The sequence below is a fragment of the Dermacentor andersoni genome, chromosome 1 (assembly GCF_023375885.2).
Source record: "Dermacentor andersoni chromosome 1, qqDerAnde1_hic_scaffold, whole genome shotgun sequence".
Lineage (NCBI taxonomy): Eukaryota > Metazoa > Arthropoda > Arachnida > Ixodida > Ixodidae > Dermacentor > Dermacentor andersoni.
Genome location: NC_092814.1, coordinates 349868487 through 349940575, shown reverse-complemented (window position 1 = coordinate 349940575; position 72089 = coordinate 349868487). Strand labels below are relative to the sequence as shown.

Below are 72089 nucleotides of genomic sequence, written 5' to 3'. Positions count from 1 at the left end.
GATCATCTGGACTACGCTCTAAGAACAGTTTACACCCTTTGGCGTGCCCCTTCTGCCACACAACGATAATCGTCATCTGCCTTGATGCGTTTCCTTTCTTTAATGGTGCGAGCCCGGTACTTTGCAGTAACGAACGGCACGCGCGTTATCAGCATGATAGCATTGTCGACAGGAAATGCTACCATGCTGATAACGCGCGTTAAAGAAAGGAAACGCATCAAGGCAGATGACGATTATCGTTGTGTGGCACAAGGGGCACTCCAAAGGGTGTAAACTGTTCTTATAGTGTATGTGATTGTTTCTTCAGCACCGTCAGGGTATATGTCGGCTTCGCGTTGGCTTCGACGCGGAGTCCCAGTAACTGTAATTTGTTTACTTTATTTGGAGGTTCACCCTCGATAGTCACCGCGATATCAGGCGGTAGGTAATGTTTTCCTTGGAGTTTTTTTACTGTAAGGAGCTGTTATTTTTGAGCTGCGCATGCAAGTCCCCCCGCTGTGCATATTGCTGGGTGACATCCGCTGCTGCTTGTAGTACGTCCTGTATTTCACAACATGAATCACTGGTGGCCCAGATGGTGATGTAATTAGCATAAAGCGTACGCCTAATTGCCGGTATGGCATCTAATAGCGTAGGATTTGGTGGAAAACAAAAAAAAAACAATGAAAAAGGTTTGTTGTGGCTTGCATGCCAAATATGCATCCGGCCAACTAGGCCACAAGTGTTGTGTGCACTCCGCCGTCATCCTAATGTCGTGCATACATGGGACAGATGGAACGCTGTATGAATGAGCGATTGAGGGAAGCATGAGTCATATCTGTAAAACTATCTTGCCTCACGGATTATGAAACACGGCAAAAAATTTGGCTGTGGTCCTATGTTGCACAAAACTCGCATTGTAGCCAGGTGTAATGAATATACAACATGCGAGGTAATTGTGGCTTGCAACAGAAGGTAGCAAGAATGAAGAGCATTAAGTTAAATGCACTCTAATGCCTTACTTTTTCATTTTCTTCCCTTATACTTCAGTTGACACGCCCGATGTGAGCTGGGGCCCGACCAGCTTTCCGAACCCTCCCCCCCCCCCCCCCCTTTATAGATGAAGAACTGTTCACTGAAGTGACGGCCTTATATGAGTATCTACAAGACCTCATAGACGGCGACAGTTCAATTTCACAGCCTGTCCACTCGCTCCACTAAGAGACTGACGTCTCTCGGATAAGTCATGCGACAAGCGGATTCAGTTAAACACGTTTGGTAGATAACTGTGATTTGTGAATATTAATTCGCCTTGCTGTAGCTGAAAATGACTGTGAGTGGCTGACGCTTACGCGGCCCGCGTGTTGGTAATCATTGGTAGACGCAATTAAACAGATCGAGCAGGGATGGCTGCTAACTTCATGCGCTCTGTCTTCCTTCCCAGGCTGCATTTCCACGCCTCGTGTAGTCGAAGTTACCATGCACGGTAATTGTTGATCGCCGACAGAGGCCGTCCTATAGTGGACATAAAAATGGGCAGATGGTGATAATGAATTTAATTTTTGGGGTCACTGTGAATCTTCATAATGTGAATTCTTCATAATTCCAGCGTAATGACAGCGAGCGCTCGTGGTCACTCAGTGGATTATTTACATGTCTACATGGTCCGTGCGTTACAGTATGCTTACTATTTGAAGCATAAGTGAATGGTTACTACAATAACTAACGTATAGACTCGTGTAAGGGCCGCACTTTCTTATCGTGATTTTGACGAGCGCCTTACATGGTATCGGGACATTTGATCTAATTTGCCAACTGCGAGTATCAAATCCGCCGTAAACCTCCGCGTTCGCCTCTTCTCGCCATCTCTTAGCGACGCGCGAAAATTCGCTGTTGAGCGCGATCAAAATCAGCGCACCGAACTCGATTGCTTCTGGATAGGATTATTTTTAAATGGCTGTCAAGTTGGGGGTGCGGTACTCATAGGCGTGTGGCCCTTGCACGGATTTATAAGGTAAGAGTCTTCCTTTATGTAATTGTCTTATACTTCGCTATCGCTAATTCTGCTTCGGCTTTCCGGCGACAATACAGCCTATTTTTTTTACTTTGAGTCCGAGTATAAGCACTGCTGCACATCACTGCTATTGATTCTGATTTCTAGTAAATCCTACTTGGCCTCATTTTGGTTACTGAGTGAATTAGATATATTCACGACCTCTGCATGCAAGTGGCGATGTTTAATTCCATCCCTAATAAATTAGCAAATTATTACAAGAGCTTTTTCCATTAATTGTTAGCGTTGCCTAGTGTAAAGAGAAGCAACACTGAGACGTATCATTCACGTGCAATTCGCATGCCCTTGATAAAAGACTGCCGGTTGGGATCACTGAAGTCTGCAGGTTTTTGTCAAGGTCAAAAAAGCACGCAAAGCAATTTGAAGCGAGGCGAACATACAGTAACATATGCATCCTCTAGGCATAAGCTATCCATAGCACTATAAATAATTGCATCAACATCGCCGGGGGGGGGGGGGAGTCTATGCCCCCTCCGGAAAACTTTGGAGGGGGAAGCTCGGGCCCCTCCTCCCCCTCTCCCCTAGTCGGCGCCTATGAGTCTCAATTTGTTCGTTCTGACACAAACGTTGCATACTTTATTTCTTTGGCAGGAATAAATGCATATGTAGACCAGAGAATTTTACATTTGAATGAGAGCCTTCACGATCGAGCACCACTATAAAGGTGACCATTAGGGTACATACATCGTAAGCAGTGCAGATGCCGGCCGGAATATTACAGGTGCCACGTCCTAGCAAAACCAGCAACCATTATCCCAGAAAGTAATCGAATCCCACAGGATGACAACAATGAAAGAGAAATGTGTCAGTGCAGCATCTCTTCTCTGAAGTTACAACAAAACGGCATGCGTGTTTGCAAACCTAAAACCCGGGCACATATGTGTGTGACCACCCCCTGCCTCTTTATGTGGCTTCATGCCGTTGACAAAGCGTTCCTGCATATTTAATTGCTTGTCTGTTACAAAAAGAGATCAGTTAACAGTCAGTGCACAGTGCACCAAGCCATTTTTCTATGTGGACTCGCTTTTTGTTCGTAGCGCTGCTCACACTAGTTTAAAACTAAGAATCACAAAGAGGTTAGTTCTATTTAAATCTGCATGTCAGAATATGTCTGTTTGCAGTTGAAATAGGGTAATTATTAGAAAAGTAAATAACGAGTTCTGACGAACTTTGTTTCCATAATCTAATTGTTCATTTGGGCACATAACCGCCCAGATTATTCGTGCTAAAACAAGAAAATAAATTCAACGACGCACGGGATTATACTTGTTGGTGCACTATTGACTTTAGCAGACAAATTGAACAAAAGAACAGGGAACAAGAAATACGAAACACTAACTTCCAAATGACATTATTGGTACGCCACATGAGCACATTATATAGCTATGAAAACCCAAACGAAAGTAAACAAAGGAAAAAGTACATCTTAACAAAAATAGAGCAAGACGAAACAAATAAAAAGATTTATTTTCGTAGCTTAGTCACAATGAAGGTGCAAAAGAGAGCCGTACTTTTGCAAGTACGCAAGTTTAGTCACTTCGCCCAGTCCCTCGAGATCGAAATTTCTTGTTTGACAGCGACGCCGGTAGGACATTTGCGAATCTTTTTATTACACGAGCATTTTTGCTCCCTCCACCATTTTTCCTTTGTGGTTAATTATTTAGTACCTGCTTCGCCTGTACTGGCACTACAGTCGAGTTTATACATTCTGTGTAATGTAACTTGCACTCAAATCAAGCACACAAATTCGCGAGAGAATTATCATTGGGCACTGTGAAAACATTGGCAGGCGGAAGAACATTCCAGTCTCTTATGGTCCAAGAAAAAAAAACACAACGTAAGGCATCATCAATAAAAGCAAATTATTACAGTTTCTTACTGTGATTCCTTTCTTGTGAGGTATGATGATAGCGTAAGATGAATTTTTTCTATCTTTACATATTTGTTATAGTATAAGCAGTGAAATAATTTGGATTCAAGCCAATTTCAAGTCCTTTAAATCCTGCCATTGCAGGTCTGCTCTGTACTCTTAGTAATACATAGCTTTTTATTATTATTGCCTATTACAAAGCAAAATGGCATATTTTGAAACTTTTCAAGCATGCCAGCTAACTCAATAGTATGGGGATCCTAGCAAACACATCCTTATTCGAGTACTGATTGTACATAACCAAAATGCAGCTGTTCTTTGAGGTTTTTGAGTAGCTGCCAAAATGTACATTATCGGAGACACGACGGCTACTACAGCGATAAGCATTGTGGCCAACGAAAATTAAGTTTATTCCTACATGGGCGGGCGCGGCAGAGTGTGAGCAGATGATGTTCGGCTCTTTCCGTAGGCATGTACAGCATGTACCTCGACATAAGGAATTTAGTAAAAGGAGCAGTTTGCTGTGTTGTACTGAAATTCAACCTTTTAGTCAAATAAGTACATTCGTCAATGAATTCTTTTCACACGGAAGAGGCCGCAATCGGAAAAAGCAAATTTGAATGAGGAAAACAATTTTTGAATTTGAAAGTCGTCGATCAAATATGTGGTTTCATGTCATATCAACGATACCTTCACATAGGCAGTATGAAACGAACCCAGCCACGCTTTCGCATCCACTCTGCCTCACTGATACTGTCGCATGTAGTGGGACGACGCTATCACGAAAAGCGCCGGCAGTGCAGGCGAATGCTTCATCTGCCTCTCGCTTCAATGCACCTCTGAAACTTTAGATTACGCAACCTCTAGTGCTAAACGCGCGGGAAGGCATTGCACATAATGGCACACCTTGTCAGCCCGTCAACTCTTTGCACAGGCAGCAGATTACATCTAGAACAGAGTATGCAGGCTGCGTATGGGCTCAGCCGCGCCGACAGCCTTGTGCGGTCGTCGGCTGCGCAAGAAAAGAAGACACGCACACCAACTTCCCCCCACTGGGCCTCTCTGATGGTCCCTTTAAAAGCTAAGTTTGTTATTTTTATGTAACTGGCAAGCTCTTCAAATCGGCGGTGTTTGTCTGAGGTGGTGTCTGCCACCGCTGTCGGTGCGCGCACATTTCTGGAACATTCAATTTGTGGGACACTGCAGCTCCAGGCACGCAGGGCGGCAATTTTGTGCGATGCCTCTCGCTCGCTCGATTCCGTGCCGCTCTTATCATCCACCGTTAACAGCGAACGGATACCATTGATAACGCGGGTGGAGCGTCGCTCTGACCACTGACAAAGAAAGAGAAAGAGATAGTGAACACTTTATTTACATTGTTGGAAACCAGTCGAAAACCCTCAGTCCAGGGTCTCACTGGTGGCGTAGTTCCTCGCTGCGCTGATAGAGTCCGCTAGGTACCTCTGGCCCATTATATAGTTGCCTGAGTCAGCCACTCGGCGTTCTGGTTGGGGGTGAGTTCAGTGGTGTATGGGAGGGGAGTGCGGGAGGAAAAGCAGCCCCAGAGGACACGCGGGTGGTCTCCACAATGTCGGCAGGGCGGAGGGCCCTCTGTGAGGAGGCCCCGAAGAAGGTGTGTGCGTGCAGGGGTGAGCAATGCGTTTGTTCGTGCCTGGCGAATGAGGGTTCCCTGTGTGCGAGTGAGGCCAGGGCAAGCATTTTTGGATTTTTTTGCTCGTCCCGGTACAGGTGTACTTCTGTAGGTTTCGCTACGCGATCATGACCTGAGCTTGGCGCGAGGATGCCGGGATCCTGGAGCAACATCTCAAAGCCAAGATCGTTAGTTCGTTCATTCCCCGACAGTCCTCCGTGACCAGGAACCCATACAATCCTTACGGTGCTATGTTTGTGTTCGTGCAGCTGTTTGCTAATAGGTTCGGCGAGTTCGTTGTGAAGGAGATTCCTGCACGTCGCTATGGAGCCTGTGAATATTATGGTGATGGTATTGTGACGTAGGGGGATAGTGCTCGATGGCAGAGGCTATAGCATGCAGCTCTGCCATCGTGGGGTCTCGGGTTGGGACGAGTGAAATGTATGCGGCAGAGAAGTCTTGGTCAATCACGGCTATTGCCAAGCCTTCGTCCCGTGTGCTTGCATCTGTTTAGTAGTAAATGCCCCTAGAGTTTTGTGGGATGCGTAGCGCCTGTGGCTGGTTGCTGTCTGCGTGCTTTGGGATGTTCGGGGTGCATGTGTCGGGGTAAGGGAGTAACTTAAAGGAAAGATGTAGACGCCGGTTGAAGAAGTTTGGTTGCTCAGGGGGGTTTTGGAGGCGGTTCTGTGCCCGTATTGCGCAGTATTTGTCGACACAGCGTAATGAGCTGGAGGTGTATTTTTTGGCATTTGTGGTGCAATATTATATTTTCTTCCACAGTGTTGTGGTGTCCCATGTTAGAGAGAAGCTGTGTGTTAGCAAAGAGAGGTAGTCCCATGGCAATCTTTGCAGCTTTTCGGACAAGGGCGCTGAGCTTGTGGATGTCTTGCTTACGTAAATTCGTATAGGCAAGGTGGTACCGAAGTCGTGATATGAGCACAGAATCAGGCAGCTGGAGCAGATCTCGTTCTTTGAGGCCTCTGATGCGGTTGGAGGCCCGACGAATCATGTGCTGCACTTCCTCGCCCTATTTAAGCACATGCTCCATAGTGGGGGCCGGGCCCGCATCCTTCTGAATGTGCAGTCCTAGTATTTTGGCGCCGTATGGTGGGAATATCATGGTACCATCGTTGATAACAGTAATGCGAGGAGGTTTCCATCGTGCTTTGTGAACCAACAGGAGCTCTGACTTCTCCAGAACAGACTTGACTCCAATACGAAGAGCCAGCCTCGTAAATTCTGTACATGACCAATTGTTCAGCTTGTCTTGGATGTGTCCCGGGGAGCTTCTGTTCATCCAGATGGTGATGTCGTCTACATATATAGTGTGTTTGTTTGCATATTGAGGGATACCTCGTGGCGGGTGCTAGTAGTCTGGGTACGTGGTATCGCCGACATTGATATTGTAGGCTCGGTGGCTCAGAGAGCCTTTGACATAGTTGTACAACTTGGAACTGCACCGGGTATCCTCAAGCTCTTGTAGCATGGCGGGGTGCGAAACATTGTCAAATGGTTTCTTCAGATTGATGGCCAGAATCGTTTAGCTGCATAGTTCTGGGTTCCTTAGTAAAGTCTTTCTGGAGCTGAAGTAATACCTCTTGTGTGGAGACGGGTTTACGGAAGACAACACAACACGATTATACGGGAGGTGGCCGATTTTTTCCAGGTGGTTCGATGTCTCGATGCGCGTGCCCTCCCTCCCGCCGTGCGCGGCGGGGCCCACGCATCATGCCCGAACTCGGGCGCGGCGGTTAAGCTTAACGGCACTTGGCGGTGGCACGGCAGACGGCTACAGGGACACACACTGACATCCAAGCTCGTGTACGGCTAATTACACTGGTTTTCGATTACATTTTTAGGTAATGACCATTGCAACCCATTCGCGACATGAAGTATCACTAAATACAATTTTCATGTTTAAGCGACATCTGCAAGACACCTAACCGACAGTTTATTTTTTTCTTGAAATGGTTAGAGAAAGCCGACAGGGGGCCGTGGAGAACAGACGCGCTTCACATGGGCTCCCGCTTCTCGTGCCTCTCAACCAGGATCACGGCCAGCGACCAACTTAATTTTGCCAACAGCATAACCGGCAAGACGAGAGAAATCGGCGGACACCAACCACCATCAAGTGAGTGTCCTATTTACTGTTTTCTGCAACGGCCGTACACTCGCCTGGCTAAGTCCAACGCCGAACGAGCTGCTGCAACCCCGTGGCGCGTGCTCGCGCCGCTCGAGCGTGTCTGTGAGCATAGCACGGGCGCCTGCCCACGCAGCGACTAAGGGCTTTGGAGATGAGCGAAGCAGCAGTATAAGCAATCAAAATATCAATAGAACACCTGGAAGATACAAACACAATGCAGATGGACCCAACTGAAGTAAACAATGCGGAAACTGCCTGGAATTATGACGCAAGCAGCGGAAGAACTATTGAACGCGAGAGCATCTGGATTACGAGGGGCAGAAAAGGCAAGAAGGACGCAGAGAATCAAACGACACAAGAAAGCAACCCAGCCAAGCAACAAACGAATAGAAAGCCACCACCACTGCAACAACGAAAACCCCGTATGCCGCCTCTACCAGTCGACGACTACAATGTCGTAATCGGCCCACAAGCAGGCCTAGAGCTTGCAAAGTGGAACAATGTCGCCGTCATGCACGCCATCGGACGAGCCAGCGGTCTTTTGCAGCGAGACTTCGGCGAAAAAGTGTGTGTTCAAGTGCACAGAATCGAGAACCTGATTATTGCAACCACGGCCGACTGGGAAGACTCAAGCAAACTCGAAAATATCAGCAGAATACAACTTGGCGGCACTTTCTTCACTGTAAAAGGCAACATGAGAACCCCAGACGATGTATCCAGAGGCGTAATAAGCGGGCTCTTGCCCGGCACGAGTGAAGAAGAACTCAAGGAAAGTCTTCGCGCACCAGCAAGGTACACGGTCCTCCACGCTTGTATGCACGGGCAATCGTCCTCGGCCGTGACCTTTTTCCAAGGACCGTACGTTCCTTATTACGCCCGCTTCGAGAGTCTTGACTTTCGATGCCGACCCTACCGCAAGTCCGTGCAATGCTGCAGAACCTGTGGCAACACGGGACACCGCCAGGATGTCTGTCCAAAACCATTGCCAGCTTTTTTGCTCTAAATGTGGCAAAACCGATCAACCACCCGACCACGAGTGCAAACCCGCATGCAAGTTATGTGGAGAAGGGCATGAAACCGCAAGCAAAGATTGCAAGAAAAGACTGAAACCCAACCCTCTGCCATTCAACATGCGACAGCAACGCATTGACAGGCTTAAAGGGAGAGAAAGTCGCTGGAACTCAGGCGGTGAAGAATTCCCGAAATTAGGAAGCTCAACCACCATGTTGAGGAGCAGTGATGGCAGCACCCCCAAACGAATTAAATCTAGATCTTTACTCCAATCACCCTCCCGATCACGCTCACGCTCGCACTCACCCAAACGCGTGAGCTACTCGGATGTCGTAAGTGGATCGAAATGATCGAGAACCACGAGCAGCCCCAAATTGTTGTCGGCCGAAACTGCGGCCCTTCAGGATCTCGAAAATAAGGTGCAAATTCAAAAAACACGTTGCATAATCGAAACAGTCAACTACAAAGCCAACAGACCCTCATCGACAAGCTGATCCAATGTCAACAGAACCAGCAAGACAACATAAACAGGCTTCTACAAAAGTGCAAAGGGATAAAATATCTCATTAATAAACTGCAACAGAAATGTACGAAAGTCCAAGAGAACATTGCACAGCCGCGACCCTCACTTCTCGACGTAGATGTTGAATTCATAGTTGACGCAAGGTTCGAAGTCCTCCAAGAAACTCTCAGGAAAAATACCCACGCCACAATTGAGAAAATCGTCCAGGCAGCAATAACAAATTTCGCCGCAAGTATAGCCAATAAATTACCACGCTAGACGTCAAGGTCGATGGACTGCAGCGCAACAAAACAATTTCACAGCCCACGTCAAGAAGACTTACGTAACAAAACAGCACCTCAACACCTCAATAAATGACATTCAGCCCGACAAAAAGCAACCGCGAGCCTCAGAGTTGAAGAAAAATTCGTTCTGGTCCGGGACTCGAACCCGGGACCACCGCCTTTCCGGGGCAGCCGCTCTACCATCTGAGCTAACTTTTTTTTTCTTTATTACATGGAAAAGAAAACTGAAGGTGTATAACAAAGCGGACACAACTACACACTTAAAACTCAGGCAAACACACACATGCATCCAACAAGTGCATCCAGTCTGGCGGAGGTTCCTGCACAGCGTACACACTTCTTACATACGCAGCACTTTCGCGAAAGAAGGATTTTGTAGTTCGCGGGCTTTCGGCATGGCGATCACAGAGTCTACTTCTCCACAGGCTGTATAAACCAAGTACAATGAACATGTCATAGGGAGGACCGCCTGTAACCTTAAGCGGTAGAAACCTAATTGAGTATGGAGTCATGTCAATGCCCTTTTTAAGCGTCCGTTGGAGAATGTCCCAAAAAAATACAGCGTCCCTACAGTCTATGAAACAGTGATCTATGGTTTCGGCACGTGGACAGAGCCGACAGTTTGTTGACCACGGCACAAAGCAACCCCTCGAATTCAACCAAGTTTTAACAGGGAGTGTTTCCGAATGTAATTTAAAGAAAAATGTTTTTACTCCAGGAGGCACACACATTTTTCGGACGCGTTTAAGTACATCCTGATAAAGTCGGTTTAAATAAGGTGCACGATACAAATGATCTGGGAAAATAGAGTCAACCAGTGCCGCAGAAATTGCTTTTCGACTCGCTGTGAACACGTACTCAAGGCTGAATCTAACTTTCAAGAAAAGAAATGTGTCAACAACCTCCTTGAGAAAGCCCCAAGGAGCCTGTGGGACATCTTTGACATTTGATGACACTACTATGTTAGGAACATAATGAACTAAACGCAGTTGCAACATTTCACGCAAGAACGGATGGTCACTGTCTCGAAAGAAAAACAGGCGAGAAACAATTTGCCTGACGAAGAGGTGTACTAATCCTAGACCACCACGTTCAAGAGGGAGAAACAGATTGTCGCGCCGCATCCATTCACAGCTCGAACTCCAAATGAATGTTGCAAATACGCGATGCAGTGCCTGAAGGCGAAGTCTTGAGCAGTGCAGTACTTGGAGCACATACATAAGACGGGAAGCTAAGAAAACGTTACACACTTCAGCACGAAAGAACACTGACCAATTCCGCCCTCGCCATGAATTCACTTTACGTTGAATTTTGCCAACTTCCCCCGACCAATGAGAGTTGCTATTTCTATACTGTGAGAGAGGCACACCTAAATAACGCAGATCTTCTTTCCATTGAATTCCTGCGTAATGTGATGGCATTGTGGCCCATAATCCAAACCAAAAACCTGAACTTTTTTCAAAGTTAACGCTTGCACCAGAAGCAGCACAAAATTCTTCTGTAATTGCAAGAGCAGTCTTTACGCTCTTTTTATCGGTACAGAAAAAGGCCACGTCGTCTGCATACGCAAGAACCCGAACCTCATTAGTCAGTAATTTAAACCCTTGGAAATTTTCTTCTTTAAGGATGCCCATACAAAGTGGCTCTAAATACAAGGAGAACAGAAGCGGTGACAAGGGGCATCCTTGTCGTACTGATGATAAAAGCCTAATCGGATCGGAGAGAGAGCCATTCACTATAAGCCGCGTTGAGCCATTAGCATAACATATCCTGACACCTCTAAGGAGCAGAGATCAGGCGGCCTTTGTAGCGATTGCTATGAACGGGTGGATGTCTGATTTCTCCTTTATTAATTACTTCTCTCCACCTTGCGGGTTTCTGCAGAACTACTACGTCAAACACTTGCCTTTGCTTCGTGTGTTGTCGACAGATTCGACTTCCCACTGCCATCTGCTAGCCGCCTGGTTAGCTCAGATGGTAGAGCGGCTGCCTCGGAAAGGCGGTGGTCCCGGGTTCGAGTCCCGGACCAGGACGAATTTTTCTTCAACTCCGAGGCTTTCTTTCGAGGAACCCGTATGAGGTTTCCTTTGTAGCATATGCTAGGAACAGGTGGATGCCTGATTTTCCCTTTAATAATAACATTGTCACTGCACAGGAATTAGAACCCGTCAATACACCGACGAAACACACATTCATAGAAATAATACTGAAGAGGAAATCGCTCAAGAGCGTATTCGTAGTGAGTGTGTACAGCCCTCCCAGAGACCACCTTTCAGATTTCGACCACCTTGTCCGAGAAATCAAGAAACGCATCGATAGTCATCAAGTCGTTATGGTAGGGGACTTCAACACACCACACACGGCCTGGGGATACCAGACCACCACGAAGAAAGGAGCCTGAGTGCACGACACTGTACAACAGCCCAGACTCACCGTGTGGAATGACCGACTCCAAACAACGAGGATAGGCAATAGTGTCTCCAGAGACACCAACCCGGATCTCACCTTCGCGCTAAAGGTGACCTCGGCAGAATGAAGCCGACTCCCAGAAACCCTGGGAAGCGATCACCACATCCCCCAACTAACCGTGGCTCATACTCGCAAGCCCGCTAGGGTTAGAACGGCCCGGGTGACGGAGTGGAAGTCATTCGGAGAGGTGCTAAATGTCGAGACCACCATCAAGAACATAGATGACTGGCTGAAGAAAGTCCTCGACACGACAGAACGCCACACCAAAACAATACAGCTGAATGAAGTAGTGCCAGCCGTCGACACGCCCCTCCTCCACCTCTGGGAAGCCAGAAAAGCTCTCTTCATGAGATGGACGAGTCAGAAGCTAAAAAAGAAATTAAAGAAGCGAATTGCCCTCCTCACCGAGCAAGCACAGCCATACGCGGAGAGATTAAGAAGACAGGTCTGGCACGCATATTGCGACAAGCTCCAGGGAACCCTGAGCACAAAGACGACGTGGCATCTCCTGCGCGTCCTTCTGGACAACGGCCCTACGAAAACGCAGCCGCGACAGCACCTCTGTAGCGTCGTGCACAACCACGCCGGATCGGAAGAAAACCTGCTCCGTGAAATTCAGAAGAAGCTGTGCGGCGACCAACCCGTTAATACGACGGCACATGAAAAACTCTACGGTGGGAAACCAAACCCCGAACTTGACCAACCCTCTACGCATGCTGAACTCTCTGCAGTACTATCGACGCTCACCAGAAACATCAGCCGGGGTAAAGATCGGATCATCAACAAGCATCTCCGGAACCTTCAGCAGCAGGCTACCGCAGCCCTGCTCCAGTACTTCAATGCATGCTGGGAGAAAGGACAGCTACAGGCTGCCTGGAAGCACTGGAACATCACCATGATCCCCAAACCAAATAAACAACTCAGCATCGAGAACTTGCTCCCAATTTCCCTTACCTCGTGCGTAGGAAAACTTTTCGAGCATATGATACACTACCGGCTAACCTCATACCTCGAAGACAACTGATATTTTGCAAACACTATGTTCGGTTTCAGGCGGAACCTGTCAACGCAAGATGCATTCCTTCTACTCAAGGAAGACCTCATCGACTACCTGAGCACCAGAAGCCAATAATCGACTTTAGCCATCGACGTAAAGGGAGACTTTGACGTCAGTCACGAAGCTATCCTCTGCAACCTCTAAGACCTGGTCTGCGGGTCTCGGACATACGACTATGTCAGGCATTTCCTCACGGGCCGCACGGCCACAGTTGGAATATACAACCTGCGCACCTACAGCTTCAGACTACCGAGCAAGGGCACCCCGCAGGGTTCGGTCATATCGCCATTGCTCTTTATCGTCGCAATGATCAAACTACCCAGCCTCCTCGACGCGATACCAGACCTAAGACACGATTTTTATGCAGATGATATCACGGTACGGACAATAGTCTCAAACACTGGAACACAAGAAACACGCCTACAGGAAGCAGTAGATACCGTCGAGAGCTGCTTATGCTACCCGAGAAGTCGGAACACCTCGTCCTCAAGTCAATAATGAGAGGCAGACCACCCGGCTACGATGAACCCGATCCCAGCGTCACCCTCAATGGAACGCCCATTCCAAAAATGCAAACCCTACGAGTTCTAGGGCTACACATACACAAAGAGGGGGCTGGGGTGGCCACCTTCCCGCGACTACAGCAAACGCTATCACAGCTCACGCATCTCGTGAGGAGAGTTGCAAGCCACAGAAGCGGACTTAAAGAACAAGACACGCTACTCGTGATGGAAGCACTCCTCACCAGTCGAATAACCTACGCCACGGCCTACCTCGCGCTGAAGAATGCAGGGGTAGAAAAATTATCATTCAACTACGCAAAGCCTTCAAAATCGCCCTGGGCCTACCATCTACGCCTTCGACTATGAGTCTTCTCAAAATGGGCGTACACAACACCCGGCAAGAACTAGCTGAAGCTCATAAAGACAGTCAATTTGAGCTACTGAAGCTCCCACCCACCGGAAGATCTGTGCTGCAACGGCTGAGCTACGGTGAAACCTTTATAGCCACCACGGACCGAAAAGAAAGAATTACTTGAAACATCCGCGAATCCCTGTACATAGCACCAATTCCACACAACATGCACCGCACGTACGACAAGGATATAAGACAAGCCCGAGTGGGTGCGCTACGGCGAAGACACAGGCAAGATCCGGATGCCAGATACACCGACGCAGTCAAATACCCGTAAAGAAACGCTTACGCCTTGACCGTCGTAAATTCTCAGGACAGAGAGCTAGCGTCTGCCACTGTCCGTGCACAAAACCCTGAGACTGCAGAATAGACGGCGATCGCCGTAGCAACTACCACGTGCATGGACAAAGCTGTCGTCTTTTCCGATTCTGAAGCAGCTGTCAGGAACTACGCTAAGGATCGCGTGTCGACAGCACTGGAGATATTGTAGCACCGCAGCACTCCGATCCCCTACACCTGCGTGACGTGGGTACCTGAGCACGAGGAGCTGGAGGGGAATGAAGCGGCACACGCCTCGGCCCGACGCCACACCTGCTGGGCCAACCCTTCGTACTCTCGAGACGTCGTGTCTGCGTCAGCGGGGCATAGACTGTACCCATCACCTATTCAGGGATCCTTCCACATCACAGGCTGGAACGCAGGGTGTACCCACCACATCACCCAAAGCTCAACAAAGAAGAAAGTACCACATTCAGCAGACTACAGAGCAACACTTACGCCCACGGAATCCTCATGCACAGATTATACTCAATGCTACAAGGATACTACTGCCGAATGTGCGGCGTACAGGACATCTTGGCGCACCTGATCCTCGAATGTCCATGGCATCTAGACACAGACGCATTGCCTTCACCGAAAGACTCTTGTAACGCCAGACAAGAAAGCGAAGACCTCATAGAAATGTGGGAGGCCAAGCTCGTCTCCGAGGACCTCGAATAACAACGACGCCTCGTCGCCAGGGCCAAGGAGGCAGCGAAGGCCAGAGGGTTCCTAGAATGAGGAGACCTCCCACCTAGAGTAGAACCGGGGCTTACCCCGGGATACTGTTTCAAAAATAAACGTTTATTCCTCCTCCTCCTGAAATGACAAGAAAATGTCCAGATCCCAGATACGCCAAATCTATCTGAAGACAGCTAAGAAGACCTTGTCGTCAAAATGCAGTTGGTGTGTGTCACATAAGACGCACTTCTATATTTTCCCAAGCGTATACAAGGCATCCCAACTAACGTTACCCAAGGGTTTGAAATATGCCGAAACACTCTAGAAGGCACCACCAAATGCATGTTCTTGACTATATACCTCGCAACCTCGACTAGGCGGCGCTACTGCACCTGTTGAGAGCGCCTCCATTGCTAAAAAGTAACTTTTTGTCGTCGCGTTGCCGTGCCACCGTGTGTTGTCTGTACGACAACGCGCGTGCTCCTCTCTCGTTGCTAGGGGGGCTGGCGCGTTAAGTTGAAAAACAGCGCGTGGACTTGTTGAGAAACAGCAATGCGTAAACTGCAGTTCCGTTTTCCAGAAGATGTCAAACGCAGGACACATTCTTTTTGGAGGCGGGAACGCCAAGAAAAGCGAGCGTCTGTAGTGTCTGTCATTTTAGAGCATCAAATCACATAAGACGCAATTTCACACGTCAATTTGTTTCGCACATCAGCAACAAAATCTTCTTCAGCATCGAGTTTTAAACATGCGTTAATTCAATGCACAACAAGCCACCGTGCTTAGAAATCTTCGAAACGAAAACGTGTACTGTTTGTTGTTTTTTGATTTGAAGCACACTAATAACATTCTTGGGTTGCTGAGTGAGATTCACATTTTTCGGTAGGTGCACCTGTATGCAAATGATCACTTCTTTTGCTAGTCTGCCTCAGAAACATGGGAACCTGGGTGGGATGATTTTTGAAACCAATTTCAATAACTTTGTACACTGAAGTTACGTTGCTCACCAGGTCCATACATTTTAGAAAAAAACTGCATCGCAGAAAACTATGTTGTACTATGATAACGTCGTTGCATGTTTAAAGAAGAATGAAACGTTAAGCAGCCGTAGTGCCAATCTTGCATTTTTCAAAAACGATTAGCATTACTTATTTGTTAAAAGGCACATTTAAAAAATAATAAGTCATCTTTGTTTTTTTGACGGCTACGAACAGTAATTAGTGCAAGGCCTTGCAAACGCTTGCAAAGGTTTAACTAAGGGCTTCACGAGAAACAGTCAGCAATTGGCAGGTGTACAAACTACAGCGGTCGTTCTCTCACGCGGCCGCCACACAGGCCCGCAGACGAAGCTGTAATTACCGGAAACAACCATGATATTTGCTCTTTTCATTGCTGCCAAAAACATGCTATTGCAATTACTGCGTTTCCGCACTGCCCACTGTAATCGCAATGTTTCTTATCAGCCGGTCCTGCAGCGCTTTTATTTCCGGAAAGCGCCAGTATTAAGTGAACGCACCCGTATGTAAGAAGCTTACTGAACTTTATCACCGTGTGCGGAAGGGGGGGGGGGGGGGCACTCGAATTATTACGATGGACGTTTTGAAAGAAGGCACGCGAGCAGCGAAAATTAAGGGGTCGTTCCACTGCGTGAAGGTCGATGGCCAGCGAAGCTCTAGTACAGCACGCAGGAATAGACAAGGATTCATGCGATTATTTTCATCATTTGGTAATGTTAGTGACGATAGCTTTGAAATTACTGTGATATACACTGATTGGTTCGGTTACAAACTTAGACCAAATCTTGGCCAAAGTTAAATATTTACACGGCTGTTGTTGAGTAACTGAGTGACTTGGATTCATATGGCGCTGGAAACCGAACTCTTTAGCACGAACTGAGCGAACCATTTCTTGTCTGGTTTTAAAATGTCCACGTTGAAGCTTCCAACGATGATCACAGGGGTAGTGTCATCTCTGCTAACCCATGCATAGTGCGTGGTCATGAACGTCTCGATATCGCACTCGGGTGTGCGTAGAGATAAATACATCGTGAATATCACAATTCCGTATTTCGTTCGTACGGCACAGACATCCGCAGAGTCGGTGGCGTTGTCTTCTTGCGAGTCAAGGGTGTATGGTTGGACGTACATTTTGTCCTTTGCGTATATGACAATGCCTCCTGCTCGTGAGCCCATGTGCTGTTGACAAACAATTCCAGCATACCCATCCACTTGAAACAATGCATCTTGATTTATTTATTTCAGTTATTATTATTATTATTATTATTATTATTATTATTATTATTATTATTATTATTATTATTATTATTATTATTATTGCCGGAGTACTTGAAGCCTGCTTTACCTCCGCCGCGGTTCGGCCCAGTATTGCAATATCTCCGGGATCGGCCCACGCTCACTTTCTCTTTGTTGTTGTTGACACACAGAAACGAAAAATACATGGAACCCTGCCCATATACAGCTTGGCTGCAAAATGCGTGATTTGACTTTGCGTACAGCGCGGCACTTGTCTCATCTGCGAATTTCCCTGAAATTTCCCTGAGTTTCACGGGCGCGTCTCACTGTTTCTGAAGCTGTTGTGGCACTGGATGACGCAAAAGTAGCGTGTACCAAGCTTGCAGGATGTCGACGCCGTGCGTGGCCAACGTGTCCACACAACCACTACTATAGCACGCTCCCCGACGCAAACGGTCGCGCAGCACCTTGGGAAAGATGGCGACTGTCGGCGTTCGAATCTGCCCGCTATGCATACGGGAGCAAGCGGCGTTGGTGTCGCGGGTCCATTGTCTATTGCCTGCGTCTATTGTGTGGAGTATGCCACTATTTTCGCGTTTCGCTTAATTCCACAAATAGTCAAAAAATAATTAAGACAATTCGAAAGTATTAACTTTAGGGCAGAACGTCCAGTGAGAAAGTTGCGTCCTAGAAAACATATAATTCAACAGCTTCTAACTTCCTACCTAAGACGTGATATTTTATCCTGCGTCCTAAAGAAAACCAGCGAAATGTGAAAAATGTCACGTGGCGTAACCGCTTGCGCGCAGTGATTGTTGTGCTCTCAAACGTATACTGTGTATAAAATAACGGCGCATTTAGCCTGGTGTGCCGCTTTAGCACGAGGTCGCGGGATCGAATCCCGGCCACGGCGGCCGCATTTCGATGGGCGCGAAATGCGAAAACACCCGTGTACTTAGATTTAGGTGCACGTTAGAGAACCCCAGGTGGTCGAAATTTCTGGAGCCCTCCACTACGGCGTGCCTCATAATCAGGAAGTGGTTTTGGCACGTAAAACCCCATAATTTAAATTTTTTTGGTGTGCCGCTTGGTCTGTTTATCGCTATCAGTAAACGCCGCAAGGGCAGCACATCACAGACCTAACTTACCTATGCCACGCAGCCTGCGTCACTGCCCTGTCACTTTTTGAAACAGCAGCATACCAGGCTGAAAAGGGGCCGTAATTAGTTCGTACGCGATGCTTTTGCGAGCACTGCAATCGCGGTGCGCAAGCGGGCATATCACGTGCTTTTTTTTTATTTGTGGCCTCTTTAGGACGGAAAAGTATTATTGCTTATTAAGTAGGAAATCATTAACAGCTGAATTAGCTGTTTCCTGCTACGCTCTATAATATTCTCGTTCGAATTTGTGCCCTGCATAGTTACTATTTGCAAAGTTGATTATACAATCTTGACTAATTATACACTTAGGCAGAACGCAAAAACAGTGCGACTTTCTCCATACAATAGCTTACAAAGTACATGCATTCGGTCACGTCCTCCTATATTTTGAAAAATTGGTGAAATTAGCTGGGGCATTCTGTATAGTGATATGCAGCTGCAGGATCTCCTCGCTAACGCAAGTGTCATATTTTGTAGGCATTGTCACTCATTGTAGCACCAAACCGCCAAAATACATGGAGAAAGCACAGCACTTCCCTAAATACAAACATTATTTTGTTGCGATAACAAGTATATGGACACTCCAGGCGCATTTCTGCTGTCGCCGTCGCTGTTCGCCGTATGCTGTATGTGCGAGTGACAGCGTGCGATAGCCGATGATGGTGGCTCAATCTCGCGCTCGCAAGGGAGGAAAGCGGGGTGGAAGCGCGCCGTATTGCTAGAGTGGGCGTTCTCCTCCGGCGGCGGCTGAGTATGACGCGGCCAGATGGGCCCTATCTTGAAAGTGATCTGCGATGGGGACACAGTGCGCCGAGGGCTGATAGCTACGTGTGCGCTGGGTTCCCGCCGCTCAGTTCACGTTGAAGCAAGTAGCACGAAGGTCAATTCGCTCGCTGCTGATGTCGCGCTTTCTCACTCGAGCGTTCTGGCAGCGAGTGTGCGCCGTCATCGGGTTAGATGTGCTCATGTTTGCTTGTGCGCGCGTGACATGGTTGCTGCTGATTTAATTAGTAAGCGAATGTTTATAAGTTTACCTGGCCGATAAATCTACTATCCTTGCTTCGTTTACTACTTTGCTGTCGCAATCAATGCCTCGCCTCTCGGGCGCAACTGTGACTTTTTTTTACGTTTACTTCTGAATGCGAAAGAGGTTATTGTACCACACTGTTAAGGTCACCCTTTGAAGATAAATTTTTTGCGTCAAAAGTGTAAGAACGGAACGTTTCTTTTATTCGATTGGTGTTCACTTTTCTGTCGTGCGGTAGTCTTTGCCACTCTTCGCTGTGAATTAGTTAAATTGGTAGTGCGATGACCCTTCGTCGTGACGACACCGGAGGTTTTAAAGCGAAGCTTTCTCTGCCTAGCCCATCACGGTTTCGCGTCCTTGGTTGGTTGGCATCCCGCATGATAAAACACAGAAAACCAGTATACAGCACGAAATTCACCGGCAAAGTACTGCTAGTTAGCACACCCCTTATCTGTGTAATTAGGCAATGTTTCAGAATTAAAGTCTGTAAGCGCATTGTCAGCTCATAACTGTCTCTAAAACCCTCAGGTCTCTTATTGGTAACTCCAGAATCCACTACTTGAGCTTGCAACACTGTACAAATAAACAAAGATGGTTACGACATCCAGGTTAACGGCAGCCTTTTGGCTTGGTGCTGTGGTCAGGTTGCTCTTTTGAGGCGTGAAATCGAGGAGTCTGGTGGAAGCCGACAGAGTCGGTGCTGCCGACCACGTTATTTTGACCGGTCTCAAGAATTTGAGCGACGAAATCGCGGAAATAGTTGCGCTATACGTGCAAACGTCTGGCATACCCAGCGAGCCGCATCCGATATTTTTAAAGGCAAAGAGCCTTTCAAGCGAGGTGGAGGTTAAAAAAAAAAGGAAGTGTTCGTGCGTAGCGTGCCCTCGAAAAGTGCAAGCACTTGTTCGCGGGGTCGCTCCACTGTTACAGGTACGATACTTGACTGTTTTGGGCAACTCCGCACCGCGAATCGTTTTGCACTATATCACATATTCCATGTTACAATATATGGGCAATAATGTCTGTCGTGCTTTCAGAAACTACACACGGATATCCAGCACTGACAGGAGGAGGCTAAAAACTGTAAGGTTATCTGGTCAATCTGTCTTGGTGCAAAAACAAATGATAGTTCCCTTTGTGAGTTGGAGGGCACCTTCTTTTTATAGTTAGCTGGTACGTGTGATAAGGTCGTTTACGTACGACGACTGGTGCTTGTTCGTGCTCGCAGTACGTCGTGTTCGAGGTAGGGCCCGGGCTTGGGAACACAGCAGACACCTGCCGGCAGTGAAAATTCTGAAACCCGCTGAAACATGACTAGGGAACAACAACCAATCGGACAAAGTTCAGGTTCTTTGAACAGGTTTCCAAAAGCTAGAGAAGGTTTTCTTTTAGCAAAATCAGTGTATTAGTGTAAGTTCATGATTTGGAAACGAATTTAAGCAGGTGCAATGGAATTTAGCTGTGTGCACAGTATGGGGAAGTAAATTATCGGCTCGATGTGCGCAGGTCGAACGCTCCTAAGCTGAAACAAGCGCTGAAACGAGGCGTAACATGGGTCATAATTAACTTCAGACATTCCGAAGCATTTATCATTCCTGCTACCGTGCCGGCAGACAAAAGCATATTAGCGAGAATATGTCAGCGGCTTAGAACATTAGTAACAGTAATACTGGGGCAGAAAGCTATAAACGAATGAAACCGAATGAAGCTTAAAGGGTCCCTCACCAGGTTGGCCATCTTGAGCTGACAAGCACAAAGCATACATTGCGCTATAACGATTGCGTCTGCAAAGTATTACATCGCTACGCACCGCGGAAACACCTGAAATTTCAAACCGAGCGCCGTCTTTCCTTCTCCTCGCGGCCGCCGCGCTCCAAGCCGGACAGTGACGTAGTCGTGCCCCTGCGCCTACGTAGTCGTGTCCGCAGTGTGACATCACTCGTGGTGACACGTGACTTTGACAATTATTCAAGACATCTGTTATCTGTGCGATCTGTTGCTTGAATTGACGAACTGAAGTTTAGAGAAATAATAAAACACACAAACGGAATGCCTGCGTGTTTTTTGTTTTTTTTACTTCGCACCGAAGTGAGAGAAATGTAGTTTCGGTTCGTCTGCTTGTTCCCACGGTCGTACGGTCACGTGCGTAGGTACCGAAACTATGCCACTTTCTACCGTGCTCGAGGTGCGTGATCATGCTCTGCGATCCACTTGTTCTGCCTCAGTATACGTGTAGCAGTGAATTATACCGCTAGTCATGTGTCCTTGTGCACAGTGCGCAAAATCGTGCGCTGAGTGAACGAGACAACAGCTCGCGCGCGACGCCGTCAGCGGAAATGCGTAACGCCGAAAAAAAAGCGAGGAGAAAAAAAAAAGAAGGCGGTGTCTGTGACGTATGCGCCACGCGATCCTCGGGGTCTGGTATGGGAGAACGCAGAGAAGGAATTTCGCTTGCGAAGACTAGACAGGGCCAATGGAGAGAGCGTCTTCCTTGGCAGTGGAGCCCGCCTGCTGAAATCATGGGTTGGCGGCACTAAAATATTTCTATCTCTGCTATTAATGAGCCGATTTGAAAATTTTTTTGTGGCAGAACGCTTCCCAAAGGACACGTAACAACTTCCAGCGTATAACCGAAATCTGCTATGGGGCCTAATGAGGCGCCCTTTAAGCGTACATCAGTATAATTTATTAAAGCGCCTGCCTATAATCAAAGCACACTCCGTGATTTGAAGCGACAGCAAGGTATTTAAAATAAATCAAACGAAAGCAATGGCTGACTCGCCGGGAAGATAGAAGTCGACCCGAGTGAAGGGTTTCGAAGAAACTGGCACAGTCTCAGTCACCTTTTCCCAATGTGGAAGTTTTTTATTCAACTCGATGTCGAATGCCCGTTATCTGCTTCTTTCCAGAAACGATGGAATCCTACATTGCTGTCTTTCCACCACGATGACCCGCATAATAGTCCACAACAAAGATATTTCGACATCAGTCTTTTTTTTTTTTCTGGCATCACGACGGCTTGAGAACTACGAGCCATTCAGCCCATGCCCTGATAGGACATCCTCTTTCGCTTCAAACCTACACCTAGATCGGCCGTTTCTCCGCAAGGCCGCTAGGTAACGAGCATTTACTTGGAGTCGCAAATAAGGTTTCTTGACTGCCCCAAAGAAAATATTGAAGTACATGGATGGATCGATGGATGTTATGAGCGTCCCCTTTGTAACGGGGTGGTGGGTTGCGCCACCAAGCTCTAGCTATTATACAGCTTAATTTCCTACCGAGGTTAAAGAAGAGAAGAAAAAACCCACTATGAACTCACACAACCAAATTTTCGGACCCCCTATTGCGAACTTTGCTATTGTACGTCTCCGTCTTTTTTTTTTTGTTGTTGTTGTTGTTTCCCTGCTTTTCTGCCACCAATCTTCCAATCGCCTCTTACTAATCTCTATTGCGGACATGTTTACTTTTCCCCTGCTTTAGCTGAACCCAAGGGCTTCATGGAGGCCAGCGGTGCCTAAATCGACCGCTGGGCAGACGTCTTCACATTCTAATAAAACATGCTTCAGCGTTTCCCTGGCTTTACGGCAGCAAGCACCATGCTTCTTCTTCCTTCTTATACCTCGCTTTATAGTTGCGTGTTCTAAGGCATCCCGATCTCGCTTCGAAAAGTGATGACCTTCCCTTTGAGTTATCATAAATTGTTTCTTTCCTGATTTCGTTTTTTCCTCTTAAGTAGTTACTCATGGCAGGTTTCATTGCCTCCACCCATTGCCGCCACCCATGTGATTATTTCAGCCTCCCTGACTTTCCACTTGACGTTCTTTGTTGCGGTGTTGCCCAGCCTACGGGCCGCATACTTGCTGGTAAGCTTCCTAGTTCTTTTCCTCAACCGTGAATCAATGCTTTTCCTGTATAGATACCTCAACACTCTCCCAGCCCATTTGCATTCTTCCATATTCCTCAGTCTATCTTCATAATCAATTTGACTGTGAGCTTCCATTAAGTCAAAACGAGTCCAGCCCATATCACCCTGCACAGCTTCATTTGTAGTCTTCCCATGAGCGCCCAACGCGAGGCGTCACACTGACCTTTGGTTCACATCGAGTCCTGATTGCACCCCTGATTTAAAGCAAACAACCGCATTTTCAAAATTTCCACACCTTTCCACGTACCCCGTAGCACCTCGTACCTATTGTACCCCCATAGCGCTCTGTGTTTCATTATGGCTGCATTTCTCTTCCCTTTTAATGTTATTGTTGTTTTCGTGTGTTTCCGTATATTTGTTGTCTTCGTTCATCCATTTACCAAGACATTTAAATTCTTTTACCCGAGGTCTTTCCCGGCCCTGTATTGCCACTGTCTGTTCACTGTTTTCATTGAATACCATAACACCTGATTTTCTAACACTAAATTTCGCACCTAAATGCTTGCCTTCCTGTCCCCAGATATTATGCAGACGTTGCAAATCACTTTGCTTGTTATCTAGTAACGCAATGTCGTCCGCATAAAATAAACCTGGAAGCTGCTGCTCTACTACTGTACCCGCCTGTTTGTATGAGACATTGATCCCGATATGACTTCCTTCTAGCGCCCTCTCCATCCTCACCATGTACATCATAAACAGCAGTGGGGATAAAGGGCACCCCTGCCTCAGTTCCTTGTTGATATCAAACTTTCTCCTCGCTCCTCATCCCTTCCCATTCAACGCAAACGGTATTTTCTAGGTAAATCTCTCTCAAAACTTGTAGATAACTGTCACCTAAGCCTTCCCCTTCCAGAATATCCCACAAGATGTTGCAGTCTACGTTGTCATACGCTCCTGTAATGTCTAAAAAGGCCCCATATAACGGTCTGCTTTCCACTCTTGATATTTCAATACACTGAGTAAGAACAAATAAGTTATCATCCAAACGCCTACCTTTTTTGAAGCCATTCTAAAGTTCTCCCAAAATGCCATTATTCTCTGCCCATGCTTGCAGCTTTAGTTTGATTGCCTGCATTGCTAGCCTGTATATTACCGATCTAACGGTCAACGGTGTATACGAGTGAATTCTATCATTCTCCCCCTTACCTTTATAAATTAAATTCATTCTACTTTGTCGCCAACTGCCGGGTATTTGTCTATCTTTTAAAGCTTTTTCCACTGTTTTCACCAGAGCTTCCTTACTTTTCGGTCCTAGTTCACTAATCAGCCTAACCGGAACCTCGTCTAGCCCTGTGGCTGTGCGCTTAGGAATTTTCTCTTCGGCTTTCTTCCAGTTGAAATTTGTCAGCACCAGCTCCTTTTCCACCTCGTTCTCTTTCATGCTCTTTTTGTCTTCAAATACAACCTCGTCACTGCCTTGGAAAGATTCAGCTGTTATTTTTCGGATGTAATTTACTGCATCTTCCCTTTCCAGTTTGTTTCCATCTTCGTCTAGGATATGTTGTTGTAGACTTCCTGCCTAATAATTTTATGCGGTTCAAAATATCCTAGGTGCGGCCTTCTTTTTCTCGCGTATTTCTGACAACCAACGTTCACTTTCGCCTTTTATCTTTGCTTCAACTTGTAAAGCTGGAATTTCTAAAGTTTGAATTTGTAAAGCTGTAAACACTCGAATTAGTAAAGCGCCGTCTGTAGGAAGCGTTTTCCTAAACTCGTGAAATTCCTGAATTGGTTTATTAGAGAGATAGACAAAATTAAAATTTCGCGCCACCATGCGGCCAGGATGAGAACTGCAATGCCAACATGGGCTCTCTCTCCATTTGCCTCGACTAGAATGCGCAGGACACATTTCTTCTCTACCTACTCCCGTGTGGGAACCGAGAGACCGCTTGATCTTTGCTTCACGAACCCCACTTTTTTTTTCCTTTTCTTTATTTCTGCGCGGCTCTATTGTGCGTTTTTTCTTGGATGATTTACTGAAGCCACATGTTAAATTGTTCCTGTTAGAGGCAGTGTGTCTTACGTAGAAATGTTTATCCGTGGGAATTTGTTTCTTCGGCACAAGGAGGGTCTCCCTTGAAACGTGTAGGTTGCGTACGACCTTCGTTTGAAACTTTTAACTGTTTTAGTGCCATGGAGTCTGTTTATACTTTGCAGACACAATCGTTAGCACGTTATGTGCACACTGCGCTGTCTGTTTGCAATACACAAACCTTGTGAAGACCCTCTTGCGGAATACCGAATGGTACTTAAGTGAATTTTTTTTTGTGTTTTTTTTAATTGCGCCTGCTCGGTTGTTGGGCCGTTTGCTATGGGATACTGAGTATGTACCCGTTCTTGATGAATCTGGATATTAATGGTGCATACTGAGTATGTACCTGTTCTTGATGAATCATCTGGATATTAAGGGTGCATACGACAATGCACTCCATTATGCAACCCTTGATGCTCTGGAAGATTTAGACATCGGTGGCCGGCTATATGCATGGATTGTTAGCTACCTCAGTGGCCGCACGGTGTATATGTCGACAAGTGATGGCGACACCGGACAGTACCATATACATCGAGGCGTTCCACAAGGGGGAGTTCTCAGTCCAACTCATTTCAATGTTGCATTGATTGGCCTTGCAGCCGAACTTCCTAGCATGGTGAAGATTAGCACATATGCCGACGACATTTGCATATGGGCATCTGGAGCCACCCGTCCCCAAATGCGTGCTAGGCTTCAACGTGCAGTGACAATCACAGCTAAGTATCTTCGGCGTCAAGGCCTCCAACTCTCAACAGAAGAATGTTCCATGATTACATTCACGCGAAAACGAATGACCAGGTATCCGATAATTGCTAACGGCGTAGCGATACCTACGGTTACACACCACAGATTCCTTGGCTTAGTCATAGACCGGGGATTATCTTGGTCAAGACATGTCGCCGCACTGAAGTCAAAGCTGAAGAGTTTTGTTCACGTCCTTCGCGTCGTTGCAGGAACAAGATGGGGCCCCTCGGAGTCGTCATTACTCCAATTGTACCAAGCACTATTCGTAGGGTATATACGGTACAGCATGCCGGCGCTCTCAAACATGGGACTTAGCTGTGTGCGCGCGCTGGAGAGCATTCAAGCTCAAGCATTGCGCACATGTTTGGGCCTCCCACGATGCACGTCAACCAATGGAACAATAGCGGAAGCTCGTGCTTGTCCTATTCGGGTATACTTGCTCTGCGAGCCTCTTCCAATGTACCTTCGCGTGTTGACCCGACACAGGCACCATCCTCTGTTATCGCTCCCTACCACCCACTCAGGTTCCAGCTTTTCGAGGACTATATCGCGCCATCAGAGTGTTTTGCCGTCAAGATTTTCTCCCGACTGTATTCCGAGAATACCCCCGTGAGTTCTGCCTAAACCTGTCGGTACATTGTAGCAGATCCCTGGAATTACTAAAAAGTCATCCGTTGCATCTATTGGTCTTAGGAAACTCACCCTGTTGCACATTTCTACAGAGTACGGAGATACTGTTCACGTGTATACCGATGGCTCTGTCACACCATATGCCTCCACAGCAGCCTTCGTCATTCCACATATGATCATAGCTCGGTGGTTTAAACTAGACCATAGCTCAACATCAACTGCCGCAGAGCTTGTTGCTATCCGGGAGGCACTTCGATTTCTCTCCGAGGAGCCTCCTCACGCATGGACGATATTCTGCAATTCCAAGCCAGCTCTTCAAACGATTGACTGTGTCCTCAGACGGGGCCCGTATTATTCTATAGCTATAGAAATTACAGAGAGTCTCGACCACGGAACCAGAAATGGCCGCAATGTCAGCTTTCAGTGGATACCCTCACACTGTGGCGTGACGGGGAACGAACAGGCACACGCTGAAGCGAAAACTGCTTTAGATAATGCTTGTGAAGTACGCATTCCGTTCTCACGAACAGACACAAACGCCCTACTTCGTCGCGTAAACCGCAACACTACGTTGGAACACTGGACCCAACCAGATCGACGACACAAGCAATTACACAAATGGGACCAAGAAATGAAATTTCGTATGCCTAACAATCCTAACCGGATTCGCCTTGGGGTCGCATTCACCAACCGTTATAGACATATGATAGGCGCCAGTGATACTAGCCCAAACTGTGAATGCTGTGAGGTGCCAGAAACACTTGAACATATATTTTGCGTGTGTCCCGCGTACGCGCGAGAACGACAACAGCTTGTCTCTTCCATTGCAAAGATCCATGAGGGACCGCTATCGGACGAGTTTCTTTTGGGTCTTTGGCCTAATGCGACCAGCGCAGCCCTGGCAACAAGAGCCGCTATAGCTTTTCTCCAAGCCACACGGCTGGACGCACGGCTTTAGAGATACCACAACTCTGTGAATTTGTATATATGCATCTCTTCCTTATACCATCATCATTCATCAGCCTTTTCCCTCCCCGTCCCTTTTCCCCAGAGTAGAGTAGCAGGCCAGAGCAAGTTGCAGCTCAGGCCGACCTCTCTGCCTTTCTGTAAATAAATTTCTCTCTCTCTCTCTCTCTCTTTGATGAATCATCGATAATGGGTACGTGCCACTGCACTGTAAAGGGTATTGTTATTCTTCAGTGTATTTACGCACGTGGTGCACTTGTCTGCCAATGCACCTTTCATTTCTATTCTTCCCGCGACAGGCATCGTATATCGCCTTCGTCCTCCTAACATCGCTACATTGATGTGTCACACAATGCATCCGTCTGAATTGGTATTTTGCATTTTCGCATACCATGATAATTGTGTAGTGCGTAAATATAAAGCATGAGGTTACATGTTTGCAAAGGATTAGTCAATCAATCAGACTATTATTTCCTCTGAAGTTGAGAAAGTCGCAGGACTAAAAGCTCCTGCCACTCCTGCACTAATGTTTTGGGTTGAAGACAGTGAATTTTTCAAATCTACATATTGCCTTCTCTGTGAGAGGTAGGATTTCATTAAGCTCTCCTGCTTTACCGCGGACACCGTTGGATTGCAGTTCATGTAGGAAAACTCTCTGGTTTATTATATCAAAAGCTTCGGCAAAATTTACGTATAGTCCTGCAACTATCTCCTTATTTTAAACCTTTTCTATAATTATTAGTTTTGAGTCAGCAGTGGTGGTTCTGTAGATAGATGAAAATAAACGCAATAATGCGCATTCCATTTTGTTAGGTATTGGACACACGCTTGTCTGAAGGCTTGCTTCGCATATATTTTAACTTGGCTGCTGGATCTGCTTTTTTTTTCTCTGCCGAAGCGCTTACAGTACACATGTATAACATGTAGAAAGCTTTCGATAAAGCAGCGGATGTTGCAACAGAGTGTAAAATTGGGCGAGATCGTTGATCTTCATAGTAAGAGCAGTGCTAAAATAACGGCAACACAGGACAGAGGGGTACACTGGACGGGCGCCTGTCCTGTGTTCTTCTCTGTCTTTTGTCACCGTTATTTTTGCGCTGCTTTCACGAGGGCATATTACTCGGGCTCATTAAAAAATGTGTCCCTTGCGCCTTAAGTCTGTTTTCAATAATTGTGTGTCGGAAATAAAAATGAGTTTCTTGTAAATTCACTAATCCGTATACGCCTTTAGTTTTGGCCTGTACGTTCTAAAGCAAAGGCGAACTTAAATGAAAAGGTTCGCGCTTCGCGCCGTGCCGGTGAACGTGAATGGCACCGGATGCGAGCCAGTCCCGGCGGAAACGCCTCCCACGTAGTATCGTGCGTTACCCGTTCCAACGATTCTCCGCGCTCGCGTACGCAGCTGCCAACGCATGCCCAAGAGCTCGCACCACGTCCCGTAGGCCATACGGGATGTTTTACGACGCCCGCATGTTCGTTTAGTAAAATGTGAATGACTGGAATAATTTGCTGCAATTTCATTCGGTTTTCTTTAACTTATTGCTGCGTATTTCATGACGTACGAATCTCCTTCGATTTGCCATCATCGGCCGAAGCGCCGTGCCCGATACCCTACCCACAGCGGATGGGCAGCACGCTGTGCTCAAGCCCGTGCTGAAAGAGGTAAATGCAATACAGTTTGAATAAGTTATCACATGTTTATCTGTTCACTAGTGATACTGCTTTACAACACGAGTTGGAACCAAAGTCGACCCGATTAGGTCGTGAAGCTTAGGACGAGAAGCGGTTCAGAACAAATTGTCACCGACATCAGCAAGGGTGGGTATGGGAGCCGCGATTGAAGCGCGCCTATGTTTGGAAGGAACAAACATTGCGAAAGAAAAAAAAAACATATTTTAATTAAAGCGAGGCACAGTTAGATTCATTCACCGAACATAAAAATGCTAATCAATTTCATATATGGTGACGAGTAAAGAAAAAGCAATTCTATTTTATTTTAATATTGTTAATGAATACCTTTGGAGGCGTTGACGCCGCTATACCGCTATCACTTGCAATGCAATGCAGCCGTTGAACAGTGAAGAAAAGCGCGCTCGTAAAGTTCACCTGTTACAATACGCCGCTCCTCACACGTTGTCATATTTCGCTAGTCGACGTTTGTCTGAATTTGTTGACGCGGATAGCTTCATCGTTTCTTAACCTATTCAGTCAAAAGTAGTGAGTTACGACCACCAGATAATTGTTTACCTTAGTTGTTTTCATGCAAATGCGCTGGCCGGCAGGCTTAGCGACCGACGATAGGACCAGCACTCTACACCTAAAGGTTTCGTCGGTCTCCATAGAAAGCTTGTTCTGTGCAGGGGTGTGATTTCGATATCCGTACGGCTGGCATTTTCCTGCATCGCTTTCCGCGATTAAATCTTGAAACGCCCATCAAGTCGAATTGCGGGGCATTTTAATATACAGCTCTAATGGCAGGCCACCAAAACCAATTTCGCGCCTTCAAAAACAAAATGACGTCATTCTGTTTTTAACGGATATGACGTCACATTAGTTTTTCTTCCGCCGGAAGTGTTCCCTCGTCAAAACACAGGTGATGCTAACCCCATGAACCGCTGATCAACCACCATGTTTTGAAAGTATGAGCTTCTATGGAAGCTTCGATACCAGGTATACTTACCTCGTTTGAACCCTAAACCAAAACATTTTGTAGACCCTACGGCGCGAAGAGGAAAAAAAATGAAACTGTGTGGTATGAAAACACATTTGATCAGTCGCAGCGCATCGTGGCCAAGATATCATCACAGCCTCTCGTCTAATATTTCTAAAAGAAAAAGCGCTATAGCCATCACCTCTGCTTGAGACTATACTTTAAATTGGAGCTTTCTTGAGATCACTATCAAAGCTATATCTTAAATTTGATAATGTCCACGTATACGGCGCGGCTGCTGGACAGAACCTCGTGCCTTGCACGCTGGAAGATTTGCAGTTTACAGTGATGCTCTCTGCCGAAAGTGAACCAGAATACACGGCGAAACTAGGAGGTGGGTTCACCATCTTAACCTATTAGTAGAGAAGCATCTTTTTTAGCAGGAGTGAGGACTTTTGTATTTAAATGACATCTAATTGTTCTAATTCTGCTACACATATGCGCTACATGATACTAAATGATTTACGAGATTGGTTAATGAGCAGTCAGCAGACATTATGGTACTGACAGTCAAATGGCTCGCTGCCGCCATTTGCGCGTCACATTTTGTCTGTTGAATCGGCAAACATCCAGAGAGGCCACAGCGGAACCAAAATATTAATGTAGCCTCTGCAACTACGAGCTAAAGGAATGTTTAGATACGAGAGGAAGACACAGCCCGACACGTGAAGCTTGGAGTGACTGAGAGGCGTGTATGGCGTCATGCATTTCCACAGGCTCTAATTCAAACATGCTTACTTTTCCCGCCACTATTTGCCCGTCAAATAAACCTTTCATACTGTTCTAAATTTGTCCGCCTAGCTCTACTGACAGCCCCCTTTGATATTTGAATCACTGGACAATCGCACTCAGTAAATTATTGTTATTCTCTGCGGCGTTGTTAGAAGCACCATGCTTGCTTCCGTCGTCTGCAATTGCGTTGTATAAATAAACAGCACAATTGTAAAAAGATTTGATCCAAAAACATAGGCGCAAGGCAGGCGCGAGGACTGTGTACGAATACGAAAAAAAAAAAAAAGCTGTATAATTTGTGACTTTTGTTGTCGTTCCATCTTCAGCGCTTCACACTTTCAGTACGGTGCTACAAAAAAATCTAATAGCGGTCATTGGTAAAAAGGACTGTGAAAGGTGGTACAGTTGGGACGTAATGTGACACCCCTCACTATGGGTAGCTGCATTGCTGACAATCAAGCCGACAAAGCGGGCGTTACGGCGGACGTGTCAACCGCATTGCCAATCTGCCTACACTTAAAGTTTACCAAACACGCAAAGCAAGAAAACAGCCATCGAGGCAAGTGCGACAGTGTGTCGAACTCGAGAGATCTGTCAGTCTATCATAAATCTGTCATTGTCAAGTCACAGCGCTGCTTTGACGTTCTATTGCTGAACACCAAAAGTCGCGGGGTCAATTCCGATGGGGGTGCAACGCAAAAATTTGAGCAGAAACCATCTAACAATGAGCATTGAATCACTATAGCCAGGTAACGCATTGTCACCGTCGAAACGAGTTAAGTATAAAGCGTGCATTGCAGCGGGACTCCTCTTTCACGCTTCCCTAATATTGTTACTGTATAGGCTCCCTTTAGGGAATCACAGTAGCGCTTTTGACTGAACCGGCTTTTGCGCCGTTATTCGCCAAATGAAGTCAAATGCGCAGAAAGCACCCTCTTTGCAGGAAAGCCAACTTCACGACTGCTGCTCTAACCCTGAAGCTGGCCGCATCGCCGATCGCTTTCGCGGGGGTTCCGAGGGGCTGGGGGGGGGGGGGGGGGATCGGAGGGTTCGTGTGCTACTGCAGCCCACGAGCCGTTGAAACTGGCAGCGTCGCCATTTCGCAGTTTGGTCAAGTGGAAGAGAAGCAGGATGGTGAGTGTTTCTGAATTTGTGTCCATTGGTGTTGCTTCGCTGTTGCGACCTTTCGAAAGATCAGTCGGTAGTATCCAGCGCCACTGAGCCGCGTATACGACTGGGTTTTATTTATTACCGGTCTCAGGCAGCCGCTTTCCATCGCGATCGCGCCCGATCCAGATCGAAATTCTCGACCACGATTGCCTCCCTCCTGCAGCTTGAACAAAGGAACCAGTTCCGATCGAAAATGCGCCATGTGGCACCCATATAGCTTCGTGTGGCAAACTTGTGCCTCAGTAAAAAGTGCCTTTGCAACGTTTAACACTCGAACCCTCTCGAGTGATGCTAGCCTAGGAGGACTCTTCGAGTAACTATAAGCATTGTTTGGTATATCATTGGCCTTAGGTTAGAAGAACTGGTTAGGCTTATACAGTGCTCACAAATGGCGACGTCCTCTGCTATAAGAAGCAGTTCGGAGTAGGATTCCTAATCGATAAGGACATAGCGGGCTACATTGGTGAATTCTACAGCATTGATGAGAGGGTAGCAGTAGTCGTAATAAAGCTGAATAGGAGGTGTAGAATAAAGGTCGTACAAACCTACGCTCCAACCTCCATTCACGATGACGAAGAAATAGGACCATTTTATGAAGATGTTGAATTAGCAATGCGAAAAGTGCAAACTCAGTGTACTGTAGTAATGGGCGACTTCAATGCAAAAGTGGGGAAAAAGCAGACTGGTGAACAAGCAATTGGCAAGTGTGGCGTGGATTCTAGGAACGCTATAGAATAGATGTTGGTAGAATTCGTGGAAAGGAATAAGCTGCGAATAATGAACATCTTCCTCAGGAAGAATTAGAAGAATAAGTGGACCTGGAAAAGCCCTAATGGTAAAAGAATAAATGAAATTGGTTTCATACTTTCTGCCGATCCCAGCATAGTACAGGATGTAGAAGTGTTAGGTAGGGCAAAGTGCAGTGATTATAGGTTAGTGATGGCTAGGATTCGCCTCGATTTGAAGAAAGCGTAAAATTGGTCAAGGAGAAACAGACCAACCTAAACGCACTAAGGGTAAAAATACACCAATTTAGGTTCGCACTTGCAAGTAGATATGCTGCCTTAGAACGGAGAGATGAAGATGACATCGAGGCAATGAATGAATCCGTAACTAGTCTGGCTTGAGAAGCAGCAATTGAAGTGGGAGGTAAGGCACCAAGGCAACCATTAGCTAAGCGCTCCCAAGTAACCAAGAACCTAATAAGGAAACGACAAAGAATAAAGTTGTACAACTCAAGAGATCAGCTAGATTTCGCGAAACTGTGAAAACTTATCAACAAGGAGAAAATAGGGGATATTCGAAATTATAACGTGAGAAAGACAGAGGAAGCAGTAAAAAATGGACGCAGCGTGAAATTAGGGAGAAGCAAACTTGGCATCGGACAAACTTAGATGTATACTCTGAAAGATAAAGGAGGTAATATCATCAGCAATATCAAATATATACTAAAAGCAGCGGAAGAATTCTATACTGACCTGTACAGTACCCAAAGCAGCCACGATACCCCCTTTCGAAATATAATTGAACAGATTACAGAGGCTCCTTCTATAACCAGCGATTAAGTTAGAATGGCCTTGCAAAACGTCAAACATGCAAAAGTGGCAGGAGCAGACTGGAATAGCAGTCAATTTAATCGAAGATGGAGGAGACATAATGCTTGAAAAACTGGCGGCCCTTCATACGAACTGTCTATTGACTTCAAGGGTCCCAGAGGACTGGAAGGATGCCCACACTATACTAATCCACAAAGAGGAAGACATTAAAGAATTGAAAATTATAGGCCATTCATACGGGTTATAGACCAATTATAGACTTATAGGATTACAGACCAATTTTAAAGGTTCCACTTTGTTAGGTATCAGATACACGCTTATTTGAAAATTCGCTTTCGATAGATTTCAACTTAGACGCTGGATCTGCATATTTTTTTTCCTCCACCGAAGCCCTTACAGTACGTATACCTAATATGTAGAAAGCTTTCGATAAGTTGGCGGATGTTGCAATAGAGTGTAAAAGTGGGCGAGATCGTTGACCTTCATAGTAAAAGCAGTGCTAAAATAACGGCAACACAGGACAGAGGGGTGCACTGGACGGGCGCCTGTCCTGTGTTCCTCTCTGTCTTTTGTCGCCGTTATTTTTGCGCTGCTTTCACTGGGGGATATTTCTCGGGCTCATTTACAATGTGTCCCTTGCGCCTTAGATCTGTTTTAAAGAATTGTGAGTCGGAATAAAATGACTTTCTCGTAAATGAACTAATCCGTAAGTAACTTTAGTTTCGGCTCTACGTTCTAAAGCATAAGCAAACTTAAATGAAAAGGCTTGCGTTTCCTGCCGTGCGGGTGAAAGTGATTGGCACCGGATGCGAACCAGTCCTGGCGGGAACGCTTCCCACGTAGTAAAGTGCGTTACCCGTTCGAATGATTCTCCGCGCTCGCATACGCAGCTGCCAACGCGATAGCATGCCCAAGAGCTGGCACGATATTCTGTAAGCCATACGGGATGTTTTACGACGCCCACATGTTCGTTTAGTAAAATATGAATACCTGGAATAATTTGCTGCAGTTTTATTCGGTTTTCATTAACTTATTACGGCGTATTTCATGACGTACGATTCTCCTTCGACTTGCTATCATCCGCCGATGCGCCGCGCGCGATACCCTACCGACAGCGGATGCGCATCTGGCTGTGTTCAAGCCAGCGCTGAAAGCGGTAATTGCAATACAGTTTGAATAAGTTATCACATATTTATCTGTTTACTGGCGATGCTGCTTAACAACACCAGTTGGAACCAAAGTCGATCCAGTTAGGTCGCGAAGCTTAGGATGAAAAGCGGTTCAGAACAAATTGCCACCGACATCAACAAGGGTGGTTATGGGAGCAGCGATTGAAGTGCGACTATGTTTGGAGGGAACGAACATTGGCAAAACAAGAAGCGTTTTTGATTAAGGCGAGACACAGTTCGATTGATTCAACGAAAATAAGAATTCTAATCAATTTATATATGCGTGACGAGTGAAGAGAAAAGGACTGTATCTTATTTTATTATTATCAATAAATAACATTGGAGGCGTTGACGCTGCTATAGCGAGAGGAAATACGAGAGTAAAACACACCCGGACACGTGAAGCTTGGAGTGACTGAGAGGCGTGCATGGCGTCATGCGTTTCCGCCGGCTCGAATTCAAACATGCCTACCTTTCCCGCCAATATTTGCCCATCACATAAACCTTTCATGCTATTCTAAATTTGTCCGCCTAGCTCCACTGACAGCCCCTTTTGATATTTGAATCACTGTAAAATGGCACTCAGTCAATTATTGTTATTCTCTGCGGCGTTATTGAAGCACCATGCTTGCTTCCGTCGTCTGCAGTTGTGTTGTATAAATAAACAACAAAACTGTAACAAAACATGCTCCAAAAACATAGGCGCAAGGAAGGTGCGAGGACTGTGTACGAATATGAAAAAAAAAACTGTATAATTTGTGACTTTTGTTGTCATTCCTTCTTCAGCGCTTCACACTTTCAGTACGGTGCTACAAAAAATCTAAAAGCGGTCATTGGTAAAAAGGACTATCAAGGGTTGTACAGTCGGGACGTAATGTGACACCCCTGACTATGGCTAGCTGCATTGCTGACAATCAAGCAGACAAAGAGGGCGTTACGGCGGAGGTGTCAACCGTATTCATATCCAGCTTTTCTGGACACGTACCAACTAGTGCCCCAAGCGGCCCCGGTACAAAGCTAGCGCGTTTTCAATGGAACGAGCTTGTTTTTCGGGAATAACAAAAGCTGCAGGTCGATTAGTGAAAAAGGCAGGTGACAGACATGTTCTGGAAGACAAACCGCACGAGCCAAATGCAGTGATCACGTTGTGTCAAGCAAGAATTCTGTTCCCAGAGCGGTTAAAGATTCTGCAATGGAAGCCTATGGAAACGACGAAAATTTGTGCTCGATTTACGAGACAAATACGACACCTGTGATGAAACAACGGCATCTATCGTAAAAGTCACTGCAGCGTATGTAGTCCGGAGACTCAGCTTTCGATTGATGTCTGTCTCGGCTCTCTACACATGCGTAACACTGTTCCCAAAAGCAATTTTTGAAACAGAGTCGCGAAACTTCACGTGGTATCTATAAAAATCCATGCGTATCACCCGCCGAAACGTGGGAAACCGTGGCCGACTCGTTTATTAGCTCGCACCTGCCGTTCTGCGTTATGCTGGCAGTGGTTCGACTTGTGCTGAGTGATGCCTCTTTTAAGCCACGTAGGACTCAGTTCGACAGTCTTCCACCAGATGGCTGTAACACAGAACTCAAGATTTGGTTTCAGTTTTGGTTTTTTCAGGAGTGCTCTTCAGGTATTATATTGACTATTTTTGCTTCCTGAAACGTTTGCTTATTTGTTAAGTCATCGCTTTTATTATCAGATTTTATTCCTTGGACAACATGACAAGCATGCGCATATCTTTGTGTTTACGTTAAAAAAGATACTATCGTGCCTTGTAGCATGGACATATTAAGGAATTCGGGACATTGCACCTTCACCATCCTGCGGAACTTCATGTAAATGCACGTGCGTAACTGAATGGGCAAAATTTTAAACAATTTTATTTCTATACAATAGCCGAGTATCAACAAGCTTCAACTGTCTGCGCCAATAGGTTGTCGCTTGTAATAACATATGCATTTAGGCACTTAGTCGGAACATTGGTGGTGCGTTAAAGCAGTGTTTCGGTCGGGGATGGGCAGTTATGTCACACGACAGGAGCAAATGGTTTTGTACCCTATGGGCAGAGGGCACATTGATTTGACAAGCGCCAAATTTAAACCGTAATGCCATTTATTACAGCTGGAGTTTGAACGGTGATTGCCGTTCAAACTCCTATTACAGCTCCGTATTACACTCGGTATTAAACTCTGTATCACAGCTGGAGTTTGAACGGTCATTCAGTGTGTGTGTGTGTGTGTGTGCGTGTGCGTGTGCGTGTGCGTGTGCGTGCGCGTGCGCGTGCGCGTGCGTGTGTGTGTGTGTGTGTGTGTGTGTGTGTGTGCGCGCGCGCGCGCGCGTGCGTGCGTGCGTGTGTGTGTGTGTGTGTGTGTGTGTGTGTGTGTGTGTGTGTGTGTGTGTGTGTGTGTGTGTGTGTGTGTGTGCGCGTGTGTACGCATACTCCCCGGGATGAATGGGATATAGAGTTTATTTAAATACGTATGTAAATCAATCAGGCAAGAACGAATGACTCTGCTTTTATAGCACTATCTCATTATGAAAGCGAAATCAAGGCAAAAAAAGAAAGACGCCTGAGCTGTCAATATCGCCGCCCCAGATTTCGTCCCCATGGCACCGTCACCATCGGCACGGCTCCGTGAGCCGCTATATACCTAGCTGTTGCCTTCGTTATTTTCCTTCCCATGGCGGCAGCTCACTGTCTTCTAGCCAGCGACGCGCTAAACCTGCACCATCATTGCGGCATGCTTCGCTTCTACGACCAAGCAAGCTTTCGGCGGTACACGTTCGCTGGTATATTGATATTTAAACTGTGAACTGCTTGCCTTCGAATAAATAGCGTTAAGAGGAAGCTTTAGCTCAGGTGCTCTATCTAAATACATGTAAACGGAGAATGCGTTTTTCTGGGCAACCATTGTACCAAATTTGGCGAGGTTTGTTTCATTTAAAGAACGAATTAAAATCCAGTGACTGTCGGTTTCGAATTTTTTATTTAGGTCGTAAATAATTTATTACAAAGTGGCAAAAAGCGGAATATTTCAGAAAACCAAGCTATCAAGTTTACAACGCTGCAACTCAGCAAACAAAAATTATGTAAGAAATATTTGAATTGCACCTAATAGTACATCTTAAGCGCACCAAATTGATATGTTACACGTGGATCTCAAAAAATTTAGTAATATGTAAATACAGATTTTGCGGTACCCTTGTACACAACGCAAGAAATTCACGTAAGTTATCAAATGGCATACCAAATTTGTCCACTTTCAATGATCTAGAGGATACCATTTTCAGAACCACGATATATGTTTTTGATTCAGAGCCATTAATTTATAAAACTAGTGCTTCTATTTTTTTTTCAAGCTTGTGAATTTTTGAAAATTTTTTAACAAAATTGAGGCCCTAAATCGAAATTCAGCTTCCAACAGTCACTAGAATTTAATTTTTTCTCTCAAATGCAACAAATTTTATTAAAATCGGTCCAGTGGTTATCTCAGAAAAACTTTCTTGCGTTTTACATGTACTTGAAAAGGCCGCGTCGGAGTTGGGCCCGAGCTAAAGCTTCCTCTTAATGAAAATCGAAAGCAGACTGACCACCAGTAACACGCTTACTGAGCCACATTAATGTCAACCTGACCGCTACGTGCGGTCAGGTTGACTTTACAGACTTTCTTTTCTGCGTCAGTTACGCTTTCCGAGACCGTTTAATTGGAAAATATTTGTTCGCATAGCTCTTACAGAAGCATGTTTAATCAAAATGTCTTCGCTCGGCTAGATAATCTCGAGGACGGGCTCCAAACTGCTCATCTTCTTTTGCCATCTAAGATAAATACTTGAAAATATAATTAACGTAGCTTTGTTAATTACGCACACAATGTCTCAAGTTATCCGTATCTAGAGGTTACGAATATGAACACTCGAACAATAAAATGATCTCACCGAGACTTACATTGGTTAGTATTTTTGTTTGGTGCAGGTAAAAACAGCCGGCATATTCATAGCGCAGTAGGTTTCCTATGAAGCAAGCGTGCAAGCATAGACAGGTTTGCTTGGCGCAAATAAATTTCATGAGCTTAAACGCACGTGCCCAGCCGTACACTTCTGCCTTTACAATGGTTTCTTCTACATTATGCAAGAAGCACCTCAGCGCTACGGTACATCCCAGGAGGTGTCCGAAAACATTGTGTGCGCTCCCGATTACATTTCTGAGCGTTGCTGACATCAGGCTCGATTTCCTGATGTCATTAGGAATAAAACGTCGGGGGACGCTTAAGCTTAGCCTTTAAGAGTGGAACGAGATAGCATTCAAAGATCCCCGACTGCTTCTCACGCTGTCCAGCAACTGCAGCTTAGGTAAGTGTAATCTTTACCGAGAAACGCTGGCGGCGAACGCTATGCACGACGGCGAGCGTTCTGGTAGGAATGCGGCCTCTTGCGTGGGCCGATCCCGGAGGTAGTGCACAGCTGCGCCTGGAAAATTGCATCATTTTCAGATTTCTAACGTTGCTTCGCACTTTTAATATTTCGGTTTTAGCAGAAAGGAAGGAAGCAAGGACGGAAGGAAGGAAGGAAGGAAGGAAGGAAAAAGAGAAGCAGAAGGCAGGGAGGTTAACCAGAATAATGTCCGGTTGGCTTACCCTACACCGGGGGAATCGGAAAGGGGGAAACAACGATGCCAGGGAGAGAGAGGAGGGAAGGAAAGAAGGAAATTAGCGGTGAGTTCGCTGATGCGTGTGGTCTAATAGTAATTGCACTAATAATCACAGACGTTCACACAAGCCCGTCGTCCTCAAGAAGCACAAAAGTGCATTCACCGCTTCACCGCAAGAGCGATGGCGGCGGTGTTCCAGCAACACCTGCACGGAAAAGGCCGATTGTCCAGCTTTTGGAGAGCGTTAGCAAGTTCTTGTCTTTCTGGGGGATATCGTGGACAGTAGTACAGCAGGTGGTCGATATTCTCTTCGGTGCCGGAGACCTCGTATGCTGAAGTGTCGGTCCCTCCAATTAATGTAGAGTATGCCTTTGTGAAGGGAACTCCTAACCAAAGGCGACAGAGAAGCGTAGCTTCACGTCGAGGAAGTCCGAATGGAAGTTGGAGTTGCAGTGAGGGGTTTAATCGATGCAGTCGTGTAAGTCTTAAGTTTGGCGAGTTCCACTCGGTCAGTAAGAGACTGCGTGCCAGGTGTCGAAGCTGCCTTGCGGCGTCTGTCCTCGAAAGCGGAATTGGAACGCTGTGCTCTCCTTGATGTGATGTGCGAGCAGCGTTATCGGCGGGATCATTGCCGCTGATTTCACAATGGCCAGGTACCCATTGAAAGACAACCTCGTGACCTTTTTGTTGGAGATGATGGTCAAGTTTCACGAATTCGTATGTCAGCTGTTCATGAGAACCTCGTCGGAGAAACTGACTGCGTGCACTGTAATGCCGGTTTTGAGTCAGCGAACACAGCCCATTTTCTCAGTTTTAGAATATTTAACATAAAAGGTATGCGCTGTCGATCTAGCAAGGCATGGCATATACATATGCCGAAATATGTACGAAAATTTTTGCTCACTGACAACGCCGCCGACGCCGACACGAGATTTCCTGAGACACGGGGCCTTTAATGCTTTCGTGTTAAAACAGCTGCCTGGGGGAAAGCATTGGATATGTTCTTCAGTGCTTTGCAACAGATGAAGCAGCGCGGACATGTACGTTAGAATGAAAAAGTACTAATGTATTAGGATGGGTGTTTGCGGCATATATTTTCGTTGTGTAATGTTAAGACCTAAAAAAGTAAATACCGTGATTTCGTGACAGTTATTGCTGACATACGTAAAGTAACGTGAAATATGAGCTCCAACACAGTGCCCGTGATGGAACCGGCCCCTGAAATACACTGCAGGACTTCATTGGCACGCGAAGTACTGGTTTAATAACTACCAGAAATCTGAAAGTGTTTAGCTCTGGAACTTTTGGTATGCCTGCGCCGCTGTGCAGTCTTGGGTGCCCCTTTTACCACGCGCATTATATTTCGGCTAATATTTGAAGCAACAGTACATTATTATTTTTTTAAGGGGGAGCTTCCTTTAGCGTCTCAAAACTGTTCCAAAGTTATCGCTTAGCTCAAGACACGCCTGCACGTATTTCAAGTATCCAGAATGTCGTCACGGGTTCAATAGCGAAAAAGAGTTATCTAATCAGATTGTGCGCGTAAAACGAATACTAGCGCATACATTCTCGATCACATTTCAGCGCCCGCGATTGCACTGCAATGTACGACCATCCCAATCTGATGAACCGATGCCTTGATTCGCAGATCAGATTCAGACGAAGCACTATTTGGCGCGCCGCCATCGTTGTGCTTTGATTGTTATTTTCTTTTCCAGCGCAAGCTCGCCTTATAATGATTAATTAATTATGGGGTTTTACGTGCCAAACGCCTTATAATGAGTTATATTCGTGACTCACTCTTTTGGAACAGCCTTGTTCTTCACATCACTACAACTTGACAGTATAGACGTGCTACATCTTCATTGAGTGTGAATACTGAGAAATGGACTAGGATTTCTTTTGCGTGTGCTTTTACTCATTTATACATATAATTTATTATTCACAACTAACTTTTTAATCTAAGAATTTGTAAATGACAGCAACCTGGACACTCACAGAAGGTCTCAAAAATAAAGAAAATTAAAATGCTTGTTAGTCTGATTTCGCCTGATCGCAAGGACGCAAATTTCAATAAAAATATCCTTAGGATAATTAAAAGCCTATCCCCTTGAGAACGTTTCATCTGGGTTCTCCCTTTATAAGCTGAAACCCACTTGAAGGTGTTTCGTATTGTGGGTCCTCGACGTACGTCCAATCTTCGAACGAAGGGCCATTCCGAATTTTTCATTTCGGAAAGGCGTGTTACCCTCCTGCCTTTTACTCAGATTCACAACCACACAAAAGACGAAAGTTCTGCGTGAGTAGCGTCGTTAGTCTAAACCTACGAGCTATCGTAACTCACCTCACCTGTATCGCTGTCATTTAGGCTTGGATAGGAGATGTATCTTTTAAATCGACGCATCAGGAATTCGAAAAAAGCTGCCCTCGACTAGCGCAACTAGGTTTCTTTCATTTTGTGCTTCGTCCCGTGAGAGATGAGACAGGCCATCGACAAAAAGAAAAGTGCAACATACTAAAGAAAAGGGCAGATGATGGAAGCGCGAAAGGCAAGGAGGCAAGGGGTAACCATGGACGTGCCCGAGTGGCTACGGTACATATGGGGAGGTAAAAAATGTTATGGTAATTTAGCGGTAAATGCGAGAGAAATGCGGTAAGCATTACTTCGCACCTCTGTGAGGTCCCCGATCCATGATTTGTGCCATGTTTACTGAATTGCAGTGTTGCTCAGTTCCTCACTCGACACACATCCTGTCTCTTCTAGGAGCGAAGTGTAACCGACGGTGGGGTCTGAAGCATACCATCATGCATGCATATATATATATATATATATATATATATATATATATATATATATATATATATATATATATATATATATATATATATATATATATGTATATATATATGTGTGTCTCTCTCTGTGTGTGTGTGTGTGTGTGTGTATTGTAATGGGATGTATTTTGAACAGTTCAGATGGTAGCGTCTGTTCGTAACCGAGAAGGCAGGTGACGCAGAGCAGGAACAGCTGGCTGCCCGAAAGATGATGATGATGATGATGTCCTTGATGAGATTGGCGCTTACCCACTCGCGGGGATAATGCTCACACTCGTGCTAAGCACTGGCGATCCGGCTGGCCCACTGTTTGCACTGCAGGCATAGAACAGACGATCTGGCTGGCCTTCTTCTTGTGCTCTTCTTCTTCATTACACTTACCCCCGGTGCAAAAAAGCGGAGCCATCCTGGCGACATACGACGTGGAGACGAGCGGGTCATAGAATTGTTTCAAGCGGTGAACGAGAACAACATCCCGTCTACGGCGGCGCTTGTCGGATGTCGGTGTAAGCGGCTCTACGACCTAGTTGACCAGAGAGGTGCGTTCGACGATGTGGTATGGTCCATCATACTGCAAGAGAAGTCTTGTCGAAAGTCCAGGCGTGGTAGAAGGCACGGACAACAAGACAAGTGTGCCGGGAGCGAAGTTCGGATTCGTAGCGTTGCCATCACTATTAGCTTTTTGTCGTTGTTGGTTGGGGGAGGCGAACTTTCGGACTAATTGCCGGCGTTCCTCGGCGTATGGGCGATGGCTGAAACGGGAGCACACTCTGACGTGTCTGGTGTATAAGACAAAACCGTATCGATAGTATGGGAAAGATCGCGACCATAGAAAAGAAAGTATGGAGAAAATCCTGTATTACTTTGTGTAGCCGTATTATATGCGTACGTGACAAATGGGAGGATGATGTCCCAGTTTGTATGCTCCGATGAAACGTACATGGCGAGCATATCACCAAAGGTGCGATTGAAACACTCCGTAAGCCCGTTAATATGAGGATGGTACACCGTGGTGGTCCGGTGAACTATGCGGCATTGAGCAAGCAGAGCTTCAACCACCTGCGACAAAAACACACGGCCTCTATCACACTCAGCAGCTCCCGAGGTGGGCCATGACGAAGAATGAAACGATGGAGCAGAAAGGATGCAACGTCACTGGCGGTCGCTGCAGGTAGAGCAGCGGTTTCAGCATAGCGTGTAAGGTGATCAACCGCGACAATAATCCATCGTTTGCCAGCAGGTGTTAGCGGTAGCGGCTCGTACAGGTCAATTCCCACACGGTCGAAGGCACGAGCAGGGCACGGAAGTGGCTGGAATAAACCGTGGGCTGGATGAGGCGGAGATTTGTGGCGTTGGCATTGCAGGCACGAGTGGACAAAGTTTTGGACAAAAGTAAACATTCCTCGCCAGTAGTAACGTTGCCGCAGGCGCTAATACGTCTTCAAAACGCCTGTGTGCGCACATTGTGGGTCAGTATGGAAAGACGCGCACATGTGGGAAAGCAACGTCCTAGGGATAACCAGGAGCCACTTGCAACCATCGGGCTGGTAGCTGCGTCGATACAAAAGGTTATCCCGGACAGCAAAATGGGCAGCCTGGCGACGCAGGGAGCGGGAGATGGGTGATGCAGGCGAGCCAGAAAGGAGATCCAAAAGAGAGGCCACCCAAGGATCCTTGCGCTGTTCTGATGCGAAGGTGTCGATGTCGACCGAGGATACCGCCTCAATGGTGGAGAGGGAGGCCGTCCGCTGGCAGCCGAGAGCGGGACAGAGCATCAGCGGCAGTGCGCTTGCGACCTGAGCGGTAGATGACGTGTACGCCGTATTCTTGAATGCGCAGAGCCCAGCGGGCAAGGCGTCCAAACGGGTCCTTTAAAGAAAAAAAATTAAATTATGGGGTTTTACGTGCCAAAACCACTTTCTGATTATGAGGCACGCCGTAGTGGGGGACTCCGGAAATTTGGACCACCTGGGGTTCTTTAACGTGCACCTAAATATAAGTACACGGGCGTTTTCGCATTTCGCCCCCATCGAAATGCGGCCGCCGCGGCCGGGATTCGATCCCGCGACCTCGTGCTCAGCAGCCCAACACCATAGCCACTGAGCAACCACGTCGGGTGGATAAAGAGGATAACCAACAAAGGGCGTGATAGTCAGTAACCACATTGAAAGGCCTGTCGTATAAATAAGGGCGAAACTTCCTGAGTGCCCAAACGATGGCCACACATTCTTTTTCTGTGACGCTGTAATTACGTTCCGCTTTGGTCAGCGCACGACTGGCGTAAGCAACTACGTATTCGGAGTAGCCAGGCTTGCGCTGTGCAAGGGCAGTACCAAGGGCAATACTACTGGCATCGATATGCACTTTAGTTGGGGCGGTGAGGTCGTAGTGTCGCAGTATATGCGGAGACGTCAGGAGACGGCGTAAGGTACACGAACGCGGTGTCGCATGCAGGAGACCAGGAGGATAGGTCGTTGGCGCCGCTTAAGAATTGTGTCAGAGGTGATCTAATCGAGGCAAAATTGCAAACAAAGCGTCTGAAGTAAGAACAGAGGCCGATGAAGGCGCGGAGTTCTTTGAGTGTCTTAGGTTTAAGAAACTCTGCCACAGCGCGAAGTTTTAATGGGTTGGGGCAAATGCCGTCTTGTGATACAACGTGACCTAGAATTATGAGCTTGCGCGCAGCGAACTCGCACTTTTTCAGGTTCAGTTGCAGGCCTGCGTTGGTCAAGGACGTCAATTTGCCTAAGGCGAAGAAGATGCGTGCTGAAATCAAGGGCGAACACAACGATGTCGTCGAGGTAGGATAACATGTGCTCAATTTTAGGCCGCGCAAGATATTGTCCATCATTGATTCAAACGTAGCAGGCGCATTGCATAGGCCAAATGACATCACATTAAATTCGTATAAACCATCTGGAGTAACGAATGCACGTTTAGGGCGATCAACTGCAGGCATCGGGACCTGCCAGTAGCCCGAGCGTAAATCCGACGAAGAGAAGAATTCAGCGCCTTGCAAGCTGTCCAGAGCGTCGTCAATGCGCGGTAAAGGGTAGACGTCTTTTCGCGTTATCTTAAGACGGCGATAATTGACGCAGAACCGAATGGAACCATATGTTTGGTGACGAAAACCACCAGTGATGCCCGCGGGCTATTGGAAGGTCGAATGACGCCGCGTTGAAGCATGTCGTTCACGTGCTCACTGATCACCTGACACTACTTGGCGGAGACGCGGTACGGGCGCTGCCGCAATGGCACGTTGGAGCCAGTGTCGATGTGGTGGCTGACGTCGGCTGGGGAGAGTCAGGCATGACGGGAGGCAGAGTCCGAGACCGGAGTTCCAGGGTGTAGATGTTCATGAATACTCCGCACCTTCACCAATTGTAATGGGGGGTATTGAACAGTTCAGATGGTATTTTTATTTTTTGGGTGAGCATTCTTTAACGTCTAACCACTGTTCCAAAGTTGTCGGTTAGCTCAAGACGCCGTCTGCATGCATTTCTAATAGCCAGAATGTTGTCACGAATTCAATAGCGAGTGTTATCTAATCACATGGCCCGCGTGAAGCGAATACTGGCGTACTCTCTCGATCACATATGAGCGCTAGAGTTGGCTGCAATGTTTGAGCATTCCAATCTGATGAACCGATGCCTTAATCCGTACGTATACCCCAGATTTACAGGAAGCAATACTTTGCGCGCAGGCATCGTTGTGCTTTGGGTGTTTTTTTTTTCAATGCAAGCTCGCCCTATAATGAGTTAGATTCGTGTCTCGAATCGCCTTGTTCTTCGCATCACTACAGCGTAACGGTATAGACGTGCTCTATTTTCATAGAGTCAATACTGGAAAATGGATTAGGCCTTTTTTTGGCGTGTGCGTTTACACATTTAACACAGTAATTTATTATTCCTAACATATTAATTTAGGAGGTTGTAAAAGCTAGCAACCTTGTATTAACAGGAGGTCTTCGGAATAAAGATAGTTTAATTGTTTATTAGTCGGCTTTCACCTCATCGCAGGGAAGGAAATTTCAATAAAACCATCCTTTTGATAATTAAAAGCCTATCCGTTTGAAAACGTTTCATCTCAGTTGCCCCTTTGCAAGCTGATACCGACTTGAAGGTGGTTCGTATTGTGGGCCGTTGACATATGTCTAACCGTCGAACAAAGGGTTATTCGGAATGTTTCATTTCGGGAAGGCGTGTTACTCTCCTGCCCTTCATTCCGGTTCACAACCACGCATAAGACGAAAGTGCTGGGTAAAGAGCGTCGTTAGCATGAGGTCGCGGGATCGAATCCCGGCCACGGCGGCCGTATTTTGATAGGGGCGAAATGCGAAAACACCCGTGCACTTGGATTTAGATGCACGGTTAAGAACTCCAGGTGGTCCAAATTTCCAGAGTTTGCCACTATGGCGTGCCTAATAATCCAATTGTGGTTTGGCACGTACAGCCCCATAATTCTGCCTACTCTTCTTCTGCGATGCGATGTGCCATGTGAAGCAATGAAAGGCTCCACCTTCACATAGGTTATACCAATGGCGCACAACAACGCCTCAAGCAAACACGCCTTCCTGTATGTTCTGTGTACTACGCAGACGAACAGCAGTGGTACAGGCAAGGTAACATTTACGATCAACTCACTACTCTCGTATTGCACGAAATGCCGAAGAAATGAAACATTCGCAGTCACCACCACCGCTAAATATCGCCAATCAAAGCAAAGAGCACAGAGCTTCACTTGCATCAATTGCGTGGGATCCGCAGAATTTTCAAGACTGTGAAGTTATACGCTTAACGATCGCGCTCATTAATGGAATAGTTATATCCGAAGTGGGAAAAAGCAGCTGTCGGCTCCACGGTAAATTTGATTTAAACAGCTTCAATACAATGGCCTTTGCGTGACTGCCGACTTCCGTGGGAATGTAGTCGTCAAAATGGGCTACGATTGGTAGTGAATTCAGGAAGTTGAGGAACGGCAAGAAGACAGAAGCTTGCAGACGGCCTCAGGAAAAATAAAATGACTTTCTAAGCAGCATGGTCAGGGGGCCGTGGTATGGTTGCAATTTCCTTCAACAATCCCCCCAAATATGAACAGAGGCCGACAAAAATACGGGCTTCTTGGGAAAGGTGAAACCGATGGAAATGTCAGGACAGCACTAATTTAAATATAAAAATAACTTAAGGATAAAAAAACCATAATGTACGTTGACAGGGAGGCCAAATTTTGGGGCAAATAAATTTGCTGTTGAAAGAGTTCTGCTGAAGCCCGATGATACGAAATAAGGCGACAATGTCGGCAAGTGTTGAAGAGAGGTTCTGTAGGTCCTATGGCCGACGCCAGCGCCTGGAAACTATCGGGTGACTACACATATAAGCGCGATGTAATTGTTTATCGTGTGACACACGATAAACAGGATGCGGGGTAATCTTCCCGAGGTATACACCCGAACGCTGTGCCACCTCGCCCATAAATAGCCGCGCGCCCACGCTTACATCTTCATTGTGATCAAGGGACCCATACGGGGCCCGAAACGTGTGTTCTTTATTTTTGTTTTATTCATGGCGAGTGCACGTTTTTTGGCACCAAAAGTGGATACTTCGCCTAATTGGCAAGACACTCGCCTTCTGAGCGTGCGGTCGTAGGTTCGAAACTTATCACCGCCAACGTTTTTCCTTACGAATTTATTCAGTTTTTTTTTATAGAGCGCATCCAACTCCTAGAATTTTTCAAGGACTTCTCACTTTCCTTTGACCCCACCTCACTTTGACCTACGAAGTATGGTTGGGAGTGGTTTGGGCCTGTTTCGAGAGAGAGAGAGAAAATCAACTTTTATACTGAGCCCTTAGTAACGGTTGGTGCGCGCTGGCACCAGATGGGGTGGAACCTTCTTCTCAAGTCCCATATACGTCCAGCATTTCCTGGCCCCTAGCCGCCAGCGCGAGCTGGGTCGGTAGGTCGGGGCTGGACAACAAGGTCTCCCATCGCTCGGGGGGGTTGGGGCTGGGAAGGGTGGGGGGTAGGGATGGTGGGGGGTTCTTGAGCTTAGTGCACTCTGCAAGGATGTGTGCTAGAGTGCGTTTTGATCGTCTGAAAAACGGGCATGAAGTGTCATGCTCTGTTGGGAACATCTTGTGCAAGAGCACAGGATGCGCTAGCGATCCCGCTTGCGTGCGTCGCACGATCGTTTGCTGCATTCGGCTGAGTTGCGGATGCGGACGGGGAAGCCTACATCTGCCGCTTCTGTACATTTGTGGGATTTCTTTGTAACTTGTCACGGGGTGCGGTAGCTCTGGCTCGTCCTGGGCCCGGATTTACAGTTCTCGGGCATAGTGGTCGGCGAGTGCGTTGCCTTCCACTTGCGAGTGAGCCGGGACCCACACGAGCTCAATGGCCCGTCCCAGTGATTTGCATTTGGTGAGCATCGCTAGTACCGCGGAAGAAATGTTCCCCTTGCAGTAGCTTGCGTAGGCGGTCTTGGAGTCTGTGACCACGGTCCTCACTCCCGGTTGTGCGAGTGCGAGGGCCACAGCCACTTCTTCTGCTTCGGCTGTATTCGTCGTCCGTATCGACGCGCCTGTGGCCAGTTTATCGATGGTGGTGACGACCGCCGTTGCTCTGGTTCCGTGCTTGGGAAGCGAGGCGTCCGCGTAGAGAACCTCGGGGGTCTTCTTCAAGCTGTCGAGCCAGTGCCTTGGCCCGTGCAGAGCGTCTCTCGTCGTTCCTCCCCGGCTGCATGTTCCGGGGTAGGGGCTTGGTCTTAATAATGTCTCTCCACGTTGTGGGGAGTGGAACCGTTGTCGGTTGCTGTTCAATTTGCCATCCTATCTTGTGTAGGACGGCCCGACCGTGCTCTGTCCGGCTCAGCCTTACTCTCTGGTGGGATAGGTGTGCTTCCACCAGCTCTTCCATCGTGTTATGGGCACCAATTTCCAGCAGCTTCTGCGTTGACGAGTAGACTGGGATGCCCATGGCGAGTTTGACTACTTTCCTTATCGTCGTGTGAAGCGTCTCGCGGTTCACCTTCGCGAGCTGAAGGTACGGGGCGGAGTACGTTACGCGTGACACGACGAATGCCTGCACCAGGCGCAGTGCGTCTTCTTCTTCGATTCCTCTGTTCCGGTTGGTGACTCTCCGGATCATGCTCAGGACCTGCTCTGATGTGGCCTTGATTTTGTTGACGGCTGCGCGCGCCTTGCCGTCGCTGCGCAACAGCAGGCCCAGTATCCGGATCTGCTGCGTTGGCTTGATCTCTGTGCCGTCGATGGTGATAATTATGTTCGGCGGCGGCTCTTTCTTTGGTCTTCCGGGCTGTACCATGAGCAGCTCCGATTTCTGTGGAGCGCAGCTCAGGCCGCAGGTCGTGGCATACTCGTGGGCGGTCGTTGCCGCTCTCTGCAGGGCTTCCTCCGCCCAGGCATCAGACCCCGCGCGGTCCGTCCACACCGTTATATCGTCGGCATAGAACGCGTGGTCCACGCCCTCGATCTGATTGAGTAGTTCGGGCAGGGGCAGGAGTGCTAGGTTGAAAAGCAGAGGCGACAGGACCGACCCCTGTGGGGTATCCCTGGCTCCGAGCTCCACAGGCTCTGACCGTTCCTTTCCTATCCGGATAGTTGCCGTTCTATTGGTTAAGAAATCTTTAATATAGCCGTAGGTCTTGCGGCCACACCCAGTCTTGCGCAGGTCCTCGAGCACGATGGCGTGGGACAGGTTGTCGAATGCCCCCTTGAGGTCCAAAGCCAGTATACCCCGGGGCGCGTGCCTCGTTGCTCTTTTAATCACTAGTTCGTGTAATTGGATCCGGACGTCTTGAGTGCTCAGGTGCTGGCGGAATCCATACATGGTCGCCGGCATCTGATTCGTCTCGTCCAGGTGTGCTTGAAGTCTTCTGAGAACCATGCGTTCCATGACCTTGCCCACACAGGACGTGAGCGAGATAGGGCGCATGTTCTCGATCGTCAGAGGTTTGCCGGGTTTAGGTATGAACCGTACCTCGGCCTCTTTCCTTTCTGCGGGCAACTTCGAACTTTCCCAGGTTCTGTTCATGTGACCCAGGAGCCCGCGTGCCGCCGCATCACTCATGTTATTAAGCAGCTTGTATGTAATGGCATCCGTTCCGGGTGCGCTCGTCTTATTACTTTCGTCTATTGCTGTTATTAACTCCGTGATGGTGAACGGTTCATCCAATGCCGGATTTTCCGGTCCCCCGTACTCCTCCGGTATCGGAAATCGCCCTCTCTCCGTCTTGAGGTAGATCGCCTTGAGGTCTTCAATGAGCCTTTGGCCGTTGCCACCGCAAGCGTTCAGAACTTTGGTGAGGTTGCGGTTGGTTGCGGTCTTGCTGCTCAACGGGTCGATCAGGTGCCTGAGCAGGCACCAGGTCTTGCGCGCCGACAGCTTTCCCTGCAGGCCGTCGCGCGTACTCATCCAGTTCTCTCGGCACAGCGTGGTTGCGTATTCAGCGATCTGTTTGTTGAGGAGCGCGATGCGTTTGACGAGCTTCTTGTTTCGACGTTGACGCTTACATCTTCGCGTGAGCGAGTCCCGCGCCGCCCACATGTGTGCTAGCTTGGCGTCGACGAAGGGCGTCTGCATCATTGTCACAACTTCTTGAGTAAATCTGTCGCGCCCATTCTGCGTACGTTTGATGTCTGCCCTCCTCCGCGTTTTCTCCGGAGGTCTCGTTTTCTTGGTCCGTGTGCTTGCGCATTCGGTCTCAGTCGGTGATCCGGGCTTTGCCGAGGGCCGCCCGGAACCTTGGTCCCTTGATCGTTACACTTATGATGCTGTGGTCGGAGCCCAGGTCTACGTCTTCGTTCCGCCAGGCCACTTCTAGGGAGCCCGCCATCCCCGACAGGTCAGGGGTGGTATCCCTGTTCACGCTGTTTCCCTTTCGGGTGACGGCGCCTGGTTCATTAAGGAGCGCCATTTCTTGGTCCTCCATTCCCTTTGCTAGAGCCTTGCCTCGTTTAGATTGGCATTTGTAACCCCATGTAGGGTGAGGGGCGTTGAAGTCGCCTAGGACCAGGAGCGGCCTGTACCCCGCCAACCTCTTCGCCTGGTTCACTGTTGTTTCAAAGTCGTACTGCCTTTGTGACGGCCTGCAGTATGCGCTCATCACAAACAGGTTTCCGGCACTACCAATCGTCCTTGTGTGAACCTCGACCAGCGTGTGTTCGCAGCCCTTTTGCGCCGTGAGGTGCTGGGTGGCTGCTATGTTGGTGCGCACCAGTAACGCCATCGCGCCTTCCGTCGGATCCGTGTAGGTCACGTAACGTGGGAGCCTGGGTCTGCCGTGTGTCTCTTGCGACGCGATCATACCCGGCTTCTAGTCGAGCCCATCTATGCGAAGTTGTAACTCGGCTTCCATGGTGCGGATGCCCCTGCAATTCCACTGGTAAATGATCGTTGTTTCCCCCCCCCCCCCCCCCGCGGATTTGATTTTTACTGTTCGCCGTCTGCGCCATCTTCCTTTGACGTTTTGATGCGACCGCGCCTGTACGCGATCGGTTCCTTGACTTTATTGGCGCGATCTTTCCTTAGCGCTGCGAACTTGTTCTTCACGGTTATCGTCGCTGTCTTCGCCGCCAGTCGTTCGTGCTTGAGTGACAGGATCTGTATTTGACCTTCGAAGACCGCTAGCCTGGTATTCATGTTGCCGAGATTCTCGTTGATTTGATTGATGGCTGCGAGTATCGCTGCCAATTTGCCCTCTTGCAGCGGTTGCTGTTGTTGATGTGACGTCTGCGGTGCCGCGCTGCTGCCGTCTCGCAGTCAGCTGTGGTTTCAGCGTCCAATGCTTGTTGCATGGGCTGCGCCTCTCCTCTCCGCTCTTGGTGGGGCGAGGAGGGGGGTCCCTCCGCGGCACCTTGCGTTTTTCGTTGGCGTCCTCGGCCGCCGAGCTCGTTTTCGTTATTTTAGTCGCTGAGCTGCCGCTAGCTAGCGCATCTATTTTACTAATGAGTGCTCTGATCTGCACGTTCTGTTCCTGAATCTGGGCGTTTTGCCTTTCGATTAGTCTTTTAAGTTCTGTACACTTGCCGCACTTTTGGCGTGTTGCGGCGTTTTGGTTAGAGGGGGGAGGTGGGGTAGGGTTGAGGGGTGGGAACTCTCTGTCGTTCCCTAGAGCGACGGAAGACCTGTCGGTCCAGCCCACCTTTTTGTCGGCGAGTATCCCTCGTTGGTTGGACTCGACCCGGGTTCTCGATTTGGTCCAGGACCTCGAACGGTATCCCCGGCGTCTTCCGCTGGAGCTACGACTGCCTCCTTTCCCCATCGTCTCCCAGAGGCGGCCGTCCTTGAAGCCAGCCGATGGCGCCTGGTTGGCCCCGTTCGGGCCGCCCCGGGAACGGGATCTCGATCGTTGGCGGCTTTGGTGGCTGCCCTTGCGGGCCGGCGTTCTCGAACGGCTCCGCGAAGAGGTGCTGTATCGGGGTCGGCCTGCAGGCCTCTTTCCTCTTGGTTGCTGTCGTCGATGGCCCGGTGCCGCTCCCAGCGCCGGCGCCGCACCACGTACGGCGTCTTAAATTTTGCCTTACAGGCCCGGTCGGCGGCGAGATGCTTGCCGCCGCACAGGCCACACTTGGGCACACACGCATGCTCTTTGTCCGGGTTGGCGATGCCGCACCCCCGGCAGATGCGATTTTGGGGATTGGGGCACACGTCCATTCGGTGTCCGACGCGGCCGCACTGGTAGCAGACGTCGATCTGCTTGCGGTGCAGTGAAGATTCAACGAGCAGGTTCCCGTAACGCACGTAATTGGGAGCCTTGGGTCCCTCGAAGGCGATCAACACGGACCTGGTCTTGCCAATCCGTTTCGCCTGCAACGCCGTCGGGTTGTGCTTGTGCACCACTAGGTCTTGAATTTCTTGGGCGGTGTCCACTAGCGGGATGCCCCGTATCACTTCTTTAACTGTTCCGTGAGGCACCGATTCGTAAGCGCTCACCTCGTCGGACGTTCCTCGAATGTCGATGCGTTTAACCATGGCGTACTTGTCGGTGTGCTCCCTCTTCGAGGTACTCACGACGATTATGTTCTGTTGATGGTTTGGACAAATGATATCTTCTCTTGCTGCAATTGCATCGACTTGGGCCGCCCCAGAAATGGCTCGACTGATTTCGACCCGGGCCACATCGCTCACTTGAAGCCCGCCGCGTGGCCACATTACAATATTCACGTCTTCGCGCGGGAGGTCTGGCATTCTTGCACCCTTGAGCAGCTTGCCCTTGTTTACTCGCTTCATCCTGTGACGAAGGCTCTTGTCGGTGGTGACATTGATGTCATCGCCACGGCTGTTGCTGACGTCAACTGCGGCTTCGGCGCCATCTTGTCTTGCGTGGCTCCTTTGCTTCAACTTCTCGCCGGCGGTTTTCCACCCCTCGGCTCTCGTGAGCTGATCCGGCGAAATTTCTTCACCATCGACCTCAATTCTCATAGCGGTCGACATATTGGGTCACTGTCCGCTTGCCAAATTAACGATTGGTCGGTAATTGGCTGCGGCTCGATGCGGCCTGAGAGTAGGCCTGCTGCTTCCCTCGGCCAAAGCCCAGGCCAGTGGGCGCTCCTCGTGGGTCACAAAATCGGCTCTAATTACAAAATAATTGGACCCCTACCTCGGAATTTGGTATCCCGGTGGTCCACGTGGGTTCATACATCCGATCAATGCACTTTCATGAAGATCCGAGTTGAATAATCGGCGCAATTAGTGAAAATTCACAGAGAGCTGACGTGGAACGCGTTCATTCAGCAATGCAATGGCTCATACCTCCCCGTGTTTGGAGCGCCAGCTGGCAAAAGCCAGTTTTAAACTGGCGCTCCTGTTTGTAGCGCCAGTTTTAAACTGGCTTGTGCCAGCATCAGTGGGGTGCCACGCTGCATAGGAATTTGGAAAGAAGGTTTGTGCACGTGTTTTTGCAAATTTAGGCATATCGCGCACACTGCTTGCGTGCGGTGTCTTGGTACTTTCTGTTTTATTTGATGTGCAAGTGAAGTTTGGTGACGTGAAATTTCCAGCAACACAGGTTGGTCCACTGCTGCGCGCCGAACTGTCGCTGAAATTACGACGGTGAGCCGAAGGTCTGAGTGTTCTCGTTTCCTGACGACCGCAGGATAAAGTGAAAATGGGCTATTAATCGGGAAGACGTCGACATCAATACTTTGCGTGATCCCAAAGTAATAATTTGTACCAATTAATAAGCCAACACATAGAGCGCATTCTACGTCTCAAGCCTATGTTAATCCAGTAGATTACTGAACTGAAATATAGATTTTAATCCTTGCTTATAATACCGTCCGTTTTTCAGGCCAGAAAACGCAGTGAAAACGTTAATAAAGTATTTTGAAACATTGTTCTCGTTTCTGCTTATAGCATGTGTGCGAATTTCATGTTAAAGCACAGTACTTGAGGTTAACCACTCCTGACACCGACTGCAACGGAAATACTATAGAAGTCCTAATGAGCATTACTCGACTATCCACAGATGCAGTGCCAACGATCTTTCAGAACAGCCCCGCTTACTTGTCCGACTGTGCGCCGGTTCGCGAGCAGCCTATAACGCAAAATAAAGAAGCACCGTTAGGCAGAGCAGCTACAAGAGGTCATTAAGGTGTCACTTTCTGCACACGAAGAGGAGGAGCGCAAGTACGGGGTGTCATTCTACGAGCCGCTAATGTCACAAGTTCCAGAACTTATGTTGTCCGACTACTGGATAATGAGCAGAGCAGAAGCTGCTGTTGCGTTTTTGCACAATGACAACAACACATTACCCCCAGAAGTTGATTGCTCTGTGGTAGTTTGCAATGCATTCAACATTTCTGCCTACTGGAAAATAGTGGGTGAGTGCATTTGGTTGATCGTGACGTGTGCGCCTTGTGGACCGAAAGATTACATATAAAACGGGGTCTAGGGATATTCCCCGATTAATTAGCGAATGTAAAAAAAAAATCAAGCGAAGCATCTGTCGTGTTTCCAAGAGGAGAATATTACTGCGACCATCGGTACGTTTACACTTACAATAGATAAAGCGAATATCCTTTCTCTGAACTTTCTCAATTTTTTGTAATGTTAAGTTTAGTATGTGGATCCCATGTAATACTAGCATATTCTAGTTTTGGTCTAATAAAAGTAACATAACTAAGCAATTTAACACTAGCAGGTGAATTACTAAGCTTGTGTCTTAAAAAGAAAGTTTTAAAATTAGTTGCTTTCTGCACACATAGATACAGTACACATTCTTCCTCTTTTCAGCATTGAAGCCAGCCATTTGCACGACGTCCTAAAAAAGGTATTTGGGCACTATAGAAACATGGTTTACAGTGATTGCAGTCATAACTCATAACAGCGCAATGAACGGAAAGGCAATGCCCTTTTCAAAAAACGACACAGCGGACATAGTGCACCGGCATCCAGCAGACAATGCAAGGCGGCTATTTTTAGTTTTCCATACCGTACATTTAATAAAGTGCATCCATAACAAGTGGTGGCTGAACCAGTAAATGCCATTCGGGGCCACTCGGCAACGATTGGATTATCACTATCAGCATAGAAATCATCATTCGTACTATTTCCTGGAGTGAAAAGAAAATCTACATGCTTGACGCTGAATTTGGACGTATACCAGATTCGACAAGTCACCAACGTCCGATTTCTTGGCGTTACCATAGACAACAGGCTACTCTGGCGCCGCGGTGTTGACCACGTTGTGACGTCATCGTCACCCAGGCTACATGTTGTCAGAGCCCCACCGCTGTCAACCAGATGTAGGAGTCGTCGGACGATCTCGCCGCTGCCACCATTTGAAGGAGTTGAAGGTCGTAGGGAGGAACTCGGTGAACAGGATTTATTTACATTATTTACATCTTAGACAAGACATACATCTACAGTCTAGCGTGACTCCCAAATGGAGCCCGCAAGATGAGCATACAGCAAACAGCTTGCGAGCACACAGCTCACGAGTACATTTCTAGCACGACAACGAGCACGCAGCTCACGACGACGAGCACACAGCTCACGAGTACATTTCTAGCACGACAACGAGCACACAGCTCACTAGTACATTTTGAGCACAACAACGAGCACGCAGCTCACGACGACGAGCACACTCTTGCAGCCGGCAATCGCTGCTTATAAGCATTTGGTCCCCCTTGATTTCAAGCGGACGGAAACGTTCGTCCAGTCATCGTTCGACGTCACCGTTCGATGTCACCGTAGACCAGCCCTTTTGGAGGAGGATGAGGGCTGTCGACTTGGAGGATGCTGAGGGCTGTTGGAGGAGGATGAGGACTCACATACACGTGCCGCACATACACACAGGTGTAATGGTCCGGAGCCGACGTCAGAGGGGCTTCGTAGAACTCTGAGCCGTTACGGGTAGCACATTGTCTTGCGTCTTGGTCGGAACGCGGGAAGAAGCCCCTGTCGGCGTTCCCGCGGCAACTCCCCCACTCATAGCAGAACAGGGCGGCGTTGTCGTTTTGTGCACAAAGCCTGCTTCGTCGAACTCCTTCACTCGCAACGGCGACGAGGCTAGAGGTTGGCGGCGGCATTCCAAGATGAGGTTACCACCGCTGGCGTAAATGGCTGGCAAACTTGCACTGCAGCTGGCCGTTCTTAACAATGTGCTCAAGTGAGTCGCTGGCATACGCTGGGGCAACCACCCGACGTCGATGCTACGCATGCATACAGCGTTGGTTACCAGTCGGATCTTGTATCAGCTACCTCTGATGTCACCCTCAGACAGCCAATACAAGCGCTTAGAAGCCATCCACAGAAAAGGTATTCTACTTTGCCTTGGAGTCCCTGAGCCAGCATCAAACAAGAAAGTGCTCTACAAAGCTGAGTCACGCCCTCTGCGACTTCAGGCTTCCCAGGCTTGAGTGAGTCCACGATTGAGTGAGTCTACGCCCGGCAAAGCCTTATTACGACGTATAGATAACAGGCCGCGATCATATTTTTATGCAGCACTGAACACGCTTCGCGTCTTAGGATTGCGCTGCTCGAGATAGGGGGAAAGGATAGAACCACCCTGGACATTCGAGGAAATCACACGCAACTTAAGTATACCACGATTGTAGTCAAAGAGCTACATTCCATCTGCAGAAGCCAAGTCACTAGTCCTGGAACATTTGAACACGACTTACCCGAATCACCTACAAGTATACACAGATGGCTCTGTCAAAGCAGACGAAGACCGCTGCGCAGCTACAGTCTATATCGCCTCTGTAAGATATACGTGGTCTGGCCGTCTGGACTTTACAGCCTCGTCGACATTTGTGGAAGGCGTAGCAATACCTGCTAAACTAAAGACTTTGCCTCTGCAGAATATGGTTGTCCTTACGGACTCAAAGGCCGCGCTACAACAACTACACCGTGGTCTGCCATCCTTCAAGTTCCCACGCAAATCACTAGCCATCGTGAAAGAACTCAACAACAAAGGCTTCACAGTAAAGTTTCAGTGGATTCCCTCCCACATTGGTATTTCTGGCAACGAAAAAGCTGATGCGCTTGCATACGCAGTGCTCTATCATACTGACAAAGTCAAGGTTCCGAAGAGTAATCAGGTGAAAAAAATGCGACATTTGAAATCACTTTGGATCGCTTTGGCTTCCACCGCATATGCCCTGCGTAACCAAGAGATTTCACCGAGAGGAAGTCTCACTTCTATATCGAACAAGGACAGGATCTGCTAGTGCACCGGCCTGGTTACTTAAGACGGGGCGAATCAATTCTCCTAACTGTCCGGCATGCAACGAGACAGGAGACATTAAGCACTTTTTGTGGTCCTATCAGAAATTCCAAGATGAAAGGGACGCTCTCCTGAAGAATCTGCGAAAAAGGACCTTCTGCATGCGTGCCTGCACCACCTTATATTTCCAGAGGGATCAATTATAGCCCGCAAAGAAACTTCACGTCTTCTTATCAAATTCTTAAGAGAGACTGGTTTGATTGACATACGGTGAAACCCTTCAGCGCTATTGTAAGAGACGCTCGGGCGGAGCAATTGCCGGCCTTAATCGCCAGGCTAAACCCGCCTGTTGCTACAATCCACCACCACCGCCACCACCACCACCATGAACCAGAAACGTAGACTTGCATTTTACAGCGAAGCTGTATACAGGGTATGTCCGAAAGTAATGTTGCTGAGTCGATTAAAAAATGTATTGATCACATCAGTACAGCACATTAAAAGCTTTCAAAATAGGCTCCTCCTGCGTGGATACATCGCTCGCAGTGAAATTTCTAGGCATTGAAGACGTCCCGGTAGGCCTTCTCCAGAATGTCCTTTAGAGCCTTGGTGCAAGCCCCTTTAAATCTGTCAATCGCCCCGAAGTGATGTCCTGTCAGGGTGGTTTTCAAGCATGAAAAAGAAAGAAGTCTGGGGGTGCCAGGTCAGGACTGTGGGGTGACTGGGGAACCGTTGGCACCTTTGAATTGACCAAGAAGCGGGTCACGAGGAAGGCGGTGTGCGCTGGAGTGTTGTCATGGTGGGGTTTCCAATCGCCCGCAATGTCAGGCCGGTCGCGACGAAACCTTCGTTTGAGTCTCTTGGGCACTTACACGTTGAATTTGGTGTTGACGGTTGTACCTTGTGGTTGAAACTCATGGTGGACGAGCTCTCTGATGTCGAAGAACACAATGAGTCTGGTCTTTACCTTTGACTTGCTCATTCTGGCCTTCTTGGGGCAAGGGGATGCTGAAGTGTGCCACTCGGCAATTTGTTGTTGTTTTTTTTTTTTTTGTCTCGGACTCATATTCAAGCACCCAAACCTCGCCGCCTGTGATGACATTGTCTAAAAAGTGGAGATCACTTTCACACAAGTCCCAAAGTTCTTGGCACGTTTCAACTCGGCGGGATTTTTGGTCGTCTGTTAACACTATGGGTACAATCTTGATGCACACTTTTCGCGTCTGCAAATTGTCAAAATCCCGTGAACGGTATTTTTGGTATGTTTAATGTCAGTGCCACTAAACGGACACTCAAGTGACGCTCTGAGCTCAAAAAATATTTCACATATGTAAAATTTTCATTGGTGATGGTCGTTGACGGCCGTCCAGTGCGGGCTTCATCGCTGGCCTCTTCACGACCTTCTAAAAAGGCCTTATGCCACTGGTAGACTTGACGTCACGACAAAACGTTGTCACCAAAGGTCGTCTTACCAAAAGATAAATTTCCGCTGCAAACTTGCCGAGTTTCACACAAAACTTGATGGCATACTTGTATTCCAACGAGCGCTGCATTACGACTTGCACAGGAAATGAAAATGAGCTTCAGGGAAAAGCCCGTCCTTACTCTGAAGATGGCAGCAGACGACAAGCAGCCGCGCGTGCGTAAGCACACTTTCCCCGCCACCAATACCAACCGGTCCTTGAGCGCTGCGACGTATAGTCGCTTCACAATATAGTCACTGACATTACTTTACGGACCAACCCTTTAAAGTACCATCCGGCAGTGGCCGATGTCCGTCCGCCTACGCGTCGCGTCGACACGAAAAAAATTACGTCACCAGTTTCTTGCGTATGCTTTGTAGCTCTCAATCTAATGTAGGTATCCTGAAAAAGTGATACTGAAATTAGCCGCTAATATCGCTCTATCATTACGCCAAGTTTCACTTATTTTTCATGATTAGTAAGTTCACAGTGAAGTTGTAAACGTTACAGAATGTCCGTCTGCTGTCAATATATGACGGTCTGCTAGGGACGTAGCCATGGGGACGGGGGGGGGGGGGGGGCGCTTATGGGCACGAGATATTTTTGCGTGCTGTTACGCACCACCGACGAAAACAACCCCCGGCAGCGGAAATCATTCTTGATTTTGTCTAGAATGTATTTTTCACGCTCGAAAAGACATTGCAGCGCGAACATTGCGAACTCGGGCTGGATTTCCCGGCAACACCCATGCACTGGGAGTGACATAGCGCAAGGAGCCCCATCCGAGCAAAAAGTTCCAAGGGCATTTTGATGGCGAGTGGGCTCGTGGCGCCATCTCGCGGAGGCCGCGGAACCTACCAAGCGCATGGATTTCAATTCCGAAACTTTATGGGTTAAAGTTTTCATAAAGTTTTGATGCGAAAGGTGCACTGACATTTGCAAAGCCATGATTTAAATTTTCAATTCCACCAAAGGTGCGTTAACTTTTCTAAAGTCGTACATCGGACTATACAACGAGCCAAGCAAAATCAACACACTATCAGACAAGTTGAAAAAGCACGCAGCGAGGTCTGATGAGATGAAGCGTTGTGCTGGTTCATTTGTGCCGTTATGTCAAAGAAAAAAATATCAACTTTTTTTTTCACCTGCGCAAAGCATCCATGTCACAAGACTAAAGCCAGCAAAGGTAACTGCGTTCTTATTTATATTACTACTTTGACTTTTATTTGCGAGGACACATTTAGACTCTTCAGGTTTCTTGTTTTTGCTACCCGCGGGCTGCCAGAGCCAGCGAGAGCGCATGCGTTTTTCTCGTGTTGCCCCGACCAGCGCGCGGCGCACTTCGGTGCGCGTTCCTTTTTGTCTGGCCGAGTGTATTTTCGCCGGGCAGAGTTCTGGACACTTTCTTGCTAGCCGACGAGTAAAAGAAACAGTGGTCGCTCGCCGCCATCGCTGTGGGGACTCGGCGGATTGCAACGCAATCGCTTGAGCGCAACTTCTCCGGCAAGTCCTGTCTCGCCGGTGTAGGATACCGAGAAGTATGCTTATGGTTCTTTGTGGACCAAGCGTCTCACGTTTCCTTCGATATTCCTTCTGAAGCCACATTAGATGTCCAAAGTAGTCCTTCGATTGTGGCCAACATGCTTTCCTTCGTGTTTTTTTTTTTTTTTTTCATTTTCATTTCGGTGCTCCTGCCCCACAAAAGAAAAAAGAAACACATTTTCGCAGCGCAGCGAATTGCCGCATGGTGAAAGTTCGATTTCGTTACTTCTTCTTTTGAGGGAAGTAATGGGCCACAGGACGGCTTCAGTTGCCGGATACTCTTATTATATTATTGCGATAGCAATTCTATGGCACTCCAGGCGCATTCCTGCCGTCGCCGTCGCCCTCATGTTCCGTATAAATTCCAAGGGCGATAACATCCTAAACTCGCGCGGCATGCTGTATGTACGAGTTAAAGGACGGGGTGGCATGAGTGAGCCGACGATGGTGGCTCAGTCTTTTCTGCGCAAGGGAGAAAAGCGGGTAGGAAGCGCACAGCATTCCGTCGCGCGCGTTACATCGGGGGGAGGGGAGGGAGGGGCTTAGGGTTTTGGGATCTGTGAATCTGTGATTGTCTAACAAATTATTTTGCCTTGTTTGACGCATCATGTACAGTGACTTTTTCTTAGATATGTAGATTTATTGGAGACTTATACGTCTTTAAAGATACGCATGTCTCTTCTTGCGAAGGTTTGTGTATACGTGCAGTGAACTTTGTTTCCAGTGGAACTTTTTTTGCCCTTTATCAAAGTGCATCTTCGCATTTGTATATTCCATTCTATCTTCGTATTTATAATGCATGAGGGCGAGTCAAATGAAAGTAAGCTTACCCACCCCGCGCAATAGTGGTTCTGTTCATTATCTGTGAGGCATGCGCGTAGTACACAGGCATCTCTCATTTAGAAAAGTGGCACGCAGGGGTGAGGATAAATGTTCTTTAATGCTCTCATACACTGGTTTGAGCATGGTTGCATGACATAACGGACGTTCCAAAAGTTGAACAGCGTGGTGTCGTGAGGTTTTTGACAACTGAAGGTGTTTCCCAAAAAGAAATTAATTGCCGTATGACTGCCGTTTACGTTGAACATTTCATTTCATTGCCACTGTGAAGCAAAACAGTAAAACACGTTGTGGGGCTAGTTGGCTGTGAAGCGCTGGAGCAAACGGTTCAAAGAAGGACGTGAAAGTTGCGAAGACGATCCAAGACTGGACCAAAGTCACCGTGCAATCACCCCCAACACAGTTGCAAAGGTTTATAAGCTGATTAGACAAGAATGGAGGATAAGCATCGATGAACTGGCAACGCGTGTGAACATCTGTCACGATTCAGTTCACATCATCATTAATGAACATCTCGGTTATCGGCTCTTGTATGCGCAATGAATGCCCAAGATTTTGAACCACCGCCAGAAGACGCAGAGGTTCCGTGCTTCCTTGACTCATTTGATCCGGTATGACAATGAGGGTGACAACTTGTCTTCAATTGGCACCGGGGACGACTCATGGTGCCGCTATTAAAAGCCTGAAACACGACGGTAATGCTTACAGTGGAAACATTCGAATTCACCACCCCCAAAGAAAGCAAAGGCCATCATTTCCGCCGGGAAGGTGTTGTTGACTTCTTTTTCGATCGTCAGGGGCCATTATTGATCGAATTTGCTAAACCTGGAGAGACTATCAATCGTTCACGATATTGTGAAACGCAGGATCGGCTGGGTGTCGCAATCAAGAACAAACAACGTGGAAAATTGACGAATGGGGTCATCATGCTCCACGACAATGCCAATTGTCACGTCGTTGATGTGGTTAGCACAAAACTGGCAAAGTTCGTGGGAAGCGCTGCTGCATCCGCCATACAGCCCAGACCTGTCGCCTTGCAACTTTCACAAATTGGGACAATTAGAAAAACAGCTCAAGGGCGCCAGATCCGCGTCGGACGATGACGTGAAAGAGTCAATTACAGACTTTTTGAAGCAGCAACCCAAGGATCTTTATGAGACGAGAATCACGCGACACGTCAGTCAGTGGGACAAATGTCTCAATGCTCATGGAGACTGCTTTTAAATAAAGTACCCCGTTTGCCATGCATATTGCGTGTTTCTTGTGGACGATGCACGCGGGCGGCCCGACGAAGATGATGAACGCTCTCTGGCTCTCAAGCTGTTGGCTGAACTGTCCAGCGCTGCATTATCCTTTGTAAATATACATTGTAAATAGTTTCCTGTTCTTAATCCTTCGTTCGAGTAACATTTTGGTGGAGGGTGCCCTTCCCCGTCCTCGCCACGGAGCTCCGCAGCGGCCGCACCGTCCTGCTTTCCGCCATGGCTCCCGGTGGTCACACCTCGTCTCCTACTCCTGCGACCCCACAAACAACGTACGTTACGGTTACCAACCCCCGCTATCCTGGCATATTCTCCGGCCAAGATAATGTCGACGTTGAGGACTGGCTCAACCTGTATGAGCGTGTTAGCCGAAACAACCGCTGGGACCCAACCATTATGCAAGCGAATGTCCTATTCTACTTGGGCGGAACTCCTCGTGTCTGGTTCCGGACACACGAGGACGAGATCTCTAGCTTGGATGCTTTCAAGCAGAAGCTCAGCGACCTCTTTGGAAATCCCACCGGTCGGCAGCTGGCTCCTAGAAAAGATCTTGCTACCCGAATTCAGTCTTCAACTGAATCGTATGTCTCGTACACACAAGACGTGCTCGCTCTTTGCCGGAAAGTCGACAAGAAAATGGCCGAGGTTGACAAAGTGGGCCAAGTACTCAAACGGATCGCGGACGACGCGTTCAACTTGTTGGTCTTCAACACTGTCCACCATCAACGTTATTGTCAAGCAATATCGCCGCTTTGTGCCCGCCGAAAGCAGCCGCATCATTCCACAGTTCTCCCGGCTCCCTTACATGGCTTTGACGTGGTCTTGACCCCACCATTTACCAACCAGCCCCAGCGATCTCTCTCATTCAGGCAGTTGTGCGGCGAGAGTTTGCTAACCTCGGTTTTTCTGCTGCCTGCTCCGTCTCCCGACCTGACGCCCAACTGGTGCCGACAGCTACGCCTCACAGCGATCTGTATTCCTCAACCAGATACCGCAACCCTACCGAGTGGAGAACTCTCGACAACAAGCCCATTTGCTTCCGTTGCCTCCGCATTGGCCACGTCGCTCGCCACTGTCGCACTTCCTGGACGTCGCCGTATTCGAGCTCCTTTTCCTCGTGTCCTCGCCCATATGCCGACCCGCGTCGTTACTCGTCTCTCCGTATGCCTCCTACCTCAGGCGTATCTGTTGACGACAGTCGTCCTGCTCGCTCGCCGTCACCTTAGCGCTGTCGGTCCCAGTCACCCCAGCCACGCCGCTATTTGTCGCCGACCAATTATGGACCTTCCCGGATGGAAACCTAGACCATACAGCTCCTGGGGGTAGTGCTGCATTACCTTCGTCGTGTTGCAATCCTCCATTGAAGCTCCAACGAACCAGAACTTGATGTTCACGTCGACGGTGTCCCTCTGAAGGCGTTATTAGATACCGGAGCCCAGATGTCCATAATGAGTTGTAAGCTCCGCCGTCGGCTGAGGAAGGTTCTCACGACTCCTACTACTCGAGTCGTATGCGTGGCCGATGGTAGCACTGTTGACGTCACTGGAATGTGTACTTCCTGCGTCAGTATCACAGACCGCCACGTTCATGTTCTTTTTACAGTGCTGACCACTTGTCTACATGACCTACTTAATCCTCGGACTCGAGTTTATTACGGCGCATTCAGCTTTGATCGACTGTTTTGTCGGTACCCTTTGCCTCGAACTTCCTCTACTCACGCATATTCGTGCCGAACTGCCGAAGAACTTTAGTGCGACCGCCTTCGTCCGCCTGCCGCCTAAAGCCTTGACTTTTGTCGATTTGCCATGATCATTTCCTGTGCCCGATAGTGATTACGTCGCCGCACCTGTTCATGATGTCCTTTTGATGCGCAATATCACTGTTCCCCACTCCGTCGTCACCGTCGCCGATAACCGGACATGCCTCCCCGTCGTCAATTTTGGCCTGACAATGGAAGTTCTACCTCAAGGCATATCGGTTGCAACACTGCGTGCTACAGGAGATCACCACGTCACGACGTTTCCAGTAGACGTCTGCTATGATTCTTCACCATGTCCACAAGATGCTATTTGCCCTGACGCAATATTTTGTCCCATGATTGCTGCAGACCTCTTCCCAAAACTACAGGAGACCCCCACGCGCTCTTTGAAGGCTCGATGATTTTGTTGCGCAGCATTTCATCGATTTGTTCCTTTATGACTTCTATTTCCCGCGTCTAAACTTGGTACGGGCTCTGACAGGGTGGCCAAGCGCATTCTTCGGTTAATATGCGATATTTAGCAACCGGTGTTCGTCGAATCCTCGATGACATCGAAAAGCGGACTTTGCATCGTCCGAGAAAACCTTTCAGTTGCTGTTGCTTACTCAGGGGGAGACTCCGATTGATGTCAAAGGCTGGTTCACGAACTATTGCCGTCGCAGTGTGTGCGGCAGAATCCGAGAGGATAAACGCATTGCTGGTTTCCAAAATTTCCTCAATATATGTTATCGTTCGTGCCCTTGCTGAGGTATTTCTACTCCTGGCTGATGTTTGTCAGCATTACTTTCGCTTTTACTCCATGCATTCGAGCGATTCCTCCTGCGAAGAAAATTTCGCGATCTAGCAGTAGATGTTGGTCGTCCTCAACGATACCTTCTACATGTTTCGGTGTTTTGGTGCCGACGGAAATGATGATGCTCGAGCCAGGCGGGATGCTTACTTGATCTTCAAGCATGGTCAAGCCATGGTGGCTCAGAGAGTTCTTTGGCGATATCGCATAGTCTTCGGATAGCGTAATCGTCATGGACGTCAGGTTGATAGTTGCGCCGCGTTGGCTCAGGAAGTCCATGCCGAGAATTAAGTCTCACGAGTACTGTTGGAGGACAATGGACGTCGCAGGGTAGCTCCGATCATGAAGTGTAATTCTTGCCATGCAGATTCCAGTCTTCGTTATTAGGTGCTCTCCAGCTCTCCGAATTTCAGGACCAGCCCATGCAGTCTTCACTTTCAACTTGACAGATATTAATCCACTGATGACGGATTAGTCTGCTCAAGTACCTACAAGTGCACTAACTTCGTGGCCATCGAGCAGTACGTCAAGGCCGGTGGTTCTTTGTCCTGCGTTGCAGTTTGGGCGCGGCGTTGGGTCGCGGCTGCGTCACGTTGTCCTAGTGATGTAACACAGGGAAGCCAGGTCTTCATTAGCCGCAGTTTTCTTGTCTTCGAGGCTTCGTTCGGGAGGTGTAGTGTCGTCTCTAGGTCATCGGAAAGGTCTTTTCGGCGTCTTTATTGGCGGCGGAGGATCATCGACATTGCGACGTACAGCAACCGCTCCTCCATTGTTGCTGCTTTTAGTTTTCCGGATATGGGTTTACGGACCGGCCACGGGCTGGTCTTGTGTGCGGTCAGCGTTGCGGCGACAGGTAGCGTTCTAGTGACGGGGAACGCGAAGGACGTCGGGGCCTCCACTGCATTGCGGCGATGTAGTCGGTGATGTCACAATGATCGCTCGCCAAGCTGTGGACGCGGCGCGTTGATGGCGAACCCTCGTATCCCATCCCGCTGTATCGGCTCCGGCAGTACACGTGGCCCGCCTTATGCACAATCGGGAGAGCGCCACACGTTTACATTCCTCGGGGCGTTGCGCGGGCTGATAGGCGGACGGGCTGGCAGGGGTGACGGCGGCAGTTGCTCGCAACGGAACTGCGGTTTGACTGCGTTCTGCGGCGGACGCAGAAAAGGAAGCTGATAGCGGACAACGGCGGCTTAGGTGATTGCTTCAGGCTGGGGCTGTGGTGATTCCGACTGCACTTCGGGAACTTCAAATGACAGCTGGATTTCTTCTCGCACGACGTGAGCGGGTCATCTGAGGCTGTGAACTTGGGAACATCCTCTGTAGCAACTCGGGCACAACTGCTCGGATGGTTTTGCTCAAATAATTGGTGCCAAGTGCTTGGGCCTAGTACTTCGGTGTCACCCTTTGACGATCATATTGCCTTGTGGGCATTTCCAGCGTCTTCTCGGTGGCAGTGGCTCCCGGAGAAAAGTCCTTAACGGGATCCGGTGGGTTGCGAATTAGTCCGGCAAACAGGACTTGCTTCACTCCCCGCTTGACAAAACTAACTTTTTCCTGCTCAGACATATTCGAGTTGGCATGGCTGTACAGACGGGCTATCTCTTCCATGTAAATGCCAACGTTCTCGTTCGTGAGCTGCACTCAACTTCCAGCAAAGCTTCCGCCCTTTCCCTGCGCACGACGCTCGTAAAAGTCTGCAGGAAGCCGTTGCGGCACAGGTCCGATGTCGTCAGGATCGGCTCGCTGTACTCAAACCAGGTCCTCGCGGTATCTTCCCTGGAGAAGTACACATATGGCGCAACATGTCCTCAGAGTTCCAGTTACTGAATGTCGCGACCCTTTCGTATGTCTCTATCCAGCTTTTGGGTCTTCAGCCGATGGTCCGCTAAAGCTCGGTGGCTGCCTGGGTCGCTGCGGGACGATAGGAGACATGGGTGCTGTCATTTCGGATGTTGGCGTGGCCTTGACCTTCATGGAAGTATGTGCTAGTATTCGTTTCTTCAGCGGTAATTTTTGCAGCTGCGGCGAGCTCGATGGTCTGTAGGATGTTGACGATGGCCTCACGGCTTGGGCTTGCAAGCGGCTTCCGTTACACAACGAAGCACCCCCACAAGATGTCACGCTGTAGTGACGTTAAACACATTCGCAAAAAATGCACCGACGATTACGATACTCCCTAAAGAAAAAATTGGGCGCAGCTTTATACGTGTTTTTATTTTAGGATATATTGGCTGGTGCGGACAATGTCGCGTGCGGTACGTTGCAAACGCAGCGAAGTCACGGCCTTGCTAATCGGGAGATCGCCATAGGTAGCGCGTCGGTGACGCGTGGACGCGATTCACAGGAGCCACCGCAGACAGACCTCCGCTCATTCAGGACTTTGATTCCATGTATATGACGCGTGCCGCTCTGACGCCATCTTGTAGCCATCGTCGCCGCAGAACCGCTATTGAGCGGCACAACGATTTTCTTCTTGCGCTTTCGCCATACCCTCCACATCCACCTCCCGCCTGATGGTTCCACTGCACCATTCCCTTCCGCTTTCGTCCTCGTACTCTCTTCACTATCACCGTCTTCACCGCGTTCGCTCTTTCATCCTTCTGTGGGCTCCTTCGCTCGGTTACGAGGGGCGCCGACGCTCACCGCAGGAACGGGCGCCTTAGTGCTCTGCTCTGAAACGCTGAATCACGAAACTGACTCTTTAATTCGGCGAACCTGTGCCCAGGAAACAGGCTACACTCAAAGCATGACGATAGCGCCGAGCGCAGTCGGCTACAGTCGCGAATCTTACCTGCGAGTCAAGCGCGTCGGCTTTTATACATGACTCGTCGTCGGATCCAGCGTCATCGCTGGTGCCCGCGCGCCTTCCAGAAAGTACTACACAATTAGTGTCGCTCATACAATCTGATTACACAAGATATGACGAGAACATACATAAAAAATAGAATCAACGATAATATTCCAACATGTTTCAATCATGCAGGCGCGTCTTATGGTGAGCGATAACTTTAGGTAAAGATAAAGAACTGACAGTCAGTAAGAAATGGTGTAGGATTGGACTTGTTGGTAAAATATGCTTTATAGTCTAAATAACAGCGTAAGGACAGCAGAGAGGACAAAAGAGAGAACAGAGCGCTAACTTCCAACAGTTTATTTTCTTTTTGGAAAGCATAGCAAGTTTTATAGCCACACATTAGCACATCGACCATGCGCAGAATGTTGCGACAAAGCCATACAAAATTTAACGTGGCATCGATAGCCCGAAGTATCTGACCTCCTTGTCAATTAGCGCGACAGGAATTTGCAAACTTTGCATCGGACAGACGGGCCGCTGCGTTAACGGAAGACTGAAAGAGCACAAGTACAATGTTGACCGAGCTAAACAAGGTTGGCTTTCTGCCCACTGCTGCATGTGTGGATGTAAGCCAAGATACGGAAAATGTACTATCATGGCAAAACACAATGATCGTGTCAAGCGTGAAATTATCGATCCGGGAAAAACTATGTCTAAAAGATGGATGCGTCAGCAGTCACTCTGTTGCGTTGACAAGGAGGTCAGATACATCGGGCTATCGATATTACGTTGAATATTGTATGGCTTTGTCGCGGCGCTCTGCGCATGGTCGGTGTGTTAATGTGTGGCTATAACACTTGCTATGCTTTCAGTTTGATCGCTCCTAATGTTTACTGCAGCTAAACAGTCGTAGCTTCGCTGGAAAGGCGAAACACATCGATTGCGATAGCAAATTAGTTGACATCTTTACGAAGCAAGCATAGTAGCTTTATCAGCCGTGTAGACTAGGAAACATTCGCTTACTAAGCGAATTAACAAGCATGGTGTCAGCGCGCACAAACATGAACACATCACACTCGATGAGCGCGGACACTCGCTGTCAAAACATTCGTGTGAGCAAGCGCAGCAGGAGCAGCGAGCAAAGTGACCTTCGTGCGGTTTACTGCTTCACCGGGGCAAGAGCGGCGAGAACATAGCGCGCACAAAGGTAAGAACCATCTGCGGATCCTTTTCAAAATAAAGCGAGCGCGATTGCGCACGGCCGTGCAAAGTGCGCAGTTGTTGGCGTTGCCTCCCCCACTTGAGCCGCGACCGTCATTTCCCCTTGCACCCGGTTGCAAAATGAGCACTTGCTGTTGGAGCACAACGCCGCCCACCCCCATTCCCTCCTTCCCATCCGCCCACGGCCTTTCGCGCGACGGAAGACAGCGAGTTTGCTCTCCGCTTTCTGCCTTCGCGCTAGCCAGATTGAGCCGCTGTCGTCGGCTTGCCGCGCGTGCTTTCACTCGCTCCTATAGCACACGACGCGCGGCGACGTTGTTATCGCGTTCGGACTTTATACGGAACATCACGGCGACGGCGATGGCAAAAATGCGCCTGGAGTGTCCATATAATCGCTATCGCAATAAAACCCGAAACGCGGCGATGACTACTGCGGGTGATAGTGCACCAGCCATTACTGTCACTGATTCGCACTATCGGTGAACATTTAGTTAATAGTTATTTTATACATTTACCAATCGCAAGTGAAATCATTGAGATTCACTTGTGGTGAGTATTTCTACTGTCGTGTACTCCGCAGTCTGACCTGACCTATTTGCAGTTTAAGCGTAGAAGTGCTCCACGTGCTTTTAAGCACGAAATGCTTTCAACTCCCATTGTCGGCGATTTTCAAGAAATCTCGAGCCGAAATCCAAAGCCGTTATCTGGGCACGCAAGACGAGAACGGAGCGAGAACGAAACGAAAACATCCGGCCATCGCTGCGAGAACAAAGCGAGACTATCCGGGCAACCAGCCAAAACGTGAAATGCGGTCTCTGGCCCCCAACCCTTTGTATAGCAATTCATTACATACGCTACTTACTGCCCAAACGAGTTACAAAAATATTGCTTCCGATTTCTTCCAAATGTTTGTGCACAATATTACTCGAGCTGTAACTTTTTAGTACGCTCAAGTTTGATTTGTCATTTCCAATAGCGATGTTCAAAAGGAAGATACAGGGCACCATACACTTGATTGTCATCTTTGACGCTGAGACAGGGTTGTCTATGCTCTTTTCAATGCCAGTTGTACGTGAGTGACCAAGCCGGCAGCGTCCGGTGCAGCGCGGATGGTTGTTTAACCGAAGCAAGACTTGCGACGAGGTTCAATTCAAAACAGGTTCATTTGGCTCCGTAAGCCTTGAGGCCTGCGTCGCGTCGTTGCCGCATACGCTTCCTCATCGTTCTTCATTTGAATGAGGTGGCTGCCACAAATGCTTAAGCCGAGCAATGCAGCCCAACTAAAGCAGAGGTAGGGAGCGTTTTCCAGAAACCGAAAGTTCATAGAGTTATACGCCAGAGCAGAATACTGCTCGACTGTGCCGACAACGCCAGCATTATGCGGCCGTTCGCGAAGGTCACAACACAGCCACGGACGGGGGCCACCAAGGAGGTTAAAGAAAAACTGCTGGAGTGGAGGCAGCGTCCGTCAAGTGAAGCCGCCGTGTCGCCATCTTGCAGGGGGCAAAAGCACGCCAGTCGCCGCAGCTTGTGTGTTTCGGGTCGTCGTATCTTGCCGTGCGCGGTGCCATGCGGATCCGAAAATGTGCTATCGCGCCCGGGTGTTTTTAGGAAAGTTGACGAACAAGCAGTTTACATGTTAGCGTTAGCATTCTCATTTAAATAAGGTTGCAGACTAGCATTGCCTTACTCGAGAATAAAGTTTTATATTTAAGGCTAAGAGGAAAGGGCCACCGCCAAAGTTCCGTGACGCTCCATACAATGAGGACCCTAAAGCACCGGCAACACCTGATGATAATGAAGATAGTAATCGTATCTTGCCACACGACTATCGTTGTGCGGCAAGATACGACCCAAGGGCTGTAAATTTGCTTAAGAGTGTACACTCTTAAGCAAAATTACACCCTTTGACCACAACAATATTCGACATCTGTCCTGTCCGCATTTCCTTTGTGTAACGCTGCGAGCCCGGTACATCCAAGTCACGAACGGCATGCCCGTTATCAGTATGGCAGAGCATTCTCGAAAGGAAAGTAGCGACCGTAGTGTTTTTAAGGAAGGAAACTCAAGCAACACAGTTCACAACCAGGAACACTCACACACATAATTTGGGAATGCACCTCGCTCCCGTTTTCTCATCCCCCGTCAGCAGCGAGACTGACTGGACAGCCTGGCTCAGTTCCAGGGAC

At 48.0% G+C, this 72089-nt stretch overlaps 1 protein-coding gene across 1 annotated transcript; it reads right to left on the bottom strand.

Annotated features, from left to right (window-relative positions):
• Positions 1-51254: 51254 nt before the first annotated feature.
• Positions 51255-51779, bottom strand: LOC126516577 (uncharacterized). Its single transcript, XM_050166701.1, has one exon. It carries the CDS (start codon positions 51777-51779, stop codon positions 51255-51257), a length of 525 nt encoding a protein of 174 aa, XP_050022658.1.
• Positions 51780-72089: the final 20310 nt, after the last annotated feature.

Bases quoted from the DNA above. Each gene is read 5' to 3' on its own strand.
- LOC126516577 (XM_050166701.1), bottom strand. From the start codon at position 51,779: ATGGCGTTACTGGTGCGCACCAACATAGCAGCCACCCAGCACCTCACG.